This window comes from Amphiura filiformis, chromosome 7 (assembly GCF_039555335.1).
Source record: "Amphiura filiformis chromosome 7, Afil_fr2py, whole genome shotgun sequence".
Taxonomy (NCBI): domain Eukaryota; kingdom Metazoa; phylum Echinodermata; class Ophiuroidea; order Amphilepidida; family Amphiuridae; genus Amphiura; species Amphiura filiformis.
Window position 1 is genome coordinate 36255324 of NC_092634.1, and position 72089 is coordinate 36327412.

The 72089-nt window shown below is 36.3% G+C and overlaps 3 protein-coding genes and 1 long non-coding RNA gene across 4 annotated transcripts; 2 read left to right on the forward strand and 2 right to left on the reverse strand.

Annotated features, from left to right (window-relative positions):
- The first annotated feature begins 14316 nt into the window (after positions 1-14316).
- On the forward strand, positions 14317-21225 carry LOC140157083 (uncharacterized). The gene is made up of 4 exons (XR_011859633.1): positions 14317-14459; positions 14757-14844; positions 18018-18119; positions 20538-21225. It is a non-coding gene; the product is annotated as an uncharacterized lncRNA (long non-coding RNA).
- Positions 21226-23667: 2442 nt separating this feature from the next.
- LOC140157821 (ficolin-3-like) lies at positions 23668-24216 on the forward strand. The gene has a single exon (XM_072181068.1). The coding sequence runs from the start codon at positions 23668-23670 to the stop codon at positions 24214-24216; it is 549 nt and encodes a 182-aa protein (XP_072037169.1).
- Positions 24217-30614: 6398 nt separating this feature from the next.
- On the reverse strand, positions 30615-32097 carry LOC140156352 (neuromedin-U receptor 1-like). Its single transcript, XM_072179322.1, has one exon. It carries the CDS (start codon positions 32052-32054, stop codon positions 31038-31040), a length of 1017 nt encoding a protein of 338 aa, XP_072035423.1. The 5' UTR covers positions 32055-32097; the 3' UTR covers positions 30615-31037.
- Positions 32098-49645: 17548 nt separating this feature from the next.
- On the reverse strand, positions 49646-63559 carry LOC140157084 (putative amidohydrolase YtcJ). Its single transcript, XM_072180148.1, has 8 exons — positions 63479-63559; positions 56643-56940; positions 53879-54110; positions 53302-53581; positions 52782-52834; positions 51759-52121; positions 50494-50730; positions 49646-50213 (listed from the first exon to the last, which is right to left on the reverse strand). The coding sequence occupies exons 2-8, from the start codon at positions 56930-56932 to the stop codon at positions 49845-49847; spliced, it is 1824 nt and encodes a 607-aa protein (XP_072036249.1). The 5' UTR covers positions 56933-56940; positions 63479-63559; the 3' UTR covers positions 49646-49844.
- Positions 63560-72089: the final 8530 nt, after the last annotated feature.

The following is a 72089-nucleotide window of genomic DNA, read 5'->3' on the forward strand; positions in this document are numbered from 1 at the left end:
GGCCTAGATAGGTACTTCGTCAATTCCAACACCAGCGATAGGCCTATAGGTTTATACTTCGCCAATTACAACAACAGCGGCAGATAAAGTTTATTCGGCTTTAGCTACGTACTTCGTCAATTACAACATCAGCGGTAGTACTAGCGATCTCATCAATAATTCATTCCAACATCAGCGGTAGAAAGTTACTTCATCAATTACAACATCAGCGGTAGTAGGCCTAATAGTTACTTCGTCGATTCCAACATGAGCTGTAGATAGTTACTTCATCAATTCTAACATCAGCGGTAGATATAGCCACTTGGTAAATTACAACATCAGCGATAGACATCAGCAGTTATGTAGTAAGCGACTTCATCAATAATTCATTCCAACATCAGCGGTAGAAAGTTATTTCATCAATTACAACATCGGCGGTAGTAATATAGTTACTTCATCAATTCCAACATCAGCTGTAGATAGTTACTTCATCAATTCCAACATTAGCGGTAGATAGTTACTTCATCAATTCCAACATCAGCAGTAGATAGCTATATACTTCATCAATATACCAACATCAGCGGTAGATAGCTACTTCTTCAATTCAAACATCAGCGGTAGATAGCTATATACTTCATCAATATACCAACATCAGCGGTAGATAGCTACTTCATCAATTCCAACATCAGCAGTAGACAGCTACTTCATCAATTCCAACATCAGCGGTAGATAGCTATATACTTCATCAATTCCAACATCAGCAGTAGATAGCAACTTCATCAATTCCAACATCAGCAGTAGATAGCTACTCCATCAATTATAACATCAGCTGTAAGTTCTTCTTCCTTATATAAGTGCCTCCCTCATATGTATGAGTATTGTCGCACTGCGTACAGACAAGCTGTACTTATTTTTTACTCTGGAACCTAGAGTAGATGAGTGTATTTTGAAGTACAGTCAACATGACCGGGATGATCCCCTGCTCTTTTCGAATAGCCTGTGACGTTCTTTAACGTGCACACTACATTAATGTGAGAAAATATGCATGTACACGGGACCGACAGCTTAAAGTGCCCTCCGAAGCACTAATTAGCAAGTAGAGTGAAGTGTCTTGCTCAAGGACACAAAGAGCCGGACCTGGGATTCGAACCCTTGACCCTTGGGTTCACAGTCCTATGCCTTACTAAACCGCTAGGCCATGCTCTCCTCCTCACCATTTCCAAATTATAGCTACTTCATCAATATTAGCAGTAGATAGTTCCATTTTTATACAACAACAGCGGCAGATAAAGTTATTCGGCTTTAGCCTAGCCACGTACTTCGTCAATTACAACATCAGCGGTAGTTAGCGACTTCATCAATAATTCATTCCAACATCAGCGGTAGAAAGTTACTTCGCCAATTACAACATCAGCGGTAGCAATAGTTACTCCATCAATTCCAACATTAGCGGTAGATAGTTACTTCATCAATTCCAACATTAGCGGTAGATAGCCACTTCATCAATTCCAACATCAGCGGTAGATAGCTACTTCTTCAATTTAAACATCAGCGGTAGATAGCTATATACTTCATCAATATGCCAACATCAGCGGTAGATAGCTACTTCATCAATTCCAACATCAGCAGTAGATAGCTACTTCATCAATTCCAACATCAGCAGTAGACAGCTACTTCATCAATTCCAACATCAGCGGTAGATAGCTGTATACTTCATCAATTTCAACATCAGCAGTAGATAGCAACTTCATCAATTCCAACATCAGCAGTAGATAGCTACTCCATCAATTACAACATCAGCTGTAAGTTACTTCACCATTTCCAAATTATAGCTACTTCATCAATATTAGCAGTAGATAGTTCCATTTTTATACAACAACAGCGGCAGATAAAGTTATTCGGCTTTAGCCTAGCCACGTACTTCGTCAATTACAACATCAGCGGTAGTTAGCGACTTCATCAATAATTCATTCCAGCGGTAGAAAGTTACTTCGTCAATTACAACATCAGCGGTAGTAATAGTTACTCCATCAATTCCAACGTTAGCGGTAGATAGTTACTTCATCAATTCCAACATTAGCGGTAGATAGCCACTTCGTCAATTACAAAATTAACATCAGCGGTAGACATCAGCAGTTATGTAGTAAGCGACTTCATCAATAATTCATTCCAACATCAGCGGTAGAAAGTTACTTCGTCAATTGCAACATCAGCGGTAGTAATAGTTACTCCATCAATTCCAACATTAGCGGTAGATAGTTACTTCATCAATTCCAACATTAGCGGTAGATAGCCACTTCATCAATTCCAACATCAGCGGTAGATAGCTACTTCTTCAATTCAAACATCAGCGGTAGATAGCGACTTCATCAATAATTCATTCCAACATCAGCGGAAGAAAGTTACTTCGTCAATTACAACATCAGCGGTAGTAATAGTTACTCCATCAATTCCAACATTAGCGGTAGATAGCCACTTCGTCAATTACAAAATTAACATCAGCGGTAGACATCAGAAGTTATATAGTAAGCGACTTCATCAATAATTCATTCCAACATCAGCGGTAGATAGCCACTTCGTCAATTACAACATCAGCGGTAGATAGCAGTGATAGCTACTTCCCCAATTACAGCATCAGCGATAGATAGCTTCCATCAATTACAACATCAGCGGTAGTTATTATTGTAACTCGGGTTTTCATTTTTGTCATTATTACAACATATCTGGTTTTGAAACAACTAAACAATAAAGCAACTGGGCTTGACAATATTAGTGCGCGCCTCTTTCAGCTCCATTAACCCACATTTTTAATTTTAATCTAATTTAATTTTCTTGTGAACAATCAGGCTTCAGACCCAAACACTCGACTCAGACAACCCTTCTTGAAAGTTCCTCTTGAAGTATCCGACTACATTCTGAAAAATATCGATGCTGGTCATCTTGTTGGTGCAGTATTTTGGACCCCAAGAACATAGGCGTAGATCCCGGGGGGATGGGGGGATTTATCCCCCCCCCAATATTTTGCCAGGGGATGGTCCATACAATCATCCCCCCCCCCCAATGTTGACGCCTGATAATGGGTTTCTGACCAAATTAACCTCATATTTGCCCATTTTAGCCCCAAAAGTGCAAATTTTCGCGCGCTTCGCGCGCATTTAATCTATTTTTACACCATATTTCATCAGTTTAGCTTCAAAATAGCAACAATTTTCGCGCGCTTCGCGCGCATTTATATCATAAACTAATTCTGTCGCCAAAGGCTGCTGGATTGACTATACTTCAAGATTTTTTTCAAACTTCATCCCCCCCAATGACAAAAAGAAATCTACGCCACTGCCCAAGAAGGCGTTTGATACGGTTTGTCACCCTATTCTTATTAGAAAGTTACAGAGTTTTAGTGTTGGGGATCTGGAGCTTGATTGGTTCATCTCATATCTATCAAATAGAAAGCAAATTACTCAAATTACTGCCATTTCAGATGTTGCTAGTGTAAATTATGGGGTGCCGCAGGGATCCATACTAGGCCCTCTTCTATTCACATTGTACATAAATAGTCTGCCTGCTGTGGTTTCTCATTTGCCATGTAAAATCAATCTTTATGCAGATGACACTGCTGTTTTTTGTGCCGGTAAATCAGCTGTTGAAATTGCTAAAAATCTCACTGCATGCATGACTAGAGTTGCAATTTGGATGGAAGAAAATGGAGTTACTCTGAATGTATCAAAAAAAAAATCTATGCTTTTTGGGTCTCATTTTAAACTAAATAAAGCTGCCCCTCTCAAGGGAGGTGATCAAATTGAAACAATGCCCTCTTTTAAATACCTTGGCTTACATTTTGATCAAACCCTATCCTGGAATGTTCATGTTGATAATGTTATTAAATCTGTGGTGAAATATATTGGGTTGTTCTCAGAGGCGGATTTAAGGTAAAGGGCCCTGTCAGCAAAATATCCCGGGGCCCAATAGTAAAGAGTCGAAATCAGGAGCGTGCCTGAATGTTTTGGCCAGGGTTCGCAGGATTTTGCCGCAGGTGAAAAAAAAACGCTGTTTAAACCGCGGTTAAAACCGCTTGGCAAAAACAATTTTTGCCAGTTTTTGCCACCAAAAATGGCAAAAACTAAAATAGTGATTTATAATTCAGTTTTTTCATCTCAAAACAAATTATTAAGTTACAAAAATAATTTCCTGAGTGTAACAAGGCCAGATTTTGTAACTATAAGTAACATATTAAGAAATTAAAGGCATGCGTTTTCATTGCCCAAGTGCATTTAGCCGAAATGTGGCATATATCAAATTTAAAACTTTTTCATTTTAAGGACTTGATGAGACAAAAAATATGTTGAATGATTCATTAAAAGTTGTGTGCTACTGTTTATGAGCTTTCTGTGTTACTTTTTAATAATTGAGTGACTATATGTGAGTTTTTGCCATTTTTGCCGCTTTAAACCGGACAAAAACAGGTTTTTGCCAGTTGTTGCCACCGGCAATGGCAAAAACAGGTATTTGCCGGCAAAAACCGAACCCTGGTTTTGTCCAGTGAGCATTAGTTCGGCCTGATGTTAAGAGATATGTGCGCGTAGTGCTCGAATATTCATTCCATTTCATACTATTTGAAGTAAAAATTGATGTACATTTTGTAAATTCGCGTGAAGCGCGCGAAAATTTGCAATTTCATACTATTCTATATCAAAATCGAGGGTTTATCAGATTTGTGAGTGTTTAAAAGGTAGGTACTAAAGAACAAGGAATATTTCCTTTTATGTTTTTGCTTGATAGTCAAGAAGCAAACAAAATCGCAGAAGTCCAGAATCAGTTTTAATATCATAATCTGACCTCCAGGAATAGGAAGCCAATACTTTAGTACGCGTGAATTTTGACATTAGGGGGATGGGGTTGGAAATAATTCTTAAATGCAGGACCTTTTGGCGACAAAAGAAATTTATGGTACAAATTTTGCCATTTTGAAACTTAACTTTTAAAACATGGCGCAAAAGGGGGATTTATCCCCCATCCCCATTATACTCCACCGGATCTACGCCTGTGCATCTTAGGGCCCCGGTCAGGGCCGGATTTGCCTTTTGTGGTGCCATGGCCAAAATTTGGAGGGTCCCAGTGAGGAAGGCATATACACTCAAGTGGCTTAGTTTAATTTGACTTCAAGACGTATACGGTTGTGGCGGAAGCATAACAATTCAGAGGGAGCCGAACATATTTTGTTTTTGATTTACTATGACATTTGCGGGTGAAGCACGGAAACAAATTCAGTCTGTTTTAGCCCAAAATGAAGGTGAATAATTTGCTATATACAGGGCCAGAGCGCGCTTCACGCGGGCAAATTTTACCCTATTTTGGCCCAAAACATCATGTGTTTAGGTCTAAAAAGGGAGATGTACATTTTTGGGGCCTATAATATTTGACATTTGAGCTCATGTACCCATGAATAGTTATTAAGAATGGCCCTTTGTATTGAAATGTGGGCCCCCGGGAACTCTTGATCTTGGATATCTGGGCCAAAATTGGCAAAATTCATATCGAAGGGAAAGACCTTTAGGCCTAAGTGTATCACGGTCCACATACGGGGTCCTTTGTAGTTTTAGAGCCAGCTTTGATGATACCCTTATATCTAACATGAGGGGGGGGGCTGGGCCCATACTAGATTGCCTATTTGTATTTTGAGAATGTATAATGCTCTAGGTACCAATTCGTAGTCCTAATTCTATAAAAATTGTATTCCAGAATATTAAATTTGGGCCCCTGGGGCCCTTGACCTTTGACCTCTTGCTGAGGCCAAAATGGGCAAAATGAAACTTTTCAAAACTCATAAATGCTGGCATAAATAGAATGTCCAGCACGGGCATATAATTATATAACCTTTCCAGTACTATTCTACCCACCGCACATTTGAACCTTGCAGAAAACAATTAAAGCAACAAAAAAAAAAAAAAAAAAAAAGCAGGGGGGCCCTTTGGCCAAAATAACAGGGGGGCCTTGTCAGCAACTGCTGACTTGCTGACAGCTTAAATCCGCCACTGGTTGTTCTACAGAATAAGAAAGTATCTGTCTCAGGAAAGTCTTATCATTTTACACAATTCCCTTCTATTGCCAAGAATTGATTACTGTGATATGGTATGGGGCAACTGCAGCAAGCATTTAATGTGACAGAATAGAGCGCCTCCAAACAAGATCAGCCAGGGCTATTCTAAGGAACCAATTCGCACAAGTAATGAGTATCTTCGTAAAAAGATGGGATAGGAAACTTTGGAAACGCGCAGAAATTACCATCTCAATCTTGCTGTTTTTAAATGTCTTTCTGGGCTGGTCCCAAATGCTTTGTGCAATCATTTTTCACTTGCAGGGAATTCACACACTCTCAATACTCGCTCGAGTGCTCACGGGAAAATTAGACGCAGTGGACCTTTTCTTGAATATGACAGGCGCTCATTTCAATATAGGGGGGGGGGGTCTTGCTTGGAATCAACTTCACAATTCAATTATTTCTCCGTTACCAACCAGTACTGGTGTTTTTAAATCAAGATTCTATCCAACATAGTAGGTCTATTAATTTCTCTTGCCACCAAACATTGGTTTAAAAATTTTAGGTTCTTTTGTTGAGTATTTTCAAATAATAGGCATTGCATGCAATGATTGTTACAGGATCAACTTTTGCCAAATTTCTTTTGTTTAAATTTTATTGATTTTTCTATTTGCTGTTTGATTATTGTGTTCTATCCTAGCCACTAAGTTTTTATCAATTTCCTTTGATTATTTGAATGTAGTTTGTTGTATTTTGAAATCCTGATTTTAAATTATTATGCTGGCATAATGTTTTATCATTTTAAAAATTAAAATTCTCATAGTGCAATAAGAAATAATAATAATATTAATTTTGTCAATGTATTTGAAAATGTAGTCTAATTAATGCAATACAGTGTGTGCTATGTATTATTTTTTACCTATCTTTTAATATTATTGTTGCATGATGCAGTCATGTCTACAGTAGAATTCACCACGACCTTTTGCAGGACTTAGACCCCATTAAAAGCTATTAAACCAAGATAACACTCATTGAAAACAGCTCAACTATGTTCTTCTCTGGTTAAATCCACACACACATGTGTCTGTTTTACCTGTGCAATGAGCAATGAGCTGGTATTAATAGTTTCAGTTGGGTGAACGATTATAAAGCAAACGCAAGGTAGCAATTACTGTGTGGCCTTTGTTCACGAAATGAGACAATACTGTGCATATTGTTAACCACATTCTTGAAAATGAGAAACATAATGGCTGTGGGCCATAACACGGTTTGGAAATAATTTCTTCATATTTTTTGGTGTTATCTGTCGTTTACATATCCTTCCTAAAACACCAAAGTGCGAATATTTCCAAACACCTAAATTAGCTAAAAATTTAGGACATGTTACAAAACTATATTTTCTAGAATTTCAGAAGAGTACTTTTAATATTGGCCGGTTATTCTTCACACAGCGACCTTAACTAGGCAATGTACTATTACCTATAAAATACACTAAAACACGAAAGTGCGAATATTTCCAAACATCTAAATTAGCTAAAAATTTAGGACATGTTACAAAACTATATTTTCTAGAATTTTAGAAGAGTACTTTTAATATTGGCCGGTTATTTTTCACACAGCGACGTTAACTAGGCAATTACCCATACTTCTATCATACACAATTTGTAGAGGTTATACGCTTCAATGGTAAGAGCACTGTGTATTGTATATAGGAAAACGGACAGTAACTGCAGTATGGTACCCAATTAATTTTGGTAATTCACGTAATTTAAGTTGATATAGTAAATTATTCTAAGTGTTTTGTAATTATTTATTTGTATTTTGTATGTAATAACTGGGCCATATGGAAGAACAGGGGAATACTTAAATTTTCCCCTGAATATGGACCAGTATAAAGAAGAAATAAACAAACAAACAAACAAATAGCTACTTAATCAATTCCAACATCAGCGGTAGATAGCTGCTTCTTCAATTCAAACATCAGCAGTAGATAGCTATATACTTCATCAATTCCAACATCAGCAGTAGATAGCTACTCCATCAATTACAACATCAGCGGTAGATAGCTATATACTTCATCAATTCCACTAGCAGTAGATAGCTACTTCATCAATTCCAACACCAGCGGTAGATAGCTATACACTTCATCAATTCCAACAACAGCAGTAGATAGCTACTTCATCAATTCCAACATCAACAGTAGATAGCTGCTTCATCAATTACAACATCAGTGGTATATAGCTGTATACTTCATCAATTCCAACAACAGCAGTAGATAGCTACTTCATCAATTCCAACATCAGCGGTAGATAGCCACTTCGTCAATTCCAACATGAGCGGTAGACATCAGCAGTAGTGAATTCATCAATAATTCATTCCAACATCAGCGGTAGAAGTTACTTCGTCGATTATAACATCAGCGGTAGATAGCTACTTCATCAATATCCAACAACAGCAGTAGATACTTACTTCATCAATTCCAACATCAGCAGTAGATAGCTGCTTCATCAAGTCCAACATCAGCGGTAGAGATAGCTATATACTTCATCAATTCCAACAACAGCAGTAGGTAGCTACTTCATCAATTCCAACATCCGCAGTAGATAGCTGTATACTTCATCAATTCCAACATCAGCGTTAGATAGCTACTTCATCAATTCCAACATGCTACTTCATCAATTCCAACATCAGCAGTAGATAGCAACTTCATAAATTCCAACATCAGCAGTTATAAATAGCTACTCCATCAATTCCAACATCAGCAGTAGATAGCAACTTCATCAAATCCAACATCAGCAGTAGATAGCAACTTCATCAATTCCAACAACAGCAGTAGATAGCTACTTCATCAATTCCAACATCAGCAGTAGATAGCTGTATACTTCATCAATTGCAACATCAGCGATAGATAGCTACTTCATCAATTCCAACATGCTACTTCATCAATTCCAACATCAGCAGTAGATAGCAACTTCATAAATTCCAACATCAGCAGTAGATAGCTACTCCATCAATTCCAACATCAGCAGTAGATAGCAACTTCATCAAATCCAACATCAGCAGTAGATAGCAACTCCATCAATTCCAACAACAGCAGTAGATAGCTACTTCATCAATTCCAACATCAGCAGTAGATAGCTGTATACTTCATCAATTCCAACATCAGCTGTAGATAGTTACTTCATCAATTCCAACATCAGCAGTAGATAGCTACTGCATCAATTCCAACATCAGCAGTAGATAGCTGTATATTTCATCAATTCCAACATCAGCTGTAGGTAGTTACTTCATCAATTCCAGCATGAGCAGTAGATAGCTACGTCATCAATTCCAACATCAGCGGCAGGTAGCTATATACTTCACCAATTACAACAACAGCAGTAGATAGCTACTGCATCAATTCCAACATCAGCAGTAGATAGCTGTATACTTCATCAATTCCAACATCAGCAGTAGATAGCTACTTCATCAATTCCAGCATGAGCAGTAGATAGCTACTTCATCAATTCCAACATCAGCAGTAGATAGCAACTTCATCAATTCCAATATCAGCAGTAGATAGCAACTTCATCAATTCCAACATCAGCGGTAGATAGCTACTTCGTCAATTCCAACATCAGCAGTAGATAGCTACGTCATCAATTACAACATCAGCTGTAAGCTACTTCACCATTTCCAATATATAGCTACTTCATCAATATTAGCAGTAGATAGTTCCTTCACATTCCAACATCGGTGCAGCTACTTCATTAATGTCAACATTGCAGTATATACAGCTAATTCGTCAATCGGTCGCGACCCCCAACCCAGCAGTGCTGTAGAGAGCTACTTCATAATCAATTCTAACAACAGCAGTCGATAGCTACTTCGTGATGATTTCAATACCACAGTAGATAGCTACTTCATCAATTCCAACACTAGCGGTAGATAGCTACTGCATCAATTCCAATATCAGCGGTAGATAGCTACTTCATCAATTACAACATCAGCGGTAGATAGCTACTTGAAGTCCAACATCAGCAGTAGAAGCTATAGTAGATAGCAACTTCATCAACTCTAACATTAGCATTATAACGAATCATCAATTCCCGCATCAGCAATATAATTCACTGTTGTTCTTTTATTAATTTTTCCAACAAAACATTACATAATGTTCAATAGATCTGGACAATACCAACAACTATTACACTATAATATACATTTTTTCGCTATCTTTAACATAGATTTTTGTTTCTATATCAAATTAATAATCTTTTTCTGCTGTTTTGTGGTAATTTGTATTCTATAAAATGTACATTTGTGTGCATATTGAGGGCGCTATTTACATATATGTTATTAAAGTTAGCCAAAAAATATGAATTATTCCTTACATTTCATAATAAAAAGGTTTTTTTAAAATTTCCATCCGATTTGTTGGTCTTTTTTCTGATATTATAATACCATGATACATGCAGATAACCTAACATCAGCTACCAGCGCCATCGCCTCTTTGTTACCATCAATTTTGGAGACACAAGAAATGATAGCAAGCCTATTACATAACAAAACCGTGAACCAGATGACTTCTCAAGACAAAATTGTTGAACTTCTTGAAAAACAAACGAAATATCAAATGCGACAGCTTAAAATTGAATAACAGAACTATACATCATTAACATCAGTCCGGAAATACACCGAGTTGAAACTTTTAATTTCAATATGTTTATGAGAAAAATAGGGCCTTTCACTTGAAATCAATATATTACATGATCATGATGATTATCATTAATAAAAACACTGTAGACTACCAATATCACGCTGTATAAATGTTGGTAAGTACATTAGGAATTAGTCACATTTACAAAAAAAACATTTACAAGTTCTTTTTGTATGAGCGCTTGAAAGTGATGACATTTTATGTTAATGTAAGTTTTAAAGAATTTGATTTTCCAAATATATCAGGTCACCTTCCTTTAATCGAATTCATTGTTCAATCCAATGTTATACAAACATATATATTTTTACAAGATGCATTTGACCCTGTACGGATTTGCTCAGGTCCATACCTCGTTCCTTTTAAGATTGGGATGGTAGAAAACGAACAAAATAGAACATAATGACTACAGGGAATTATGTATTAAAATATTGAGTATTGTTGCAAATCTTTGTCACATCTCTTATTTGGTCAAATGCAAAATAAATCTATTTGTGTGATTTCTTTGATCTATATAGCCCGTGATCTATAGAACCATACCCACCCTTACCTCTCTCCTCCTCTTCTATGTCTATCATGCTATGATTTCACCTCTCTCTTCCACGTTGGTCAGGGAGGGGGCATTTTACAAGTGAATTTAGAAGAACATCAAAGACATCACTTGTATTACATTCCAGATGCTGAATCTACATCAAATAATAGTGCGAAAAAGGGAACGAACGTTCTTATAATAGGGTCGTTTTTGGTGTTTACATCGACCATGATGCAGTCATGTCTACAGTAGAATTCATCTCGACCTTTGCAGGACTTAAACCCCATTAAAAGCTATTAAACCAAGATAACACTCATTGAAACAGCTCAACTGATTAAAGCGGATCTTCTCTGCTTGTGCACATGTGTCTGTTTTACATGTGCGATATCGCAATAAAGCTGGTATTATAGCTTCAGTTGGGTAACCGATTATAAAGGAAACGAAAGGAAACAATGGTATGTGGACCTTTGTTCACGAAATGAGACAATGGCCTGCTTTTTGTTAACCAGCATTCTTGAAAATGAGCAACATAATGATTGTTGACTTAACACGGTTTGGAAATAATTTCTTCATATTTTTGGTGTTATCTGTCGTTTACACATCCTTCCTAAAACACAAAAGTGCGACCCTCTCCAAACACCTAAATTACCTAAAAATTTAGGACATGTTACAAAACTATATTTTCTAGAATTTCATAGAATAGTTTAAATGTAGCTTGTACCATTTTTGTGGCATCCTTCAGAACGGAGCGGTCCGTTACCAATATAGCTCAATATTTTCGGTCAAATCTCCATTCACTTAACACGGGGAGTTGGCTAGCTACGAGCTAGCTATGCTTTGCCCTCACTCATATTCTATGAAAGTGCGACCCCTTCTGAACATCTAACCTAGCTGTAATTTTAGGTCATGTTAGAGAAATATATTTGCTAGAAGTTTGGAGAATAGTTTAAATATTGGCCGGTTATTTTTCACACAGTGATGTTAACTAGGCAATGCCCATATACCTATAACATACACTGTTTGTAGAGGTCACGCGTCAATGGTGAGAGCACTGTGTATTGTGTATAGGAAAACGGACAGTAACTGCAGTATGGTTCTATAGAGAGCGTGACCGTTGCGGGCGCTATAACCTCCATTTGTAATAATAAAGTTTTTCTTAAAAAAAAAACTTCGTTGCTATTTTTCTGAAATTATCACATAATATGCAATATGAACATGTAGACAGTTGCCTTATCTGCTGTTTTCCAAAAACAAAATAAAATGTTACCTCAATGATAAATGCAACCTAATATAGAAGCTCAAAAAGCTCACTGCATCGAACCCAACTGTAAATTCTGATTACATCTGGATGTACTTTACATCTAACAATTTCAGGCGGTGGATCTACATTAATTATAGCTATTCAAGAATAAAATAGACAACAATAAAGATATGCGAGCAAAATAGTACATGCCCACATTAATTATAGCTATCCAAGAACCAATAGATAACAATATAGATATGCGAACATAATTATGATTTAGTACATTTACCCATACAAATGGGTAAATAGTTTTCCCTTTGATTAAAGAGTTTAGCTTCAACACTACACTATTTTTCGCTCACCTGGAACGTTTTCACTAGTTCGACTAGTGTCTTCAGCAGATGGTGATGCTGTGATGGTATCTTGTCTACGATCGGGATAACCTTCACTGATGACGTCATATGATTTCTTTCTTTCTTTCTTTCTTTCTTTCTTTCTTTCTTTCTTTCTTTCTTTCGTTCGTTCGTTCGTTCGTTCGTTCGTTCGTTCGTTCTTTCTTTCTTTCTTTCTTTCTTTCTTTCTTTCTTTCTTTCTTTCTTTCTTTCTTTCTTTCTTTCTTTCTTTCTTTCTTTCTTTCTTTCTTTCTTTCTTTCTTTCTTTCTTTCTTTCTTTTTCTTTTTTCTTTCTTTCCTCCTTCTTTCCTTCCCCCTCGCCAAAAAGTCTGGCATGTATGAAGAGAAAACTAGAAAGAAATAGAATGAAGAAAAAGAACAAGGAAACAAAAGGCCACTCCCAACAAATCAATTATACAATTTTGCTCTTAGCCCCGAGTCTAGAAATGTGGATTTCTTATTCCGTGCCCCGACACAAAGACTGTAGGTGACACGTTATTTTGAATTCTATTACCCCCACGACCCATTATTGAAAATCGCGCACTGTGATTTGTTGAAACGCGTCACGTGACAGACCATTAATTAGCGATAAAGTGTCAAGGGCAACGAACTTTATGTTCTTCTATCATCACAGCGCACAGCAGAGCGCACAGTACACCTGCTTATGTAGGGGAGAATGGAATGTCAGGGGTGTGTTATTGTATGTGCATACCTGCTTATATAGAGGCCTTGCATGTGACGTATCATCCCGTAAATATGGCGGACTACTCAAATACATTCAACAAAAGCATGATTGCAATCTACCGTGACAGTTCGTCTCACACACATAACCCTGCACTACGATCAAATAGGTTGATGACAACATTTGATTGAATGGACTGCACTCCGCCATAACTACGGTGAAGGACACCGGCTCAAATCCTTTGTTTGGAGCCAATCGATAATTTCATGCAAGGCCTCTATAGGGAGAATGGAATGTTAGGTTGTGTTATTGGAATGTGCATACGCTTTGGCTACGCGTATACATGCGCTCCACCTTGAGGTAAACAACCTGAAATATTTGGGCAAAAATTTTGACATTTTCTCTTTAAATCACACTATTTTGTGGTAATAGAATAGAAATAAAGGGTGCAGCATTATCCTTTACACGCAAATAATGTGTCCTCGGCAGTAAAGACGTTTAAATAATGGGTTCGGCTGCGCCTCACCCATTATTTACGTTTTTACTGCCTCGGACACATTATTTTCGTGTAAAGGATCATGCATTACCCTTTATTTCTTAAACAGGGATGCTGTAAACGGACGATCTCATCGTCGCACTTTCAAACGATTTTAAGCATTGTACTTTTAAGTACAATGCATCTGTTCAGGATAATTGTTAACATTTCCTAAAAACACATAATGCGAAACTTAATGCTGAATAATTCTATTAAAGTACATTATAACTATTATCAGGTCCGCAAAACATGTATAAATATTAGGATATTTTTGTAGGACGGATAACGCGTCAGAGAGACTTGCAGCCATCCAGCATCCAACGTATGTTGTTAGCTTAATACGATCTTCTCGTATAAACACGGTAACCGGTAAGTTTTTTGTTTGTAACTGATTGTGAAGTTGTTATTTAATTTAATAACATGATAATGTAATGACCAATATATAGTTGGACGTGTTGCATGCGTTTAGCCGTTGATCCTTAGAGCGACAAATCACATTATAAAACGGGAGAACGCAGCGCAAAAGAATATGACTTTGTACTATAGGCCCTTTTGAAAACGTAAGATATGTTTTTTTTTAATTATTGATCAATTCATACAATAAATGAACTTTATTGTCAAATCATCACAATATCCCTCTTCTTATTTTGTCTTTATATCTGTCAGGATTTCGTGAAGACACAGCAGACAATGGGGCGCTTACTAGTACATTTTGCAGTGTTTTCATTGGTCTTCATTGAGATGTGTTCAGCTCGTAAGATATTTTGTTTGCTTGTTAATATATTATTATTATTATTATTATTACTATTATTATTATTATTATTATTATTAGTATTATTATTATTATTATTATTATTATTATTATTATTATTATTATTATTATTATTATTATCATCATCATCATCAACTATGAAACATTTTTGTGTGATCAAGTTCAATCCTTGATACTTTTTTGTTTTCTTTTCAATTTATTATTATGTCGGTTTGCCCAAGGTTTTATAGCCATGGATACTGCACCGCCACAAGCCTATTCGCCGTATAAGTGATGGTGTAACAAGATTAACTACCGTAACAATAGGTTAAAAAATGTTTTTGAATATATCGCACGGCACTTGTACGTTCATGGGATACCTCTGCATTAAACCATAGATGTCAAAGAACGGGATAAAGACCTGGATCATAATTCTATAGACGAATCCAATTTCACGCACTCCTACACCTCAATAGCAGCCATAACTGGGTCCCCGCTGAGTAAATCCTACCAGAAATGTGAAATGATGCGGCCTTGGCGGAAATTTAAAACTGCATTCTATCACCCGTGTTACACGTAGACAAACGAATGATGAAAGTTTGCAACACAATACAATATAACATCGATTTTTAAGTGGGTTTTAATCCACCCAATTGGGCAGTCACAACACCAGTTAGGTTTAGGTTTAGGTTTAGGTTTAGGTTTTATTAAACAGATACGTCGCAGACAAAGGCTGAATTGAGTACCGTTTTACAAAAATACAATATAAATATAAATATACATAAATACAAGATTATACAAAAACAGACCAATTAGATGAGACATAGGTGCGCCGGGGACCCAGTAATGGCCGACCAAATCCTGGTCATGGCTTGGCACGTTGGATTCGTCTATATAATATTCATACCATGCTGATCACTCGCAACTGTAATATTAGTATCTTTGAAAAGAGAGGTATTGTATTCAATCTATGATTGCAGACATATTATTCATGATGCAGTCATGTCTAAAGTAGAATTCACCACGACCTTTGCAGGACTTAAACCCCATTAAAAGCTATTAAACCAAGATAACACTCATTGAAAACAGCTCAACTATGTTAAATCAGATCGTCTCTGGTTAAATCCACACTACACATGTTTCTGTTTTATCTGTGCAATATTGCCATGAGCTGGTATTATAGTTTCAGTTGGGTAAACGATTATAAAGCAAACGCAAGGTAACAATACTGTGTGAGCATTTGTTTACGAAATGAGACAATAGTCTGCTTATTGTTAACCAGCATTCTTGAAAATGAGAAACATAATGGTTGTAGACTTAACACGGTTTGGAAATAATTTCTTCATATTTTTTGGTGTTATCTGTCGTTTACATATCCTTCCTAAAACACCAAAGTGCGAATATTTCCAAATTAGCTAAAAATTTAGGACATGTTACAAAGCTATATTTTCTAGAATTTCAGAGAGAACTTATATTGGCCGGTTATTTTTCACACAGTGACGTTAGCTAGGCAATGCCCTATTACCTATAACATACACTAAAACACCAAAGTGCGAATATTTCCAAACATCTAAATTAGCTAAAAATTTAGGACATGTTACAAAACTATGTTTTCTAGAATTTCAGAGACTACTTTAAATATTGGCCGGTTATTTGTCACAGGCAATGCCCATAATATAACATACACTGTTTGTAAAGGTCACGCGTCAATGGTGAGAGTACTGTGTATTATGTATAGGAAAACGGACAGTAACTGCAGTATGATTAATCAACACTTATATGGCGCTCTAAACAATGGGCACAGCACATACACAGTGATGAGTGCAACCTGCTTGTAGTGCAGGGCGATATGATGTTTAGGAGCGTTTATTGTGTTTAATTAGATATTTTACCTTAACTCTGTAAACACTTTTACGGATCGCAACCACCTAGGGCCAAAACTATCTTTTACCCAAATTCAATTGAGAATGCACAACAAAACACACATGGTATTGTTGGACAATGATCTTAACATAAATATAAATGCATACAAAATACAATCTCATAATTTTGTAGTGATTATTTATCCGGCTTCTTCTTGTTCTTAATTACAAAGTTTTGTTGCATTCAATGTTCCAGACGATTGATGTATAATCCTGATTCAAACAAAATCCTTGCACAGAGGATATTTCCAAAACGGTGCTGCTTCACCATTCCCTCACTTTCTTCAGGAAACAGACTTTTTCCACACAGTTCCACTCACAATGACAAATGTGTTGTTTCATAAGCCAGACTTCAGCTAGTCGACAAAAGAATATATTCCTCTTTTTGAAATAGGATAGCACTTTGGTGTACTCAAAATCTCCTTCGTTATAATATATTGCTGGTTTAATAGCACATTGTTGGTTATGCAAATTGACTGGCTCACGGGTACCTATCTTTGAAGGCACATACCGTAGAATTCCGTCTAGAAGCATATATGCCTCTAAACGAGGGTTTTTTTAACGAAAGATATGAAAGGCCAATACCCTTCTCAAAAACATTGCAATAGATTGGTCTTACAAATATACATGTTTGTACAGCCGCCTTTATCAGTAATATAGTTGTTCAAACTCCAAATAACGTTTTTGTTGAGAGTGTCTGTCTCTTGTCTCTTGTGTCAAAAAAAAACCTCGTTTAGAGGCATATATATGCTTGTAGACGGAATTTTACGGTAGACTATAAACACATTAGAAAGCCTACAACAACTTTCTTGATCAAATCTGCCACGGAAATCTCTTGCTTCTCTGTTCGATACCAAGCTAGTTAAACGGCAAAGTCCCATTCTAAGAAAAGCTGATTCTGTCACATTCACCTTTTTTTTTTTTATAGCCAAAAGGATTTTCAATATTATGTAATACAATAAACATTCTGAAAAATCTGGGAATTTTCCAATAATTAATAAATGATACAGGATTATACAGGGTGCATCACAACACTAAGCAGTGTTTATATAAGTCAACACTTAAACACTTTCATTAACAGTGTAGACCTTTATGGCACATGTTAGTGGCCTTCATGACCCTTTATCTCAAAAAGAAATTGGCGTTTATCGCGCTTTACAGTCTTTTTCTTCTCCTCTTCCTTATGAAAAGCTTAAACTATTACTATTACTCTAACTATTACTATTATATTGACCCCTTATTATCGTTACACAGTTTGTAATGAGACAGATAGGAAATGTGTTAATGGTGATTGTCTGCAAGGCACGTGCTTTTGTTCCCGAGGTTTCATAGGAGAACTTTGTGAACAACTTAATGGTAAGTAACTACGCTAATCCCAATATCGTTACACAGAGGATGATTTAAGGAAGCCCCATCATGCACTGCAAACGTGTTATCACCAGAGTTTCAACGGCCACTTGACTTTTCAAATCCCATTGAATTATGTGCAAAAGATGTTGTTTAAGAATTGTGCGTGTGTTATTATTATTTGGTCGATTTCAGATCTAAAGTGATGTATGCATGAAGGATAATTCACACCTTCTGTAGGTAACATAAAATGTGAAATCGACCAGCATTGTGAATGCGTTTTTATTGTAAATATATCAGTCCAAATTCAAATTTAACCATGCCCGTCAGTGCAACGTGCGAGCAGTAGTGTCATGTTCACTCACACAGCTGTGCTAACCGCAAGTCAACACAGTGGCGTGGTGGGAAGTGCTTAAATCATCCTCTGATCGTTACACATATGTTGTAATAAGACAGATAACAAATGTGTAAATGGTACTTGTCTGAGAGGCACGTGCTTTTGTTGCCGAGGTTTCGTAGGGTAACTTTATGAACATCTTCAACATCTTAATGGTAAGTACCATGGGTATCAATCCGGGGAAGGGGGGGGGTGGGGAAGGGGGACGTCAATCTTTTTTGTCTTTTTAACCATCAGCCCGATTGCCCCAGGCCCGTAGCCAGGATTTTTTTTCGGGGGTGGACCTTTTTGGACTGGGGGTGGCAGATTTGGACATTTTTGGACCTAAAAGGCATAAAGGACCTCTATTTTTTCCCTCGTTACGCTCGCAAATCGAACTTTTTGGGTCAGAAAATGGGACTTTTTGGGCCTTTGGCATTTTTGAGGGGGTGCGTCGCACTCCCCGCACCACCCTGCCTCCGGGCCTGGATTGACCCCCACATTTCAAGTCGAATTGGGGCTAATTGGTAAGTACCTACGCTAAGGGGTTGTTGATCAATAATGATCTGTCTCCCGGGTGGACAGATTATCCTTGCACACCCTCTCGGCACTTCAAAATTGCTTTTTCCCCCTCTCGCCAATCCTCCCCCTTTGCACGTGCCACATATTTGAGAACAAGTTGTAATCCATAACATGGCTTACATATAATCTATAAATTAAACTGGATACTTTCTTTTTGGGATGGGTCTATATTATAGACCCATCCCAAAAAGAAAGTATCCAGTTTAATTTTGGCCCGTAGATCAAAGAACGGGTGTTAAATCAAGACCTACCAAACGTATGTTACAGGCAAATTTATTCCGCACAGTTTGATATCTCATTTGTCCAAATCGACGCAGAATACATTACATTACATTACATACAAGGAATTTATAGGGCGCCATTTCATAAAGACCACGGCGCCAAGATGGAACACAAAATATTTGAAAGGCAAAATAAAACAGCAAAACTGAAACAAAGCCACCAGATTATTGTGGGAACAGGAAGGTTTTGAGACCTTTCTTGAAACTTGGCAGAGAAACAGCAGTACGGAGTTCAGATGAAAGTGAGTTCCAGAGTGCAGGTGCAGTGAGAGAAAAACTCTTGTCGAAAGCTGATTGCAGGCCTTTAGGGTTGAATTTTGGTACAGTGTCTGTTGCAGAACGCAAGCCGAGACGAGATTGGTTAGAATAGCTGACACAATGACCTTTTAAATGCAATCACCCCAATTTTACAAGTTGCAGTAATTCATATTGATTTGGTAGTGCTACTCAATATTCATTTTGTTTCGATATTGTAAGGTGAGAAAACAAATCACAGCAATAATCAATACATGAAATTAAAGCATGAGGGACTTAAATTCCTATCATCAGATGCCTTCCAAGTCAAAGCCATACTGTTTAGAGAAACTTTGGTTCCTTAAGATTATGTCGAAATTGAGTAATAGTATCTGCATTCAATGAAGTGAAGTCAAACAGTCTTAGTCCGTCTCTGTTATTGTGTACCTTTATGAAGAATCTTGAGGAGCAGGAATACCATATCAATAGCAATTACTGCAACTTTAAAATGTTGGATAGGTGCATTCAAAAGTTACTGTGTCATAAATTCTGCATCGATTTGGACAAATTAATCTGCAGAATAAATTTATTGTTACATACTTTTGGTAGGTCTTGACCAGAATCAAACTGGATACTTGTGATGGGTTTATATAATGCGAACATATCAAGCTTGAATTTTTAATTTTGAACGTTTCCGTGTACTTTTTTCCTGAGCCTTTATTAGAGCGTTTTATTTAAACAAAAACCTCGTGCCCCTTTAACCTTACCAAAATGCTCTTGTCCCCCTCTTTGGAGATTCCAAAAATTGCTCCCACCCTCTTTTTGCCCAACGGGATGGGGAACAGACTTATTGTACAGCCCAGGGTATCATTGAAGACCCACCACCATTCCACCACATCCACGACTAACGCTGTCAATGTATTCAAGTCCTCTCATTTACTTTTGATATTACAGGCGTAAATGGTAGGGAGACACAGCTAATGGATGATATCCCGGACATTCTACTGGAAGAAAAGTAGCGAGAGGATGGTTAAGCCCAAGAACTACCGAGCCATATTTTGTAACACGGACTACGAAGGAGAAGAGAGGGGGGTTATGGCACCTTTGTCTAAAAATGATGCACGAAAACCTTAACAGATAAACCGATGTGGCCTCTCTACTAATTAGGCAATTGCAGATAACTACCGCCCGCCATTGGAAATGGACATGCGGAAGAGACACACGGAATTGATATAAAGACTTGTTTGTTGGAATTTCAGTATTCCCTGATCGTACGATCATCTCAAAACCAGGTTCTACCCACAAAGCGCGTGCTGTGTGTGCGTACGCATGTCAAACGCTTGCTTTAATTACCCCGTACACTTTGCAAAAGCCCTTGGAACATTGCTAGAAAAGCGCGAGAAACAAAAATGCACATTGTGCGTATGCGTTTGCTGGGAGAACCTTGATTTGTTAGCAAGAATACGGATTCGTGCAAAGGGTGAATTGTTTCACGGACTTTATATAAATTTACTGCTTCTTTTGGTGCTTTTTCGTGACTTTAAGCAGCTGACATTTCACTACCTGTCCGTGTTTCCCATATCCTGCATTTTGGTATTATATCAATAATGATAATAATAAAAATTATAATGTGATATCATAATGTCATTATGCGTGTATATAATTATTAGTAGTTGTAATAAAAGCTCTGGCAATTATATCAAAAGACCCAGGACTTTTCCAATTCGGGAAACAAAACTTTGTCCAAAAACCATCCGTCCAATGGCCTTTGATCCAAAGTACTTTGATCCAGCTAAGTTTGTCTCAATATAAAAAATGTCATATGAATTTTAAAAAAAAGGCCAAAATTGGCGTTTGACGAAATTTTGGATGGACCAAAGTGTAAGTGTGGACGAATTGAGCCAAATATTTTGGACGAATTGTAGTTGGAAAATTAATTTGGACCTCAATAGCGGATATAAAAACCATACGCAGCCACAACTGCCAGGCACTGCCTCACCAGCCTGGTCACTGGCCCGGGTCACTGGTCACCCGTTGCTGTGGGATGTCATTCCATTTTTCAACCAGGATTCGTCGCAGGTCATTCAATGTGGTTGCATTGGCTATTCTGGCAAACACAGCACGACCAAGCTGCACACAGCACAACCCACAGGCATGACAAGTGTTCAATCGGGTCGAGGCCTAAGCTGGTGGCAGGTAATCTCATTCTCCCGTATTCTGTAGGTAGTCTTTGCCATCTTAGCGTTGTCATCTTCACGGTTGTTTGATGGGATCATTTATTAGTTTTTTAAACAAAACATGACGTACAACCAAATTTTAGGCTTAAACAGCTAAAAGCGATATCATGCTAATGTATACAGATGCTTTTGAGTCAATCTCAACTTTAATTTTCCCTCTTTTACAAAATTATTCACTTTTTACAGCATTTTTAAAAGCTTTTTTGGATATAAAATGTATCTATTAATGACAAAATTGGTGGCGCTATTTAGTTTCTGGAAATTACTCTTTCAATATTTTAATACAAATAATTCCTTTTATTGTTTGATAAAATGTCCTTGATGCTTGTTTCACCTATTCCAGCTGTTTTAATGGCAGTATGAATCACCTACCCCTTGCAAATAAAGAAATATGTTTAAGAGTAAATAGCGCCATCTATAGTTTGCATTTAGTTAATAATAAGGTAAAATGAAACCGCTAACAATGTTTATTTCCTTCACCAATTTTATATAACACCATTAAATAAATTAAAGGAAATGATTTTATACAGTCCCGTGACGACTCTTCTAAAATTATTCGGTTTGCGAGAATTTTATTCTCCTGAATTCATCCCTATTCCAAACGCAGAAAGTTAAGTTGATTCTTTCAAGATGAGTATGATAGTTTGTGAGTATCATTTTTATTCACACAAGTTCGAAACTACACCACCGATGACAAATCCCACATGCTTATGTGTGGACATTATTTTGACCCTTTACCTGGCGCCACATTTGTAATTTACATTGATTTCTTTTTCAGTCAATTTTCACCAAATACATTTAGAAAGATGTTCTTTCAGGATATACAACAAAAACGTGAAACAGATTTTTTAACTCTGAGAAATCAACCTTTGAAATTGGGTAACATCGTTTTTGGACCACCCTGTATTGATACACTCTGACCATTTGGACATTTTCTTATTTTTGTCAACCAGTCTGAGAGTGTGCATAAATTATTCAGATTGCCAAATGTAAACGGAGGTGCAAAGCCCGATGGTATAAAGTTCGTGAGTTTGTATTTAGTAGTGTCCCTTCCTTGTCAATCTATTCAATTGTCCTGATATATTCACCGCCAATTGTGAACATTCAAAGTCAGGTATTTTGTAAATACTCGTGGTTGCAATTATCTACAATGATGTTTACCTCCTCATCAACTATCCTCACGGCATCTTTGCTGATTGGGTTATGCTTTACCAGTCCCATCAAACGATCAGAGAATGCAAAGATTGAAAACACCTGCTATGGGAAAAACTGCATCGTCAAAGTTGAGTTTCCTTCTCCTGACTTGATCTCAGCATATCACACAGACAACTTGACCGATATCATTGCCTCGTCTTTTTCAGCAATTTTGGAGACGCAAGAAACTATAGCAAGTATATTGCAAAACCAAACCGTAAATCAAGACAAAATTGTAGCGTTACTTGAAAAACATGATCAACAACAAATTCAAGAAGAGTACCATAATGAAATGAAAGATGTACTCGAAACTCGCTATGATTCAAACCGAGAAATCTTGCATATTATGACCACAAACGAAACTGCTCATTTCTTGGTTAAAAATAGGAAGAGTAGTTCAGCCCTATCAGCTATTGTCGATTCTCAAGGTCAGATCTTGAATCTTCTTCGTAACCAGACCATATCAATGACATCACTCCTTGATACCGTTACAAAGCTTATCAATCAGCCAGAGCCAGATCTGCCATCTACAACTTTGTCAACATCTGTCCTTCCTCGCGATTGCAAAGACCTATTACTACAACGCTATTCCGTCAGTAAAGCTTATACCATAGCCGTGGAGAGATTTAGAGTCTTTTACTGTCTTCTGCGACATGGAAACCGATGGAGGTGGTTGGACCGTGTTTCAAAGACGATTCAATGGTTCCGTAGATTTTTATCGCGGGTGGGAAGATTATGTTCAAGGATTTGGTGACGTGGAAGGGGAGCATTGGGCTGGCTTAGAATTACTTTATCAATTGACAAGATTTGATTTCTGGGATTTGAGAATAGATTTGCAGTTCTTCAACGGCGACAGACTATATATTGTTTATAATAACATCAAAGTGGGAAACGAAGACTCATTTTATAAACTGACTTATCCAGATCGTTATGGTGAGCAACATGGGAATGCGGGTGACTTCTTGAAATACAACAAAAACAACGGATTTTCAACCTTTGATAATCACAGTCATAGATATCGATTGAATCCATCATCAAGCTGTCCTTACAGCCTTCATAGTGCATGGTGGTACAGAGGATATTGTGACAATAGTCCTAATTTAATGGCTACTATCCTAGAAATGAGACACGTACAAGTAGAACAGAAATGTACTGGAGTTCTAGTCATTACGCAACTAAAAATCCGGAAAACTCTACCATGATGCTAAGGCGCCGTTAAATTAGGAGTATTCTTTCAATACATATTTATAAGAGACTAGCGGTCAACCGTCTTTCGTGGTTCGTAAATAGATGTAATTTGCAAATACATCACCACCCTCCGAGTTTTTATTGCTAATAATTTTTACCAACTTCCTAATTTATTAACGATTGATCAGTCTTTTCATTTACTTCTTCGTTGTCCAGTCCCCTAACCTCTCCTCCGACAACCCATGGTACCTATGTACTCTCCTCATTCATTTTGATATTCCAGTGTTTATTCTTCCCGCTTTCTTTGCCTATTTTTTTTGTTTTATTATGGCACAATTAATGCAGATAATCGCGTAAGTATACGCGTGAATTGAACAAAAACAGGACTGCTCAAGATAAGTACTGAGGTCCGGAATAAGACCGGAAAAGGTACAAAAATTGTCATTCAGATGACATCATAGCCAATATTAATACAGTTGGTATTTTGTTTGGACCCTCTAGAACATCACCAAGCAGTCTCAAATTAGTTATTTTTTGCTAATTGTAGTTAAATGTAGTTAAATGTTGATGATATTTGAGTTGCTAAGTTAAGGTAGCATTATGGAGCATTTCCCCAGTTTTATCCGGTCAAATCTCACAATTTTTGTTGTATAGGTATGAACTGCAGCATTATCAAAAATAAACGATAAAATGATTTTTGTGTAGCCATGTCTTGATCAGAGGTCAAAAGGTCACATAACCTTGAAAATTCTGGCAAATCAGTTATCACATGACCTTTTAACCCTGGTCAAGTCAGAGCTGCTCTAAAATCATAATCTCATTATATTTTAGTGCTTCTGCAGTTGATATCTAAGCAAAAATACATGACAACAAAACTGGGGAAATACCCCCATAATACTACCCCTACCCCTTAATTTAGGAACTCTAATGCCACCTACATACCTGTCTCGGTCATGTCTGTAGCGAATTGTTTTCCAAGCGTAACAACTTGAGGCAATATTTTGTTTTATCAAATCAGAGCATTTTTTTAAATTTTGTTTAGGGGCTGTGCAATAATTATGAGCCCCTGGGGGTAAAATTTCCAAACGGCTCGCCAAAAACCGCTTGCCCCCCCCTTGCACATGCCAAATTTTTTGGATCCCAATTTGCGAACCTTATGTCTAGATATATGTTGCGAGCGCAGCGAGCAGGAACATTTGCATATTAAAGCGTTTCCGTACTGTTTTCCGATCCGAAGCCTTTTTAGAGCGTTTTATTTAAAACGCGCCCCATGAATGTGTGCCAAAAATCGCTTGTCCCCCCTCTCGGCTGGCCAAAAATTGCTTGCCCCCCCTTTCGGCTCGCCACAAATTTCTTGCCCCCCCCAAATTTTACCCCTTACCCATGTGGAGCTGAAAAAATGAGATTATAACTCAAGAGCTGCACGCTTCATTATGGTTTGTACGCAGATTCGACTGCCATTTTTGAAATTTGAGCCCTTCATAAGTAACCATTTTTGTGATAATCAGCAATATTTCCCCAATTCGTTTTGTCTCCTTTTTTGATATGATGTAGGGAAAGTCCTTTAGAGATACTTACAACAACAAAAATTTGTTTCTTGATGAATTGTGTCTTAATTGTACTTTGTTTTTGCTGTTTTTTGATGTATGCCCTTCATGGTTTTTGGTCTTCCCAAACCATGTCCTGGGTTTCGAGTGATTTGATAAAATATCTTATATAAGTTGTCATTGTAAGCTATTGTATTACATCGGATTCCTTGTCGAATTTATTAATAAAATCTCAAATTAATAATACGAGTAACCATGATAATAAAGTTAGAGATTTTCGAGAGGGTTATAAATTGTTATTAGAAGAATCAGCTCAACGCTTGAACACAATGGTTCTACGAAACTCTCATATCGTTTTATATGAATATATCTAATATTTTGGTAAACAAATTCCACAGCTTTATTCATCTTATTCACCGCGACCAAGGCCAACGTGTTGGATTCACGGAGCAACATAATAGTATTATTTATTTAATAATTTGCCATAAAATTTGTATTATATCGCAAATTAAAAAAACCTGAATTATTTGAAATCAGCAGGACATTCACCGTATTCATGGCATTCATAATGCAATTTGGTGTGTCTGATGTGCTCCCAGCCTGGGTTCCACAAAAACTGTGCAAACGTCGCTATCCGAGTCCTTAAAAGGTTTTCCAAGCATAAGTGCATTCTTTACCCATGGAGTGTTCAATTTGAGGCATTAAAGACCCATTGCTTAAAAGTGAAGGATAAGTCATTCAAATTGTCATTTGGTATTTTGGAAATGACAAATTTGGCAAAAAACGAAGAAAACAGCAGTACTGACGAAGTTGAAGCCCCATTCAAATACATGTAGCTAATTTAGATACTGTCAGTATCTATGTTGTCTTAAATACATGGCTTTCGGCTGAACCACTCACAGGCTATGTTAGCACATCTATGACAATAACAAAGGTACCAAAATCTGAATTTTGATGATTTTACGATCGTCCGGATGAGCAAATCACTCAAGAACTATGTATGTCGGAGACATGTCAAAATGTACTTTTTCTGAATCCTTATGATGCAGCAAATACATTGGTATGGTTTGTACCCAGATTCGACCAGTTTTGAAATTGTGCCCTGCATAAGTGGCCATTTTTTGTTTTGTGCAAATTAACAATTTTTTCATAATTTCCGTTTGTCTTCTTTTTTGATAAAGATGTAGGGGACGTCTTTTAGAGATACTTACAACAACAAACATTTATGTTCCAATTTACCCAATTATACCATTCAGTAGAGGAAGTTTTGGATGAGAAAACGGACAAAAGAATGAGAAAATATAAATTCTCACCATTTTGGCCGTTTCTCATCAAAATGTCCGTTTTCTCATCCAAAACTTCCTCTAATGATTGTTTGACTTAAAACAATAATGTGCGATTTGCTCACAAGGACGTCCTCAATTGTTTCGAATTTCACGATAGTATTACCTATGGTGTATTTAAATACCCCGCTAAAGACTAAGCCTGAAGTACTTTAATTACAATAAAATCTAAGAGTTTTTAATTAAAACACAGGATCCACGATTTTATTCGCCAATTTCTTAAAATGATCAGAAAACCTCCTTGACAGTTATTATGTAATAATGTTGGGCAAAGAATACAAAAATTTGACCAAAATCGTGCATATGGCTTTAAATTTACAAGTCAATATGTTTTGTCACGGAGGAATAAAGAAGATGTATTGATCATAGTAAGCGAATCGAATGCATCGTGGCATATAGTGGTAGGTTTACAAGGCCGATAGCTTGATGTAAAGGCACGTAGCATGTGTTATCAGCACCGAAAATACTATGTACTATGAGCTTGACCTTACAGCTTGAACATACAAAAAATGACAATCACAATGTTTAATTTTTTCAAATATTTTGCAATTATTATATAAGGCTATTTGAAAACATAAAATGCAAAGATATGGGCTTCTTTTCTCATCTTAATGCATAAAAAATAATTTATCTTGGTGCCAGAATAAAAATTTACTATTTTTTTCTGATAGCTAAAAATAGGCCCAGTGAGTAGGGATACGAACTAGATGGCTTTAACATGATCACGCGTGCGGTTTTAGAAACAAACCTTATATTTGTTTTGTCCTATAACGTTTAGTAATTAAACAATTGGGAATTTCTAGTTTGAAAAAAAAAATAATCATAAAAATGTTTGAATACCAAGTGCCCCTAAAGAAGAATTTTGAGCTTCCCCATGGCTTCTTTAGTATTTTATAAAAGAACCACGAGAATGTCTTGTACGGACGACCTGTAATGATGTAGTCATCTGAGAGATAACATCTGATGGAGGTCTTTTTAGGTAGATTGCACTTATTGATGAAGTCATCTTTTTAAGAGATAAAATTGATTGTTGGAGTCATCTTAGGTAGATGTCATCCATTGATGAAGTCATTTTATGTAGATAACACTCATTGATGTAGTCATCTTAAGTAGATAGCATCAATATTGATTCCAAACAATTATTGATTTCTATTTGAAACGGGAACCTTGGTTTCAGTTACCACATTACTCCTGTCTCCAACGTTGCAACGTTGATCTTTAGTCGAGGATCGAAGATGTCACTTAGAAAAAGAATGCCCCCTCGTTTCTGTTCATTGGTTCCCAGTTAAAACTTTTTCGTTGTTACAACGTCGTATAAAAAGTTGTATAAAGTCGTATAAACGTAATATCTGGACGTTGTAAGTACGTAAATCTCTGAATTCGTATTCGTGTAGTGACAACGTTATTTCCGAACGTTAATGTAACGTCATTATGACATTGTTGTGAACGTCGAAACAAAGTCACTATGAAGTATCAACGTCCGAAAATAACGTTGTCACAACACGAGTTCACAAATTAACGTAACTATGACGTCCGTAGATAACGTTATATCGGGGTCAGACCATGACATTTATACGGCGTTGTAATAACGTGCTTTATACGTCGAAATAACGTAATAAATTTGCGTACTAGCGACGTCCGTACATGACGTTGTATCTAGGTCAGTTCATGACTTTTAAACCACGTTTTAAGCATGTGATTTATACGTCGAGACAACGTGATTATGACATTATTAACATCCGACAACAATGATGCTCAATCCCAAAAGGGAGAGCGTATAAAAATTCAAAAATTTTAGAACTTCGGGAATAGAAGTCGTTACTCTGAGTTTCACGCCTAAAGGCGATCGTCAGATGACACGATGGGGTAAATTATGGCTGGACAACCATCTCCATAGAATGGAAGAATTTACATTTCATGGTGTCAACATCCAAACTATTCCATGTCGTTTCAGATACCTACTTGTGTAACGTTTTCTGAACGTATTATTCAAACGTTGTCACCAGGTCTGGTCAAACATTGCATCAACGTCGAAACAACGTCATTACAACGTCATAATGACGTTATATCAACGTCCAAAAATCAACGTCGAAAATAACGTTCTCACAACACGAATACGAATTCACAGATTTACGTGTTTACAACGTAAATGACAACCAAAGTCCAACGTCAGCGAACGTCGTGAAAACGTAATGTGTTAGCTGGGTTTGCGGATCCATATTGTAGGGCAAGACGTGTCAAAGAAGCAATATGATCCGCAAGAGAGGGGATTTTACGATTATTGTATGGTGCCTATATTTTTGTGGGAAAAATAAAAAATACTGGGTAGGCAATTTGAGGGCATATTTTGGGAAGCATTATTTACCACTCTGTGCAATTGTAGACCTGGGGGGGGCACGGGTGAAGTGAATGGGTGGGGGGAGGAGGGTCTACACATTTTGCGCAAAATTGCTGCAAAAAGTGAAAATATTCGTAATTTTTGTTAAAGTGGGCCGGGGGGAAGGAAAAATATGGGGGGATACCCCTTGCCTCCCCCGTAGTCCCACAAGCGGGTGTTGCGCGGTTGTAACTCCTCTGAGTTTTCTGTATTTAACGGATGCTAGTGTTTTTTTTTATATACTAACGTATAGCTATGTAGTCGAGGATAGAGACCATTGACGACCTAGTATAACCGTGACGTTGGGTACTAATGCAATGTTTTTGAGGAGTGTATGTAACTTTAAAAATTCCGTCGGGAACCACGAGGGCACCCTTGAGCAAATTGAGTAAATGTGGTCAAAGGTCACACTTGGGGATAGATTTGTACGCAACTTCACAGCCATACGACCATTTTCCTCGACTAATCTTTTTTAATATTAAATTGATACCAAAATAAGTTCATACTCCATATTATGTTATTATGACGTCATTATGTGATTACGCCCTCAAGAAACATACAATCTCTGCTGTACACAAGATATTTAGGCCAAAATCATAGAAGCATGCGATTTTCACCGCATTTTATGCTAAATATGTAAGGAAATTACTATTCTAATCTAAATACCAAGTTTGAAATCAATATAAATATACTACGGTTATATCACGTTTGTTTAATGTGGCCATTTATTAATAATTCTAATAAAATATTATATGTTTAATTCTAGACCCGGATAATACCAACAGCTATCACACTAATATACACATATATTTTTTAACTATTTTAAACAAAGATTTTCATTTATATCAAATTATTCATCTTTTTATGCTTTTGTGGTAAGTTTTATTCTATAAAATGTACATGTGTGAGCAAATTGAGGGCGCTATTTACATATATTTTGAATTTAAATTAGCCAAATAGTATGACTGTTTCTTTACATTTCATGATAAAAAGTTTTTTGGAAATTTCCTTGCCATTTGTAAGTCTTTTTTAGTCTGATGTTCTAATACCATTATACAAGTGTATATCCCTTATAAAGATGCAAACAAGATTTATATTAGGATAAATAGTTCAACATTGTTCAACTTTCTTAAAAATGACTCAGTTTTACTCAGTTATCAGATAGTCAAATACATTAAGTTGTATTGCCCTCGTCTTTGTTCATGGTGTTGCCCCACTACCTTATAGTGATTGCTTAATCCATTTTTGTATCTCTTGCTCTCTTATGTTCTTCTAGTCATTTCCCGAATTTTCTTCATGTCTCCCCGATGTACGCCAAATCACAGTTTTTGTAAGGAATGGAGTATATGAAGACGGTAGAATTATGAGTTTCTCGCTTATGCTTGGGGTGAACCAGGAGATTGCGATGAGTGCAATGAGGTGGCGATGTTATAAGTTTGGAAAACCCTCGAGATCGGCTCTGACACACCTATACACATAATTAGCGACAACTAAACCTTCACTAATTTTAGAATTCTTTTTTTGTGTACATTATATACACACTTCCTTCCGCTCGGGCCGTAGTAAATTCAGTTAGAAATGGTTGTGGTTCTGCTGACTGCCTTCGCTTCTTTTCCCACAAACACGCAGCAAAATGCTTCTTTAAACGCCTCACGGTAAAATGGACTCACGGCATTGTACACGTACGTGTTGATAGCTGAATTAATGAAAAATAGAGTCCGTCCAAGTGCCAGGAGGGTGTCATGAAGGCTCTTAGATAGAAACTTATCCCCGGTGATTTCTACCACGAAATTTTCTATGGCAACGATACGATATGGTGCCTGGCAGAGAAAGAACAAGGAACCATTAATGATAAGCATAAAAGCCACCTGATTACGAACACGTTTCATCTGCGTTTCCTGCGTAGCTTCAGCCTTAGTGACGCTTCGACGACCAAGAGCTTTAATGATGAATACATACATGATAGTATTGGCACATAATGTCAGAAGAAACGGCAAAGTTTCTGTAGCTGTTGAGAGCAACCAGAAAAAGTTATTAAATCCAGTGCACGCGTTCTTAATCGTCGGGATACTATGAAATTCCTCTGTCTCTGGCCAAACGAAGCAGTAGGTTATGTGATGTCCATAACCGGTAACAGTTGCAGCGCCGAATGCTAACGAAATCAACCAACTGATTATGACCAGTTTAACGGTGCGTCCTTTTCCGTTAATTGACCGATGTTGTAACGGAAAGCAAATTGCGTAAAAGCGTTCAAGAGTCACCAAAGTTACTAATATCATAGAACCGAAATAGCCGGTCATACAAGGTAGAAAATTAAGCGTGCAACCGATGGAGGATTCAAATATCGTATCTTCAATAAGTGACGACTTTGCAAATGATGACAAATAAAATCCAGATGCTGTCGTAAGAAAGATCATATCTGCTATTGCGATGTTGCCGAGATAAAAGTTGGTAATGGTTCGCATCCGCTTGATGCGAGCAATGACGAACAAAAACGCGAAGTTCCCGCATAATCCGACTGAAAAAACGATAGGTACACCAATGCCAATAATGAGCGTATCTCCTGCGCTGTACTGCCATTTCATTGCTGTGTCAACGTCATTAGAGAGATTATAAGTAACAGTGCAGTCTTTAGCCATTATAACTAATGTTATGAAGATTCAATACTGATACCTTCAAAGTTCCGTTATCAAGAAAGTTACCGCTGATTAATGTGACATTCGGACGTAACGTGCAATCGTTGTGACGGGACGATGTAACGCTATACGTAGTGCCCGAAAGTTGTGGTAAAACGAAATGAATGTATACGCGGTACACTCTACATGCTCTATGGCCAATGCAGTTACATGTGCAATGCTGATACCTTCAAAGTTTCGTTATCAAGAAAGTTACCATTGATTAGAAAAGTATGACAAATATCGGACGTAACGTGAAGTCGTTGACGTGACGATTTCCCGGCACGATTTAACGCTACTTAGTGCCTGGAAGTTGTGGTTAAACCAAATGGACGGTAAGCTCTATGTTCTATGGCAAATGCAGTTATACGTGCACTATCTCCAACATGTCCAGGCTTTTTATATTTGCCACAAGATGCTAATTGAAAAGCATTGCAATGTTGCAAGTCGAGAGTGGATAACTGTGTCCTTAGAAAGCTTTTTTTTACATAATAATTACAATTCTCGAAGGTTTTCTACGAGTATGACGTTAGCATAATGATTGAGGGCAGTGTGATTTACACACACTCTTCCGTTGAAAGTGAAATTACGCATTTTACCTGATATTATTTAACACGTTTGAGCATATTGAGGACCAGATAAATCCAAACACTAAACACTGAAGGGAAGTTAAAATCAAACGCATCTTTCTAGTAAACTAGTTCTATTTAGGAAAAATCGCGTTTATAGCGGCAAGTTTATGTAAAAGTTGACAACCAGCTTATTTTTGGTAATTTCGGTATGCTGAATTTTAATCTGGTGTCTGCCATGCAATATTTAGAGACCGTGACCCACAAAGAGACCCACAAACAGGATCCCAATAGGACGCGCATAGGGACAAAAGTTAATTTTATTCCAATAAACTTCCAAACATGTCAAATTACGCGTCTGGCCCATGGATCACAGAAATCTGCGTGACGGCGCGCCGACCTGTCGTTAAGAAGTTATTGGACACAAACAGCTCGATTTACTTATTGTGTATGGGTCAAAAGTCAAAGTTGCTCTAATTTTTGTAAAATTTGCTAAGATGTTTCAGAAAAAGAATAGTTTGCACTATTTGCGATGTCTAGTTAGCATATTACACAGTAAAGAGTCAAACAATATGTAGGATTTCATAGGATTCAATGGAATTTGGATTTATTTATTATCTGTCTTGAACTTGACATTGCAGATATTGACTGCTATGACGGGCATGGTTAGAATTATAGGCCCAAGGTGATCTCAAAACCATGCTATGACCCCCGAGGCCCAGCTGAGGGTCATAGCATGGTTTTTACGTAATTCTTAAAAAGGAGGGCATAGCTAATTCAATGACTGCACTTTTAACCAATCAGATGACAGGAATCTATATATGAGGTATGTTATAAAACCTATTCTTTCAATAAACCAAGTGATAAAGCGACTTGAATGAATAAATGAAGAAATTACAGTATTTCAATTGAATTAATTACTTTCTTTTTTCACACTACATATAATGTTTCGATGTTTCAACCACAATTCACAGACCTCAAGCAATTAACGGGAGCTTTATTAAATAATAAGAACAACATTTATTAGAGGTGTGAAAATTATCGCTAATTGATTTCGTTAAAATGTTATCATTCGTTCATTATTGTATTTTTATATTTTTGAAATCTCATCACTTCAATTACATGGTTACCTAAGTTCAGTCACACTGGAAACTGTTACATATGTTTTTACATTAACAATTGACGTATGTTATACTAGGCTATTACCGTCGAAATCCATACACCCTTAACAGAAGACGTCTCCTTAAATTTCCACGCAGGGAGTGTGACTTTCAAATGGGACTACCTGTTTAAGGCAGCTGTGTACTCTCAGACATGCTTGTAGTAAAAGTGCAATAACTTTGTAATTATTAGCGCAAGACATATAAAAGTATACATTTTTATAAGGGCAAGACATCAATAAATCTTAATATACATACAGATTTGGGGTAAAAACAACAATTATGAAGAAAATCACAAAAAGTGAGTTTTTGGCAATATTTGTTAGGTACATCATAACAAAAGACACTCTTTCCAAAATATTTTATTTTGTTTTTAGCTCAATCTTGAGGTTCCATTCCAAAAACGGTTTTTTTATTTTTTTGGTATCGGCCTTAGTTTTTGAGATATTGACCATATAAGGCATCAAATTGAACTTTTGAAATTCACAAACGCCTATTTGCACAAAATGATGCCTAAAATCGGAAATAGACCAAAATATAAAAAAATGAGAAAACCGTTTCTTGAGACGATCATGCTTTTTACGATGATCATGTTTGCTTACCTATAGATGCTGTATTTATTGAGTTATCGTGTACCTAAATCGTCAATTACCGAGAAAATGAACATTGAAATAATGGCCGTTGAAGTTTAAAGTGGTCACATTTTGCACTTTCATCGAATCTCGCAGGAGAATGCGACAGTTTTTGTTTTTCTACCTTATATTGCGGGAACATCGGGTTAATCCACAGCCCCTTGAGAAGTTTGAGCGAAATCCATTCATAACTTGATATTTTAATCGGGGGAAAGAACTTGAAAAAACCCACATTTTAACAGCTAAAAAGGAGCCATTTGACCACTAGGTTTTTGTGAAATCAGTGCTTCCGTGGTGTTTCCATAAGATGCGCCGCGCATGCAGATAAGCGTCGCGTATGCGTAGCGTATTTGTGCGTTAACAAATTTCGCGATACGCAACGCGATGCGTTTTGCGCGCGTGTACCCTGCTGGTACAACAAAGATTTTCTTTCCTTTTCAATTTCAAACACAAGTGGAATAGGGAAATAAAATCCTTAAAATATTACAGTTGGAGTTTACAAATCTGGATTTTTATTCCTTGTATTTATAAAAAACATAACAAAGTACAAACATATCAAAAAAACTCAATTTTGCGAAAGAAACAATGTCTAGAGTACACAGCCGCGTTAATAGGTGGAGCTGAACAGGAATAGCCCAATGTTACGTTTTAGTCCAAAATAAGTTTGTGATCTGCAGATAAATTTCAAAACTTTAAACAGAATTGTAAAAGTATTTTTTGTGAAAGAATGGGCTATTCCAGTTGAAACTCATACACCCCCTGTGGAAGACTGGAATAGCCCAATGTTACCGTACTAGTACTACACAGAAAAATATGCAGTTATTAGGTTATACAGTTGAACAAAACGTAAGAATGAATAAAGGGAGGAAGAGGCGAGAGACTAAGAGCCATACGGACAGACAGGCAGACAATTAAATTTGTTTAGGAAGTAGCTATGTGATGAAAGCGACACGAGATGCTGCATTATTAATTTAATTTCTTCCTATATGTGAAATTGATTTCTGTAAGTGCATTATTATTATTGTCTCCAATTTTTGTGAGAATAGACAATACAGCTTGTAACAAACAAAATATTAAATTTTGGAAATAGTATTCAAACATGTTACTTATTGATTGTATTGATTATTACTTGGTCGTCGGAGTAATTTCTTAATCTACAACATAAGCTTTCTTTCAAAAAATCGGTGGTCTACAAGCGAAGATAAGGTCAATTTTGTAAGGTAGTCCTAAAACAGTTCTTAATTTTTTTTAATTAAAAAAAAATGAAACTTGTCGTCTGCAGACAGCCGCATGTGGAGAGTTGAGTTTACTTAAAAGTATTCGCATCTTTCTATTGTGGCCTTGGTCACAGGTGTAATACAGTTCCGCACAACGGCAAAGCTAGCACACAGTAGTATGGACATCGATACACGTAAACACCTCCTAAGATAATTCTTGTTACGAGAATATCTGGCCTGTCTTTTCAAGAAAGTGCATGAATAGATGAAGAAATTGCATTTTTTCAATTGAATTAATTACTTTGCATTTAATCACACTATGTGTATAATGTTTCGATGTTTCAACCACAATGTACAGACCTCAAGCAATTAACGGGAGCTTTATTGAATAATAAGAGCAACTTTTATTACAGGCGTGAAAATTATCGTTAATTGATTTCGTTAAAATGTTATCATTCGTTCATTATTGTAGATACCTATATGCAAGTTAACGCATTTTTATATTATTGAAAGCTCATGCAATTACATGGTTACCTAAGTTCAGTCACACTGGAAACTGTTACATATGTCTTTACATTAACAATTGACGTGTGCTTATACTATGTTATTCCGTTGAAATCCATACACCCTTAACGAAAGACATCTCCTTAAATTTCCACAAAGGGAGTGTGACTTTCAAATGGGGTTACCTGTATAATAAGTGGAGCTGAACCCTATGTTAAGTTTTAGTCCAAAATAATAAAGTTTGTGATCTGTAGATAAATTTAAAAACTTTAAACAGAATTGTTTTTAAAGTGTAATTTTGTGAAAAAAAAGTTGTAAATTTAATGGGCTATTCAGTTGAAATCCACCCCCCCCCATGTGGAAGACTGGAATAGCCCAATGTATAATTATACAGTTGAACAAAACGTAAGAATGAAATAAAGGAGGGAGGAAGAGGCGAGAGACTAAGAGCCATACGGACAGACAGTCAGACAATTAAATTTGTTTAGGAAGTAGCTATGTGATGAAAACGACACGAGATGCTGCATTATTAATTTCACTTCTTTCTAGATGTGAAATTGATTTCTGTAATTGCATTACTATTATTATTGTCTCCAATTTTCGTGAGAATAGACAAAACAGGTTGTAACAAAAATGTTTTATTCAATTTAGAAAATAGTATTCAAACATGTCACTTTTTGATTGTATTGATTATTACTTGGTCGTCGGGGTAATTGTTTAATCTAGAACATAAGCTTTGTTTCAATAAAATCGGTAGTCTACAAGCGAAGATATAGTCAATTGTGTAAGGTAGTCCTAAAATAGCCTGGCCACTTTTGTGTCTTCCATGACTGGATTGAGTTGAATCATGAGCTCGGTGTTCTTAAGACACAGATAAAAAGAATTTATCGCGTCTGACGTCATCTGTCAATCAAATTCGAGCACGGTTTGTTTACAAGTGTCGTGATTATGACTTGCTGAACGCGGATTTATAACCGGGCGCCTTATTGTTAATTTTGCACCTTTCGACATGCAAACCATCTCAAAAGTTAGGTTCTTTATAGTAAGAAACTTTCTTAACCGAAGGCACCATGTCCACATGCCAAGAAAGGTGCTTTTTGCCTTTTAAAACTACGGAATTTTTCGCCATTTGCTGATATTCCTTTTCTCCGATCAGCACCAGATAGATCGGTCTTCCTTTTATTTTGGAAAAATCGCGTTTATAGCGGCAAGTGTGCGTAAAAGTTGGCAACCAGCTAATTTTGGTCAATTTGGGCATACTGAACTCGAATCTGATGTCTGCCATGTAATATTTTGAGACCGTGACCCACAAAAAGGCCCCATAGAATCGCATAAGGGCAAAAATTAATTTTATTTTAATTATCACTTTCAAAAATGTCAAATTACGCGTCTGGCCCCATGGATCCCAGAAATCTAATGTTTGTGCGTGTACGACCTATCGTTAAGAAGTTATGGAGCACAACAGATCACAGGTCGATTTACTTATTGTGCATGGGTCAAAAGTCAAAGTTGCCGTAATTTTTGTAAAATTTGTGGCAAATTGTTCGCTTAGTTAAGAGGTTTCAGAAAAAGAATAGTTTGCACTTTCTGCGATGTCTAGTTAGCATATTACACAGCAAAGAGTCAAACAATGTGTACGATTTCATAGGATTCAATGGAAGTTGTATTTATTTATCATCTACCTTGAACTTGACATCACAGATAGTAAAAACCTATTCTTTCCCTAAATCCCTTGAACTTGATGAACAGTTTTCATCTACTTTTACGAAAACCGGAGCAAGTTTAAGTGTTCACCCTTGTATTGACCTTGGACCTGCTGAGCCTTATAACTTGGTAATTATATGTCCTACGCGCAAATTATGTTACATTTTTGTGAATATACAATGTACATGTTAGACCCAGACGAATAATTTGACATGTTTTGTAGTGAATTTGGAGCATTTTTAAATTTTGCCCCTTATATGAACATGTAGTGGCTAGTGTGTGGGTCATATTTTATGTTCACGGGATTCTAATATAGCTTGGCAGACAGAATATTTGAATTCAGCATACCCGAATTAACCAAAATAATTTGGTTGCCAACTTTTACGCGAACTTGCCGCTTGGTGCTTAATTAGGCACATACTTCCAAAATATAGTGGCAATATAGTGGCCTTGGTCACAGGTGTAATACAGTACCGCACAACGACAATGCTAGCACACAGTATGGAAGGGTTATACACATAAACGCCTTCTAAGATAATTTTTGTTACGAGAATATCTTCCCTGTCTTTTCAAGAAAGCGACTCAAGAAATTAACGGGAGCTTTATTGAATAATAAGAGCAACTTTTATTACAGGCGTGAAAATTATCGTTAATTGATTTCGTTAAAATGTTATCATTCGATCATTATTGTAGATACCTACATGCAAGTTAACGCATTTTTATATTATTGAAAGCTCATGCAATTACATGGTTACCTAAGTTCAGTCACACTGGAAACTGTTACATATGTCTTTACATTAACAATTGACGTGTGCTTATACTATGTTATTCCCGTTGAAATCCATACACCCTTAACGAAAGACATCTCCTTAAATTTCCACAAAGGGAGTGTGACTTTCAAATGGGGTTACCTGTATAATAAGTGGAGCTGAACCCTATGTTAAGTTTTAGTCCAAAATAATAAAGTTTGTGATCTGTAGATAAATTTAAAAACTTTAAACAGAATTGTTTTTAAAGTGTAATTTTGTGAAAAAAAAGTTGTAAATTTAATGGGCTATTCCAGTTGAAATCCACACCCCCCATGTGGAAGACTGGAATAGCCCAATGTAGTAATTATACAGTTGAACAAAACGTAAGAATGAAATAAAGGAGGGAGGAAGAGGCGAGAGACTAAGAGCCATACGGACAGACAGTCAGACAATTAAATTTGTTTAGGAAGTAGCTATGTGATGAAAACGACACGAGATGCTGCATTATTAATTTCACTTCTTTCTAGATGTGAAATTGATTTCTGTAATTGCATTATTATTATTATTGTCTCCAATTTTCGTGAGAATAGACAATAAGCCAAATCGGCATTAGAAGTTTGCAATGCATTGTGGGACAGTTTTTGCATTTTTAGGACACTTTGTCCTTTGACCTATCAGAAATATTGGTTTTTGTGCATACAAAAATAATTTTAAAAAGTTTTACTAGAATAAAAACAAATCAAAAAATATATTTGTTGTATAGATTAATTATTTAAATATTTTTAATGATAACATTTTTACAATAATAGATAAATAAATAATAATTAGAGAAATTTCCCCGATATGTCAGAGGTCAAAGTGTCCTAAAAGTGCTCTCAAAAACCGGAAGTCACAATGGCGATTGGGCTTATACAGGTTGTAACAAAAATGTTTTATTCAATTTAGAAAATAGTATTCAAACATGTCACTTTTTGATTGTATTGATTATTACTTGGTCGTCGGGGTAATTGTTTAATCTAGAACATAAGCTTTGTTTCAATAAAATCGGTAGTCTACAAGCGAAGATATAGTCAATTGTGTAAGGTAGTCCTAAAATAGCCTGGCCACTTTTGTGTCTTTGTGGAGCAAAAGTGACTGGACCTCCATGACTGGATTGAGTTGAATCATGAGCTCGGTGTTCTTAAGATGGTAATTTTAAACAATGGGGCATTTAAAGTGGTATTTTAATTTATAAAGTTGAAATGAATACCATATTATTTATTTCCTAATCTCAATAATGTGAAAGAAAAACATGGAAAACCTTTGCCTTTGAGCTCCTTTGTTCTGAAATCTTTGAAAGGAAAGTTCATTTTAAGCAGTACAAATTTAATACTGCAAAAAGTGTCTCAACTCAGGCGATTAAACAAAATCGGGCATAGCGTTTGAACCTGATCTAGGAAGGAAACCAAGTAAAGGTTTTCTGTTAGCCAAGATATTACTGATTCTACTGTATATGACATTTACGTCATGCCACCTTTGATATTTTTCTGAAAAGCAAAAATGCAATTGCTAATCATGGAAGTCATTATTTAACTGTCAAAAGTGCCCAACTCATTTTTGTGGGCGATTTAGTTAAATGAGCATAGCGTTTGAGCCCGAAATAGTAAAGAAACCAAGTAAAGTGTGTCTGTTAACCAAGATGTTTACTGATTCCATTGCATATAACATTGTTACCGGGATATCTTTTATTTTATTCTGAAAAGCGAAATTGTTATTGTTTAATATGAATTGTTACAGTCTATTATGATATCGAGAGTTCATACCCAGAAAGCCTCACTTTCTGGCCATTTCGAGATGTTGGTACCAAGATAATCACTAGCACCACTTATTATATAGTTTTAACCCAATCAAACTTCATATTGCAGTTCTAGCATAATGCTACTTAGCCACATCTCAATATATAGCGAATTGCAGTTACCCAGAAAGCCTCAACTACGAGTCCAGGCTTTCTGACCTGAACTCAAACACTGAGATAAAATATCAAGAGCTATCTCTCTCAAAAATACCAAGAGCTATCTCAAGAGCCTCTGAGCCAATGATAGGCTTGTTTGTACTCATTGTAATGCAGTTTCCATGCTGATTCAATGGTGAGGACAATGTACAATTCTTAAATTTTTAAAATTAAAAACAATTGAAACTTGTCGTCTGCAGTCGACACCCGCATGTGGAGAGTTGAGTTTAAGTATTCGCATCTTTCTATTGTGGCCTTGGTCACAGGTGTAATACAGTTCAGCACAACGGCAACGCTAGCACACAGTATGGACATTGATACACATAAACGCCTTCTAAGATAATTCTTGTTACGAGAATCTCTCCCCTGTCTTTTTAATAAACCACGTGATAAAGTGACTTGCATGATTAGATGAAGAAATTACATTATCTCAATTGAATTAATTACTTTGTATTTTAATCACACTACATGTATAATGTTTTGATGTTTCAACCACAATGCAATTAACAGGGGCTTTATTAAATATTGACATGATTGAAGAACAACATTTATTACAGGCGTGAAAATAATCGCTGCTTGATTTCGTTAAAATGTTTTGTAAAATCATTTGTTTATTATTGTGGATACATATATCGCATTTTCAAAGAAAGCTTTTTTATTGAAAGCTCGCCACTTCAATTACATGGTTACCTAAGTTCATTCACACTGGGAATTGCTACATATTTCTTTACATTGACGTATGTATATAATGAGCTATTCCAGTTGAAATCCATACACCCCTTACGGAAGACATGACCTTAATTTTCCACACAGGGAGTGTGAATTTCACCATTTGAAATCTACATCGCCTGTTTGCGAGATTAAGGTCGTGTCGTCCGTAGGGGGGTATGTCGATTTCAATTGGAATAGTCCAATATTAAGTATTAGTCCAAAATAAAAAGTTTGTGATCTGAAGATAAATTTCAAAACTTTAAACCAATTGTAAAATCAATATTCCAGCTATTCCAGTTGAAATCCATACACCCTCTGTCGAAGACATTCAACTGGAAAAGTCAAATGTATTACACAGAAAAACAATCACGAACCGATGGAAAAATGTGCAGTATTTATACAATGGAAGAAACGTTGAACATATTGAAAGAGGGAAAGAAATAGAGGGAGAGGTGAGAGACAGAGACACAGTCGTACAGACAAGCAGTCAGACAGACAGACAGACAGACAGACAAGTACATTTTTGTAAGAAGTAGCTATGTGATCAGTAGCTATCAGTGAAAACTAACATTTAAATAGGAATCTATTTTTTATGCAAATCACACATTGCTTTGAACAGTGCATAATGTAGCCAATGCGAGTCACTCTTTCGAACGTGACTCGGGTCGATTCTTTTGATGTCCCGCACTGTGTGTACATAATGTGTTATGAATATTGCGTATGCGTTTGACTAATATTTCCATCGTAACAATTAAACATCGTTTCATTCAAAATCTCGGTTTTGTTACAGCTACAGCACCTAAAGCCATGATTTTTGCAGATTAAAGTACATTACAATCGTGTAAAAACAGAATTTTGAAAAACAGTGTGTTACAATATGGCTTTAATGGTTAACGTGATAAGAACGTGCGACGAATTTGGCTGGTTGCAGATTGCTTCTTACTAAGACTTAATTCCTTTTACACTTAGTGTAAAAGGAATTTATGTGCAAATTTGTGCGATTTGAAAAGTTGGAAATTCCAGTTGAAATCCATACACCCTTTGTGGAATGCATTACCGTAATCTTCCACACAGGGAGTGTGAATTTTTAATGGGGTCACCTGAATATAGGTGACTCCATTGTGAAATGCACACCCTGCGTGAGAAATAACGGTTTTGCCTTCCACAGGGGTGTATGTTTTTTAAATGGAATAGCGCAATCAGATCACGACATGTAAAATTGCCTAGCCTGAGTCTTTTCACTCGTCTGATAAGTAAGTGACCGCATTATTTTCAATTTGGAGAGCATTTTACATTCCCATTAAGCACATTATTTTACACAGTAATAGACGGTGTAACTGTTGAAATCGATTGGGCCATATCTCATGAAATCATTTAAATGTCGGTTTAAATTAAATATACCACGATTCATCATATCATCAACTTCCGCATCTATCCTGACCAGGCATTCGAGAGGCACGGCGATTCGTGCTAATTAATGAATCTCTCTATTCATACTGTTAGAATTAAATGCAAGTTTGAATACAAATAATTATCATAAGGGATTTTCAATGTCTTATACACACCATACAAAGGTCACCTGCAGCCATTTTTTAATTTTTTAAAAGCACAATTGTTTTAAAACAAAATTTCCCATTTCCCTTCAGTATACCATTACAAAAGCTAGCGAATGGATGAATTTTAAACTAAAGTCTGCACAAAAAGTAACTCAGCTGTTATAAATACGCCTATAGATTCAGAACTAATAATTGTTTTCACAATATTTCAACATAGCGAGAAGGATGATTTATTTACACGCATTTTGATACCCCATTCGTCAAACGTCGTTCAATATTAACAACACAGTAGTGATTTTACAGAAAAATACCCGAATTTAAAAGTGGCAGTTTACAGCGATCAATGGTTATAATGCCAGCACTGTAAACACGTAAAACCCGCCATTATCTTCGCGCTTACTTCAAATCAATACAAATAACTGCAACTTATAAATTGTGGTATTTTTCTTTCAAAACACTGCTGTATTGTCAATATTGAACAAAATTGGACAAATGGGGTATCAAAATGCGCGTAAATAAATCATCCTTCTTTTTATGTTGAAATATTGTAAAAACAATTATTAGTTCTGAATCTATAGGCGTATTTATAACAGCTGAGTTTCTTTTTGTGCAGACTTTAGAACGACCTTAATCTTCCACACAGATAGTGTGAATTTCCAATGGGATTACATGAATGGGCGATTGCTCTACACCCCCTGTGTGGTAGATTAAGGGCATGTCTTCCGTAGGGTGTATAAATTTCAAATGGAATAGCACAATCAGATCACGGGATGTAAAATTAATTTAGGCCTATGTAAGTTACAAGTTGTTGATGTATTCAAAGACTGAAATTTCACAGTAAAAACAAGAACATTATGTACATTTGGTCATTATCTCTATAGTCTTTTCCCTTAAATAGGAACATGATTGATATCGTCCATTGATCACCAGGACCAAATGTATTAAGTAGTAGATAAAGGGTGAGAAACAGACCATTATCAGAAATAATGGGCGTGTTGTTCATGACTGGTGAGATGTTAGTTGGTTTGAGGTTGAGACCCCGATAGGGTCGAAACCTCAAACCAACAACATTGAGAGTCAGTCATGAACAACAAATACACCATTATTTCTGGTAATGGTCTGTTTTGAACCGTTTATCTTACATATACGGCGAGCAAAATTAAATTGTTTGCATCAAAATATGTATATATAATTGTTTAAAAATAAGTTTAATGCCAAACTGTACTTTCTTGAATTAAAAACACTAACACCTCAGACGCCAGCATTATCAAATCAATAATAGTTATTGATCTCAATTTACATTTGTATTTGAAGTGGTTTGGTAGGTTATTAATCCGCTGGAGTGTATTCACCCCGTGACCGTTGTTATTCAAATGATTAGTGAATAATGCAAAGAGTTGTCAACGTTTGTTCTAGGGTTTCAACACCATGAAATTTATATTTTAGAAAAATGTGAGTAACCAGATATTTGAAACACCTAGCAGAGAGTAGTTATTCTTGAGAGGGCACTCACCTCATTTGCATGGCAAAATTACCCGTCTCCTCTGCAGCCAATTTGGTTTCGCTCCATCGAAATCAAGCTGGTCACGGAGGAGACTACTTTCCTTTGTGTTTGTTCATTTGTGTATGGAGAGCCCTTCTTGGAGTCCGTTTGGACTCAGGCTACGCTCTCAGCTAGAGTCCGACGCTGCATTGTACTAGAAACACCTTCTCTGTGAACTCGCTAGAGCAAGGAAAATAAAAACTGGTTTCATTACTATCTGTTTTTGAGCTTTTTTGCAGGTCTGCGACCATGGTGTTACCACAACTGTCTTTGCGTCATTAACATGTGCTGGAGTCTAGCACAGGTCAACCAAAGTCCCGGATTTTAATAAGACAATAATGATTGACACACACACCAGGAAGTTTCTCATCCAAAAGAATGAGAAAATTTAAATTCTCACCATTTTGGCCGTTTCTCATCAAAATGTCCGTTTTCTCATCCAAAACTTCCTTTAGTGTATTAAGTTAGCTTAGGCCTATTGATCCTAAATTTGCTGGTAGGGTAAAACTCGTTTTAGGGGGTGTTTAAAAAGTTGGCCACACATGCGTATAGGCCTACATTATCATACTTGAGTGCCCCTCCCCTCCCCGGTGAAATTTGAGACTCATTTGGTCACCGTCCTAAGCGTCCTTGCCCACACGAGTCGCCCAGGAGTAGGCCCTACCCGGCATTATTAGTTATTAGTGGTTAGCCACCCTAAATACAGTCGCGTATCGTGTTGTCAATTATCGTTACTTGTGTCCATGGATATGACCCCATGTATAAGTAGTCTTCATAGAATTCACACAGTCTATGCCATGTCATTTACGGATACAAAGAGGATAATAATGTTGAGGGCGCCCACAAAATCTTACACCGTCTTACACAATGTTCCAAGGCAAAGTTCAGTTTAATACTCATCGTACAAATACAGACGTTTTATTGTGTGATGATGTTGTCTGGATGGGTGGACAGTTGTCACACTGTGGAAAAACAACAACCGGGAATCCGCATTCATTTACAAATAGCATTAAATTAGTATCACATAGTGGCCTCCGTGCCGTGGAAAACCTTAATTCTTTCATCAAAAAGAAATGAAAATGACAAAAAAAAACCCGGATCCACCTGTACGCCTATAAAATGGGCACAGAAATTTGTCTCAAATATGAATGAATTTTAAGAAACATACGGGATATGATGAACCAATGACCTGACGCCATGATAGTAGGATCTATTAGTCGTTTTATATACAATGTATATACCGTGTTGTCATAATACCAATATTTGACATAATATATAACGAGTAATATTTAGTATTGTAAATATGCAGTTCATATGCACAAACGAACACTGATCTTTATGATATTCAGGTTGTTGTACATCTCATATAACATGTCATATAGGAGGTCATATGTGTTGACCTTCTCCTATTGTATTTGTTCATCTGTGTATGGAGAGGATTAGCGCCATTAAAACTCCATCAGTATTTGGGCGTAGTTCAGTGAACTCACCAGATTGCTATTCCAAGTACTTTAGAGAAATCCAGCTTATGTATTAATGGGTCAAGGCGATTGCATTGAAAAACTAATAAATTATTCATAACAGTTACGTAATCAATCGATAGTGCGGACACTTTTCATTTACAAACCACCAAAATTCGTAATCTTTTAGCGTTGGAAAAGAAACCACGTGAATAGAGTGTCATAGCCCTGCACCTAGTAACGTGTGTCCAATGGTGCTCCCCATTATAGGTATGTCACAGTAAGGCCACGGAATAGGCCTGGAAGCGGCACTAGAAATTAGCATGAAGCCGCATTCATATGTAAATAGCGTATTGTTATTTAAATTTGCACCCAGACGTATTGAGGGCGACAGTCATGTTATCCAGACAGAGAATGTCTTGATGCGCCAGGCATGTCAAATTGCTGAGTGAATGTGTATAAATCCCCTTTCTGTATAGGTAATAAGCTAGTATATTTCGTGTTCCAGTTTGTTATAACCAAAAAATAAGTATTATATTAAATATATTAAGTGTATAAACTTTGAAGTTGACGTGAATTTGAAGCGCAGAGCTCCAAATCTAGCTAAATCGTGTAGTGTGAAATTATGCTGTATGACCCCATCTGCGTGGTAGAATTATATTCATAAAACATTGAATTTAACATATAATATGGGCAGCCAACCACGATTTATCAGCATTTAAAAGATATATTAATTAGCAAAGATAAATAATCAATAATACAAATGTCAATTTAACTAGTAAACAAGTCTGAAATCTTAAAATGTTGCCACGTGATTTCCCGAACACATGATATTTCAACACGTGACCATTATTCAGATTTACCGTAAGTATTTAAAGTATGGTACACGGCTTGCAGGCAACTGTGTATTTCTTTACTTCCGTATAAAATCAATAATTCGTGCAGGGAGCCAAGTAACATTCTGTCTGCTTAGTGCAGATTGTATTTTATTTTACTTGAGAGCATAATAGAAATACATAAAGACGATAAGGCGCCATGATGGAAAGCTATGGAAGGTCAGGTCGGGTATCAAAAGTTATTTTAACTTCAAATACTACTTGTGTTTCACACCTTGCCTCTGTCACGTATTTCCTTCATATTATTGACTTCAAGTCCTAATTTTGACTTTGCTATTGCAAAATGTCATTTCATATCAAATTAGTAGACTTTCTTTGAAAGAACATATCACTGGTGCCTGATGGGAATACCCGTCCGCCATTTCATTAAACTGGATCGTTTTCGCGTGATTTGTGCCCAGATGTATTGGGGGCGCGCTATACTCTCATTGAACAGGCAAAGTTCGCAAAACTAACAACGTTGTTATTTGCCAATATTAATTAACATGATCCAAGGGGTCGAACATGAATTATTCATAACGGATCGATAACTGGCCTCACTTTCTAGCTAGTAAACCAGCGGAATTTTCCATAGGTTTTGCGTTGCTAATAGAACAACCGTGAATTTAGTGTCATCCCCTTGGTAAGGCTTTGCACTCCCAGCCTCTTGACTTGTAATGAGTACCGCAGGTTAGTTGCGAAGCTCCCCTGGTCGGGTAGTATCCCGAAGGTTCTTGCCTAGTAGCTAATTAGCATGGACCGTTGAGCGTTTTTGGGTTGGGCAAGGATAAAGACAGATTCCCTTCTAGAAACTAATGGCAAGTTTATATACATGTACTGAGTATACATTCAACGAAACGGTTACTTTTCATTTATGAGTATTACCTCGTTATGCTAATTAAATTTTAATTTGCATACATTTTACTATCTTTATTAATTGAGCACCAGTGGTGTTCTATAAAATAGTATTGTTAATGTTATACGGACTGCAGTAGCCCTCTATAATTTTCTCTTGCCATGTAACATTTGCATTTAAATTGAGCTGTAGGACCTAAATGCATTTGTTTTCTAAGTCTACCTGAGACTAGTAACGAACTCAGATTCTACATGTATGTTGTGATCCTTTCCATAGTGTTTCTAGAATGTCCATGGTATTCCTTTTGTTTAGCTCGCAGCCCGAGACCGTTATCTTGAGCTATTGTGTTGATAATGGTCTCTGGGCAGCTAGCCACCTCCAATACTCTAGGTAATGGTGTGGGCAGCGAACCTTAAACAAAAGAAATACAATGGATAATCTGTGAATAGAAAAGGGCTAGACGTATATTTCAAGATATTGGTAAAATCGAAAAATATCAATTTAAAAATCTAAAAAGAAAACTAGACCTCGTATCATATAATATGATGCGACCCAAGTTGGCATATTTGTAATGTTTACACATGTCACAACTTGCACCTAAATGGAATCAGCCAAATTTGTTGTGTTTGTAGGTAAACAGAGCAAAGTTCGACATAAAGTCATAATTCAAGAAATTATGACTTTATGTCCGCCCATAGAACTGCGTGTTAAACGGCCAAAATAACAAGCAGTGTTTCTTTCACGTTACCTCGTTATTTCAGCTCAAAATGGACAGAAACCATTCCCGATCATTATTACTAGTATTATTTCAGCATTTTGAGTATATAATGACAAATTTAAAATTTGAAGGAAATCGTACATTAAGCCTTTAAATGATGATATATAAGGGGCTGTGAAATAATTACGAGCCCCCCGGGGAGGGTAAAATTTCCGAACGGCTCGCCAAAAATCGCTTGCCCCCCCTCTCGGCCCGCTAAAAATCGCTTGCCCCCCCCCCCTTTTCGGCCCGCCAAAAATTCTTTGCCCCCCCCCCCCCCTCCTTGTGCAATGTGCATGCCAAATTTTGGGGATCCCAATTATCAAACCTTAAAGGATCTGGAATGAGCGTTTTGAGCGTTTCGACAGTATTTTTGTGGAACATGAGAGCACACCAGACATATCGAATTGCATTCTGAATACGAAGAATGTCTTTCTGATAGCAAATAATTTTAATTATTTGAAATTCACGATATAATACAAATTTTATGACAAATTATTAAAATTGGATATTTTTCACATTTTTGATATATAACAGTCCTCGAAGTAAATTTTATCAATCTAATGATATATTCTTAAAGTGTATGTAGCTGGGAGGAAAAGTCGACGATCAATTGAAAATTTTGACCTTTTATATTGAATATACACTTTAAGTATAAATCATCAGATTTATAAAGTTTACTTTGAGTACTGTTAAATATCAAAAATATCATTTGCCATAAAATATGTATTACATTGCGAATTTCAAAAAAATCAAAGTTATTTGATATCAGAATGACATTCTTCGCAATCAAAATGCAATTCGATATGTCTGATGTACTCCAATGTCCCCCATAAATACCGTCCAAACGTTCACACCCCATCCCTTAAATGGTCTAGATACATGTTGCGAGCGTAGCGAGCAGGAAAATTTGCATATTTAAGCGTTCCGTACTATTTTCCTAAGCCTTTTAGAGCGTTTTATTTAAAAGGCGCACCATGAATGTGTGCCAAAAATTTTGACCTTTTATATTGAATATACACTTTAAGTATAAATCATCAGATTTATAAAGTTTACTTTGAGTACTGTTAAATATCAAAAATATCATTTGCCATAAAATATGTATTACATTGCGAATTTCAAAAAAATCAAAGTTATTTGATATCAGAATGACAATCTTCGCATTCAAGCCTCTCGGCTTGCCAAAAGTTGCTTCCCCCTTTCGGCTCGCCAAAAAATTTCTTGCCCTCCCCAAATTTTACCCTCCCCCAGGGCTCATAATTATTATTGCACAGCCCCTAAAGTAAACGGCATCAGTAAGAACACGACTGTATCCTTTGTGCTTTGAGTTTTCTGGAAAACACCTAATCGCCTTATTGTAAACATCAGAAATTGAGGTCACCATCACTCTTTCACCAGATCTGGTTTTATTACAATCCTAGGCATCCGTGGCACGTTGCAGGACATTGATTCCTGGTGCCACGGCTTTCACATTTGCCAGGTTGTTGCGACGACCTTCTAGGAATGTCTCCACCACATTGATATCCTCAAGATCAAAGGGATCTTTATGATATGGATTCTCAGACAGTACCACCAAGTCGGCTTTCTTACCCACCGTAATGGTGCCGAGGTGTTGATCAAGATGGAGCTGCCATGCCGCATTGATGGTGTAAGCCTTGAGAGCCTCGTGAATAGTTACGCAGTATTCAGGACCGTATGGATGGCTAGGGTCGTCGCGACAGGTGCGAGTAATAGCAGTCTTCATGTTGGCGAAGGGATTAGTGTCACCTGGAAATGATGGGTTGTCCTGAAGAATGAAAAGAAGAAGAAAAAGGCGGAGGAGGAGGAGGAGGAGGAGGAGGAGGAGAAGAAGAAGAAGGTACACATAGAATAATCTGAAATTTATTGACGTTGTTAAAATAGAGATCTTTACTTTGATAGGTGTTTGTATTTATACGAATCATCGATCTTTCTTACGGATGGCTGCATTCTAATTTTGTAACCTCTTGCGAGTGTCGCGATCCTAACTAAATTCGTACATCCTGCAAACTAGAAGTATAAACTAAACAAAGATACGGCAAACAAACCTGGTGGATAGTCCAAGTGATTCCACTCTTCGTAGCCTCTGAAAGTGGCGTCCAACGATTCACCCGGTCTTCCCCAAATATATCAGTCTTGTATACACTGCCATAAAAGCGCAAATGATCAACAAAGAAAGAAAGAGCAATGTTGATCTTTCCTGCACGGGTGATCTGATCAACAGTCATTAGTCCCACATGCTCCATACGATGACGATTAGTGTTGGTTGGATCATCAGCAAGAACCTGAGGTTAAGATATTTAGACTCTATTATTTGTAGTCCAAGTTACACATTTTACGAAGACGAAGTTCACGTAAAATATATCATACCATACCAATCCTTTAATCCCATGGGAAAAAGGTAATGTTCCACAAGGTTCCATTCTTGGTCCTATCATATTTTTTCTTTACTTTATCAATATACAGTCTGTAATCATTTAAATGAGTATTTCTAGCATCCTCTTGTTATGACATTTTTCAGTGGATATCCAAGAAAAAAATGTATTCCCAAAATTTCAGTTGATTCCGATTTTGCATTTACGAGTTATGCATAACTATCTATATTACACTGCTCCATAAGCCAATGTGTTGTAATTCAAATTTGCTGATATTTTTGCTAAACGAATTAATCTGCAAAAATTAGATTGTTTGTACATAAATATTATGTGGCCAGATGTTTCAGTGATATAAAAATCTCACATTTTTTGAGAAAAGTGGGGGGATGAGGCTGTGGATCACGAAATGCCCCTTTAATACACAGAAAGATATTCATTGTTTACCCCAATTTCTAAAAAACTTTGCTGACATATACAAAATTGCTAATGAAAGAATTATTATCTTGGGCCAGTGTTTTTATATAACTGCCCCACTGAAACAGCCTCACTAATATATAATTGAAGACCGAATTATGTAGACTACCGTAGTTCAACCTGAACAAAAATGCTGTACTGCGCAGGTCAGCAACCAATCACGTAGCGCCTTTGCCCTGACGTCATATGCAAACTATTCTATTGATTCGGTCTTCAATTATAGTGACAGATAGTGAAAAAAAGATTTGCTAACAAATAACCCCGAGTGCGCTATTCCAGTTGAAATTCATACACCCCAATGGAAGACATGGCTTTTATCATCCACACAGGGGATGTAGATGTCAAATGGAGTTACCTGAATGGGGTACTCCATTAGAAATCTGCTCATCCTTTGTGAGAGATTAAGGTCATGTCGGTCATAGGGGAATTTTCTACGGGAATTGCCCTCTATAGCTTCAACTGACCTGCTCATACGCCTTCAAAACCTGTTCGCAAGCTCTTTCTCCATGGCAATGGATCGCAACCTGCTTTCCTGCTTTAGAAAGCCTCCTGACAGAATCGGCTAATTCCTCAGATGTGAAGTTTAACATGCCATAACATGGAGCTGGTGGAAACCCCAAGGTTTCGGTTAGAGGTGTATTCAGATACGGCTGACGCACAGCAGCTGTGCCACAGTGTGGGGAGCCATCGGCAACAAATTTGATGCCGACTTCCCATAGTTTGTCGCTGAAGTATCCAATAGATTCAGCCTTGCATTTCTCTTCTGTTTCAGTGTTTTGCACTTTTCCTTCTTGTGTTCCACATTGTGGTTGCGTCCCCTGCCATGCCTGCATACGGATAAAAATGTTTTATTAGCTGTGTATCCAAGGCTTGAAAAGCAGGCCCGAAAAATATACAAAATCTGAAGAACAAGAGATCCAAAATATACTAATTTTCTATTATTTCTGTTAAGCATGTTAAACAGTCTTTTACCTGAATCTGTAATTTATATACCGACATTATATAAATTAGCTACAGGTATTTAAATGGGGCTTCAACTTCGTCAATACTGCTGTTTTCTTTGTTTTTGCCAAATTTTTCATTTGAAAAACACCAAAATGACAATTTTAATGACTTATCCTTCACTTTGAAGCAATTTATTAACAATTTATTTACACATGCGCTGGGCTACATTCGTCCACACCCGAATTTGAGATTTCTTGATACTTATGAACATTAAGATGTATTCTTTCACTTGAAACTGATCAAATACAACTTTAAACTGGAAACCGCAAGACTGGTTGAGGAAGAGCAAGAACCGTGATGACTGGACGTAATGGAGCTGTAGCTGGAACTAATAGATGTAGTACGAGGACTAGATATCCATAAGTTAGCGCGTTGGTAATAGAAAAATAGTAAATTTCGTGTCTTCCAATTAATGCCTCAAGGCGCCATATGTATTGGCAAATCAGAATGTATCCGACATAAAATGCACGTTCACTACTCACCTTAGTCTTCCCTGAAGAACTGTCTTTACATGGTTGTTGGCGATGGTATAAACCTGTGAAAAGAAACAATAATGGAAATTGTTATTTGCTTCTCATTTGCGTTGTAAATTAGTATAATAATTATGCATAGCGTGTGTTATTAGTTGAATACGTTTCTGGATCTTTCTTCCGCCGCGTTAAGTTCAAACTTTTTTCCATAGGATATTTCAACAGTAAACTTGGTCTTCTTAGTTTGACAAGCACTAATCCATCTTATAAAATCTGAGACAATAGTACTCTTAATGTCTGACTCTCATGAGTTTTATACCAGTAGATATAGATATTGCAACTTGATAAATGTTTGTAAGTTATAAAACATAACTCATCCGACTACCATACTATCATTCGTTAAATGTATAAATCTTTAATATTAATATTACAGATTGCTAGCACTCAACAATTTTGCTCCATTTCATATTACGTACGTTCGGGACGCCGATCCGGAATTGGACCTGTAAAACAATATTCAAAATGGTCTTACCAAGACGAATTGGACAATCTTTGCGACTAGCAATAACCTTGAGTACTTTATCGAAATCGTTGTTTGGGATATATGCTAAATCAGTAACCGTAGTGAATCCAACTGATGCATAGTATTTCCATCGTGCCATAACACTTTCAACTATTTCATGTGCATCTGGCATTGGCGCATGACCTAAGACCTCCAGAATGGCTGGACCCTCATACATCTGGCCTGTTACATTGCCGTCTTCATCTTTGATATAAGTTCCCCTCTCAGGGTCAGGTGTGGTATTAGTTATCTGTATGTTAAATTCAATAATATCGAGGAAAACTTTAATTTCAGAGTAGTCGTATAAATGGTAGGTATTGTAAATGTAGAAAAGCGGCCTACATGAAATGGGGAGCTGTTAGGAATATTGTCCATTGATTGATGAGCATTGTAGCAGCCACTTATTTGTCACTAATTAATTGACCATATGTCGTAATTTTTTTTATCCTTTTGACCAGATATAATTCAAATTACTTTGAAATTGAATATTATTGAACACGTTGAAATGTTCGCCAAGTATACCCCACATCATACAAGGAACACTTACGCCTGCTTTGCTTAGAGCTAGACTATTAACCCAGGCCACATGAGTACTTTGTCCAACAACACCGATTGCAACTTCAGTCGAGAAGTTTTCATCCAAGAACTTAGCGCTGAGTGTTGGAAGATCAGAGATGAGTTCAGGATCCCAGCCTAAGAAGAGTGCCCATTTGCCTGTAGGTTCACCCACAAGGTTCTGGATCGTGTTTAACATCACCTTGCGAACCTCAGCGTAGGTTCTGTAGAGAATTTGAGTGATATCAAAGTGATATTACCCAACGTTGGTTTACTACGAATAACACAACTCTTGAGTAATATTGCTTCATGACTAATATATGCTATTATTATTTATATCAGGCTTTTGAACGATACAATAAAACTGTATATTGTACAATATTTGCAAAATACCCGGATGCAATACAATATTTTCAAAATATTGTACGCGTCGCGCGTTACCAGGGTGACAGCACCAACACGCGTCATGATACAACAGCACAACAATACACTACAGACACCGTAACGGCTCACTGGAGATTTAGTACTGTATAAACAAGTAAAATCACAAACTTAATTCGCGGCAATTCTGGATGATGATAACCTTAGGAAATATAATCCACATCTACAAATAAACCTATATATAATTATTCCGAAATTGTCTTTGGAGAGTAAAGAGCAGAAAACAAGAAGGTCAAAAGGTAAGCTTACATTACAATACACATTGGTTAAACCCGGTGGCTAGGTAAGCTTAAATTTTTATTTTACCGCATAGCAAAAGCCTGATATAAATAATAATAATAATATTGAATGGCTTATTTTCGTGTGATACAAGAATATATTGCACCACAGACAAATATTGCACTCGTCTTCGACTCGTGCAATATTTTTCTATCTCGTGCAATATATTCTTGTATCACACTCAAAGCCATTCAATATTATATAAATATTTCTGTGACACAGACCTTACTGATTTCCCTCCAAAATACACTTATTTGCGTTGTGTAACATGTAACCAGCAGCAGTCCTCTATGTAGAACCCTAAGCAGTAATAAGGTTCTAAAAAGAACCTTAAAAGGTTCTATAAAGAACCTTAAAGATTTAAGTAGGCCTGGGGACATTCTAATTCATTCATTCAGGGACTCATCACAAAGTTAAGAAAAGTAAAACGTAGTATTAACCCATTTTGGTACTAAAAAATCATTTTCTTGGATAAAAACCTTTTTTTTTTTTTTACTAAGAACCTTTTGAGGGTTCTTTTTTTAAGATTTCTTAAAGGTTCTTCAAGCTTAAGGTTCTACAAAGACCCTTTTCTTGGCTACAGAACCTTTTTGGTTCTACAAAGAACCCCATTGGGTTTCAGTTGGGTTCTTTGTAGAACCAAAAAGGTTGTGTAGCTAAGAAAAAGGTTCTTTGTAGAACCTGCTTGAAGAACCTTTAAAGAATCTTAAAGAAAGAACCTCAAAGGGTTCTTAGTAGAACAGAAAAAGGTTTTTTATCCAAGAAAATGATTTCCAGTACCAAAAGGGTTAACACTATACGTTTTACCTTTCTTAACTTTGTGATGAGTCCCTGAATGAATGAATTAGAATGTTCCCATGCCTATTTAAATCTTTAAGGTTCTTTATAGAACCTTTTAAGGTTCTTTTTAGAACCTTATTACTGCTTAGGGTTCTAAATACAGGACAAAAAAAGGTTCTAAGTAGCACCTTTTTTTCTGAGAGTGTACCAAGCCTATGTTGGGCAAATTCTTGGGCTAACGTAGTCTTCTTACGTTGGACCTTATGTGTCATTTTGGCCGTTGGCCCAAATCACAAAATGTTCTTTATGGAAGAAAATGCTGACATTCAATTGAAAAGACTGTGGTGTAAACAGGTGCAATCCCAAATATTAGAAATATCAATCTTTTAGCATTTGGGTGGGATGGCAACGTAAAGGTGGCCCAATTTAGGGCTAAAGGAGTGTACAATAAGCCCAATCGGCATTGGAAGTTTGCAATGCATTGTGGGACAGTTTTTGCAGTTTTAGGACACTTTGTCCTTTGACCTATCGGGAAAATTGCTGTAATTATTAATAATTTATTTATTATTGTCATAATGTTATCATTAAAAATATTAAAATAATTAATTCATTTAATAATAATGTTTTTTAAGTTTGTTTTTATTCTAGTAACACGTTTTAAATTATATTTTGTACGCACAAAACCCGAATTTTTCTGAATTTTCCAGATAGGTCAAAGGGCAAAGTGTCCTAAAAAAAACCGGAAGTTACAATAGCGATTTGGCTTATTGAAACAGTTTTTTGCGAGCAAATATCACAGTAATACAACTTCTTAGACAACTGGCTCTGATACGCCACTGAAGAGATAAAAGACACTGTATGAAACTACATGTTTATCATGTCAGATCACTAACGTATAGGGCTACCAAATGGATTGCCCGAGAGAAACTTTTACGAATGATTCAAGTGCATAATTAGTGCATATGAACTAGAACTTTACGCAATAGGTCATTGTTTCGGTACATTATTTTGTACGAATTGAGTTAACTACTACCGTAAAAATTCGCCTAATGGCGCAAATGGAGTCCTAATGGAGATAACTGGAATTTTAAGTACAAACTAAAAGTGCCCTCCTATTTAAAAAAATCCCACAAGCAAGTAAGGGCACGGAATTTTCACAGGAGGGAGCTCTCTATTTGTATGTGAAATTTCCCGTAAGACAAATGAACCCATGTGCGCCATTAAGCGAATTTTTACGGTATATAATGAAACCTTACCTGTAATTATGCCCACCTATATTTACAGGCCTAGACACAGATTGCATCTGACCTGTCAGTACAGCATGTTGATGTGGCTCAATGAATCCCGGCATGAGAGTCTGCTGATTAAGAAATATCACCTCAGTTTTAGGACCCTTGTGGCTGAATACTCGCTCCATACTGCCAACATCTACGATAATACTACCAGTAATAGCGATTGCTTCAACTTTACCAGTGTGAAGATTTTTATCATCCATGGTGATGATGTCACCTCCGTATAAAATGGTATCGGCGTATGTATCGGCCATTTTGTTGTCTGCGCCGTAACAAAGATATAGACAATTAAAAAGAAAACAATCACACATCTAGTCCAACAATAAATAAGTAGTAAAAGAAACAAATACTTAAACGAGTGCATGTACGCTTAAAACCCCCAAACAAAATATCTTAAAACCTACACCCGTATCCTTAAACCCAAACATGTACCCTAAAACCATTATACATACCCTTAACACGATATATAGTCGTGTGTTGCCATAATATCAATGTATTACATTATATTGCTGTAATTTTCGTAATAATGTTCCTCCAAACTTAATGATTCGAAATAGTACAATTTGAAACTATTTTTTGTTCTCTAAAATCCAACGCTAATTATATTACACAAATTGTGAAGCACGCTGGTAAAGTAATGCACTTCATTTCACAAAGTGATCATTAACATACTGAGACAGAGAAAGCAGAGATGGGTTTTGACCAGCCTAGATTTAATTAATTAATTAATTAATTAATTAATTAATTATTAATTAATTATTAATTAATTAATTAATTAATTAATTAATTAATTAATTAATTAATTAATTAATTAATTAATTAATTTATTAAGTTATTTATAAATTTATTAAGTAAGTCGGTAGAATAAATTTATTAAGTAAGTCGGTCGGATGGTTTGTTAAGCTTCAGTTTTTAAAAGTCCCTCAAATATTAAATAATGCTTCTTCAATTAGGGACATTTTGTCAATTTGGACTTCTGGATACTTTTTAGACATGTTAGTTAATCAATTTAAGACTAGTCTTTCAATAAAATATTAATTTAAAGTGAAAAACATTGAGTTTATGAACAAATCTGTAAAAATCATCATTCAAAAAAAATATCGTGACCCTGATTTTTAAGATTTAGGGTCGGTCGATTGAGGGCAACACAACAATTTTGTGACAGGGATTGGTTAAATATATTAACCCTTAATAAATGGAGACAGAAAGAGTTTTAAGTTAAAAAAAAAATAAAAAAAAATAAAAAAATAAATAAATAAATTGATTTAATTAATTAATTAATTACATCCGAGGTCAAAGGTTATCAATCAGAGGTCATCCGGGGTCAAAGGTCATATGGAGGTCAACGGGGTGAAACAGTACCACTATCATGCCGCAACTAGGATTATACCATTTTGTGCCAGGGTTGCATTATAATATTAACTTTTTTAAAGAAGAAAGAGTAGTCAGTTAAATAAATAATTAATTAATCAATGTCATCAACAGAGGTCATTCGGGGTCAGGTTATATGGGGTCAACGAGATGAAACAGTGTCGCTATCATCGTGCTGCTACTTGAGTACATATGTCCAATACTTCAACAATAAAAAGTAATAATTCTCAAAAAATTATTTAAATACCACCAACTATATTCATTTTTATATTTATGTCGATTAATAAAGAGTCATGAGAATATACTAGTACTTGGATCCCGATTCGTCAATCCTGACCACAACGCATCCAATCTTTTCTCTAGACCAGACGCATCCCTTTTTAAAGGGATTTTTATTTATTATCTAGGCCTATTATTAAACTAGAGCGGTTACCGCACCATAGCTGAACCATGGGGCTTTGGCAGTATATTGTGGTACATGTATATATATCACCCCTTTATGACCCCTTCTCTCTCTCTAGGTGCCATATCCTAAGACGTTGGCGATCATGTCGTGCCACAATTCTCTGTTATAAGCCATCTCCAGAAGCTCTGTCGCTTTATGTTCAGCTCCCCTTTCTTTTAGCCAGTCTTTCAGATTTGATAACCACATCACTCTCTTCCTGCCTCTGCTCCTTGTTCCTTCTATTCTTCCTGTCAATACTAGGTTCTCGAAACCATCCTTTCTGAGGATATGACCAAGGAATTTGAGCTGCTTAACTCTGATTTCAAGTAACAGCTTCCTGTTCACATTTGCTCTACTTAGGACATCGTCATTAGACACTTTATCAGTCCACGGGATCTTCATCATTCTTCTAAGGAACCACATCTCGCAGCTCTCCAATCTTCTTTTAATTTCTGTTGTTATTGACCATGCTTCACTTCCATACATTAATACAGGGACGACATAGCAGTTGAGTACCCGAATTCTGGTCTCTATACTGAGGGCACTGTTTTTTAGGATCTTGTCTAATTTTGAGAACGCAGACTTAGCCAGTGCAATCCTTCTCTTAATCTCCTTAATACATCTGGCATCTTCTGTGATTAGACTGCCAAGGTAGTTGAAGGAGGAAACTTGCTTAATTCTTTGATCTTTCACCTTCAATATGCATGTTGGGCTTTCAGTCTTTGATACCACCATACATTCTGTCTTCTTGCAATTTAACGATAAACCTTTCCTCTCACTTTCCTGAACCACCACATCAAGAAGCCTTTGCAGATCCTCCTCAGACTCAGCTAATAGGACAGTGTCATCTGCATATCTTATGTTCGTGATGTTATGTCCACCTATACTGAGACCATTTTCCTTTTCTAGCTCCCTTAGAATCAGCTCACTGTAATAATTAAAGAGATTTGGTGACATCACACATCCCTGTCTGACTCCTCTCTTAATGCTTGTATATTCACTACAATCTCCATCCACCCTTATGCACGCTGTTTGGTTCCAATAAAGGTTCTGCAACAGTCGTAGATCCTTTCCATGCAGGTCTAGCCTGCCAAGATCTTCAAAAAGCTGATCATGTCTCACCTTGTCAAAGGCTTTTGAGTAGTCAATGAAACACATGAAAACATCCTTCTGCATCTCTACCGCTCTCTCTGTTATCATTCTCAAGGCATAAATCGCATTCCTGGTACCAGCATCTTCTACAAAGCCGAACTGCTCTTTACCAATCTCAGGTTTTATTCTACTTCTTGCACGCAGTAACAGGATTCTTAGAATTATCTTTGTAACATGGCTCATAAGGCTAATTGTACGGTGTTGTTCACAATCCACAGCGCCAGGTTTCTTGGGAAGAGCAATAAAGATTGATTTGCTCAGGTCTTCCGGAAATATCCCATCATCATACATTCTGTTGATGGCTCCTGCCAGTTTCTCAATTCCATAATCCTCTAATGCTTCAATCATTTCAACAACTATTCCATCTGGCCCAGCAGCCTTATTTCTGCTCATCATTTTTATAGCTGATCGAACCTCTGACTGCAATATCTTTGGACCCTCAATAGAATCGGGAAAGCTTGGCAAACCATCCCTTACATCGTGAAATAACTCCCCAACATATTCAATCCATCTTTTCATTACATCATCTTTCCCTACCAGCATATTACCATTCTTTGCCTTGATGCACCCAGAGCTTGAACAGCCTGATTTCCTGCCTGAGATCTCATTTATCCTCTGGTACACATTCCGATTCTCTCCAAATTGACTCTCAATTTTGGCACATTCACTATTCAGCCAGGTCTCTTTGGCCTCCTTGCAACGTTTCTTTATTTGCCTGTCCAACTCTCTATATTCTTTCGAATCCCTGTCCATGATATTTTGCCTGTCTCTCATCATTGATAGAATTTCTTCTGTCATCCACTTGCTTTTACTTTCTCTCTTCTTCTTTGGCAGGCATTCCTCTGCTGTTTCAACCAAGATATCCCTCATTGATTCCCATGTCATCTCTTCTCCTTCGTCTGTAAGTTGCTCAAACCTGTTCTCCACTTTGATGGAATACTCCAATCGGATCTCTGGTTTCTTCAGCTGTTCAAAATCTACCTTCTTGGTGATCTTCGCTCTCTTCAACTTTCTCAGCTTACAACGAAGTGTGCATACTACTGGAATATGATCACTTCCGCAGTCTGCCCCTGGATATGTCTTCGCATGTTTCACTGCTCTTCTAAATCTATCATTAATGGTTATGAAATCTATCTGGTTCCTTGTGCGATCCCCAGGGCTCTTCCATGTATATATTCTTCTGGGGTGCTCCTTAAACCAAGTGTTTGTGATTACCATGTTGTTTGCTTCACACCACTGCACCCATCTATCACCACGCTCATTTCTTTCTCCAAGTCCAAACTCGCCTACTGTTTTGCCATCTTGTCCTTGCCCCACCTTTGCATTCAAATCTCCCATGATCAGTTGTATTTCATCTGATTTGCACTGAGACTTTGCTTCCTCCAGTTTATCATAAAAGCATCAATCTCCTCTTCTGTGCTCTCTGCTGTGGGAGCATATACTACAATAACAGAGATATTGAAAGGTTGTCCTTGTAGTTTGACCAGCAAAACTCTCTCACTTACAGTCCAATAGCCCAGCACATATTTAGCCATATCTGCATCTAGCATTAGCCCAACTCCTTTCTCATGCTTGTCACCACCTGCATAAATCATCTTGAAGTCATCGATTTTGAAGTCTCCATTATTTGTCCACCTGGTTTCATTTATTCCTAGTAGGCCCTATATAGATTTTAAGTCGGGTCATCTCTTGCTTAACATTTTCGAGCTTCCCACTCTGGTTAAGAGTTCGCACATTCCAGGTTCCAACTCTGATGATCTTACTTTTTCGCAAGATGACCTTACTATTTCGAACAGTAGCTAGCTGACGGTCTGGGCCCACCTGCTCTCCATGGGACACCCTACCGGGCGAGGAGCCGTCCACATTAGGTTCCACGGCCCCCTTCACGCCGTTAGTCTCTAACATCAAATTGTGACCTTCCATGATTATTCTTGGGAAACAAGTGAAGTGGTATCCCGTTGCCTTCTTCACTGCAGCATTGACAGCCGTGTTTGGGGTTGCCAAAACGCCCATCACTAAATCGAGTACTGCCGATATCCTTGAATATATTAAGGAGCGCCAAGAACTCGTACTACATCGCTGCTGCTCGATGCAGGGCTAACCATGTATCAGGGTTGAGCCTGTTATTGATCCTGCCGATCCTGTTGGTGCCAACCAACATCAACTGGCCCCTAAGATTCCATGGTCCTCTTTTAGTCGGCTTTTACGACACGCAGAGATTACGCAGGAGGAATTCAACAGCCCCATCCCCAGGCTGTGAGACATCAAATAGACCAAAAATATTTACCTAATTCAATGCCTAAAGGATATAAAGGAAAGGTTTCAGCATTTAGTCCAGTTGCCACCCATACTGAATCATATGGGGATACACCTGGTCGCCTGCCGAGGAGATCTGTGTGTATGTACCCCTCAGCGGCATCAGTGAAGTCTCGATTTTTCCCAGACTCAGGTGTCTCTACCCTACAGAAGTACCTGAAACAGGTATTCTGTCCTACCACGCAGACGAAGCTGAAGACTAAACTAAAAATAAGCCCTAGCCCTAGCCAACTGGATGCTGAGAAGGAGGAAGAACTAGTATAAGCAGGAAAACACATGGAGCACCCAAAGGATAATAAAAACATCCAGTGGGAAACCCAGCCCCTTAAGATGGTAGTAGGGTGCTGGTAAGGGTAACTTTCAGCTCCGCGGCTATAGCCTCCACGGCTATAGCCTCCCCTGACCCCTTAATGACCTTAAATGAATATTAAATTATTTTAAACATGTTTAGAATGTCATAAGGGTCATCGCATTTAAATTTCAGCTCAATTGGAGCATTTTGAAAACTTGACCTTTGACCCCTTTATGACCCCTTAATGACCTTAAATGATATTAAATTATTTTAAACATGTTTAGAATGTCTTAAAGATCATTGCATTTAATTATCAGCTCAATTGGAGCATTTTTGGAAACTTGACCTTTGACCCCTTTATGACCCCTTAATGACCTTAAATGAATATTAAAATATTTTAAACATGTTTAGAATGTCATAAGGATCATTGCATATAAATTTCAGCTTAATTGGAGCATTTTTGGTTAGAATGACCTTTTTTGACCCCTGTGACCCCTTGGATGACCTCTGACGTTAGGAAATATTTTTATCATATTCTTTACTTCTTTCTCTTTCATTTGACACCACTTGGGGGTTCATACCTTCGTGGCATTTAAAGATATGTCCATTTTAGACCAAATGGTTGGTAAGTAAGTAAGCAAGTAAGTAAGGGACATACACTAATATAAGCTGATACCATTTCAAAAATAACATTTTGATGTTTGCAAAAATTTATTCTACAAATCATATACTTAGAAAACTTGCTTGATTTATTGTTGTTAGTGAGTTTGTACGCTTTACAAAAGTGTTGTTGTTTCAGCTTTCTTTACAACATAACTCAAGAACCACAGGACCTACAAAAGTATATCTGCGATATTTGAAATTTTCTACACACTCGCAATGAAATTTTAAATGCAATTTTCCCCAAAGCTCACTGTCATTCGCAAGATGCTCTGAACTACCAAATCGTAACAGCTGCTAACCTTATTAAACCCCAACATGTACCCTTTAAACCTATCGGTATCCTAGAACCCGCGAACTATATAGTAAGTCAGCAGGAGTATGTCTTATGTCCAGTTGCTCTTATGAACTCTCACTGTTCTGGTAAACCTTGCAATTATCATGCCAAGTCGACATTTAAAAACAAATTGGACGTCGTCTTGGCGAAATAAATAATCATGTCAAATAATAAGCCCACAAGATTTAGTATTAATATTATAGTATTTATTATTTTCTAAAACTTACCTGCAGGCTAATCGTTGTCCGAGTCTAATAATATTGTTGCCTGAGTATGGTATTTTCCATAATTACGACAAGTGACCTTCTCTTTTCTGCTTGATTTGGTTTCTTTTCATATTCATACAAAATAATCTAGTCCAGTACGGAGAGACGAGCGACTACTTGCTGATCAATGCCGGGGATCAATGAACTCTTTTTTGTGCGCAAAATCGTGTTATGTGATCAACCTCAGGCTCTTTGGACGGAAATCACTCGCTCGTCGCTAATATAGCGAATGGAGTATGAAAACAATTTCATTCATACAATGTCAAGGTTATGGCTTCACAATAGATTGAATCATATAGACTTCTGGAAAGGCAACCGTTACTCTGAAATAAATAAATAAATAAATAAATAAATAAATAAATAAATAAATAAATAAATAAATAAATAAATAAATAAATAAATAAATAAATAAATAAATAAATAAATAAATAAATAAATAAATAAATAAAATAAATAAATAATATTATTTTCAGGTAGACTAACTTTGCAATGAAAATAAAAGCGCTCAATCCCATTACAGGAGAGCGTAAAAACAAATTTCAAAGTATATAAATATAAATAAATAAATAAATAAATAAATAAAATAATATTATTTTCAGGAAGACTAGCTTTGCAATGAAAATAAAAGCGCTCAATCCCATTACAGGAGAGCGTAAAAAAACAAATTTCAAAGTATATAAATCAATAAATAAATAAATAGATAAATAAATAAATAAATAAATAAATAAATAAATAAATAAATAAATAAATAAATAAAATAAATAATATTATTTTCAGGTAGACTAACTTTGCAATGAAAATAAAAGCGCTCAATCCCATTACAGGAGAGCGTAAAAACAAATTTGAAAGTATATAAATCAATAAATCAATAAATATATAAATAAATAAATAAATAAATAAATAAATAAATAAATAAATAAATAAATAAATAAATAAATAAAATTTGATGGAGAGGGATTACACAAATTACTTTACCATATGCATGTAAAAACTAGAGCGATAACCGCACCATAGCTGAACCATGTGGCTTCGGCAGTATATTGTGGTAGGCCTATACCACTGTCATCATTGCATTTAAATTTCAGCTCAATTGAAGCATTTTGAAAACTTGACATTTGACCCCTTTATTGGCCCTTAATGAACTTAAATGAATTTTAAAATATGTTAAACATGTTTAGAATGTCATAAGGATCATTGCGTTTAAATTTCAGGTCAATTGAAGCATTTTGAAAACTTGACCTTTGACCCCTTTATTGCCCCTTAATGACCTGAAATGAATTTTAAAATATTTTCAACATGTTTAGAATGTCATAAGGATCATTGCGTTTAAATTTCAGCTCAATCGGAGCATTTTGGAAAACTTGACCTTTGACCCCTTTGACCCCCTTAATGACCTTAAATGAATCTTAAAATATTTTTTAAATGTTTAGAATGTCATAAGGATCATTGCATTTAAATTTCAGCTCAATTGGAGCATTTTGAGAACCTTGACCTTTGACCCCTTTATGACCCCTTAATGACCATAAATACATTTTTAAATGTTTAAAACATGTTTAGAATGTCACAAGGATCATTGCATTTAAATTTAAGCTCAATCGGAGCATTTTCGGTTAAAATGACCTTTTTTGACCCCTGTGACCCATGGATGACCTCCGACGTTTGGAAATATTTTTATTATATTCTTTATGTTTCCCTCTTTCATATGACACCACTCATGGGGTCATACCTTTGTGGCATTGAGAGATATGTCCATTTCAGACCAAATGGTTAGTCAGTAAGCTAGTAACTTAGTAGGCCTAAGTAAGCTAGTAACTTAGTAAGTAAGCTAGTAAGTAAGCTAGTAAGTAAGCTAGTAACATTCGCTCTTATAGGCTGATACCATTTCATGGTTCAGCAAAAATATTTACACAAATAAGGTCTTATCTTTGGAACAGTTTTGATCATTTATCACTTCTCTATCAACAAAACACCTTTTTTCCTAATATAACTACCATTAACACATCATAAAATGGTTTAAAATGTTGGAAACCTGCATATTTTGACCATTATTAGGCCAAATTTTGCCCTAAAATTAGCCCAAAAATGTCCATAAACTTTTTAAATATGGTCCAAAGTAACTCGGATTTCTTTTTATTATATGTAGAAACACGGCAGTGTATTTAAAAGTGCATAAAAATGCCACATTGATGTACTCATACACTTCAAAATTGTAAATGAAAATAATTTTTTGATCATATTTGGCTATGAGCTCATTAATTATTCATGAACTAATTTGCATAAAATTTACATAATTAAATATTAAACTTGTTTTTCTAAAAGCTTAAAGTCCAAGCTTGCCAATGGTATGCCACTTATTGGTTTTTACCCAACCAATAACTCTGCAACGCAGTAGTATATGTTACCTCCACACCACTGAAATATACCACTTTTGTGGGGGGTAATAGAATAAGGGACACCAAACCGCAAAGTTTCTGAAGTTGTAGCAAGACGGTAGATGGTGTATTTTGGGTTGTGCATACTTAGTTATTATATTGTAGATAAACATTTCAATTTCTTGTGTTATTCAGAAAGGTAAAACCAGAAAAGTACAATGCTTTTATGGTCTACAATGTTTTTATGGTCCATTTTTACACCTGGAACCAAGATAAAACTGAATAAGTTTTAGTAACTTGTACTCAACAGTTACGGTAATATATCAACAGTCAATATTATCATTCACATACAAAAGAAGTATTTTTCATAATAAAGCAAAACAATGTACCATATTCTTTGTAATTTTTCATATATTATATAGGCCTATATCAAAATAAAAATAATGCGCTACCCTTTTTTCTACGTCTTACGCATCCCATTTGGAAACCATCACGTTTTTTGTGCAGAGAATAAAAAGATAATAAAAATCCATGCAGTGCGAATTAAAAATAATTTAAAGCAATTATGTGTGATTTGCATAAAGAATAGATTCTTATTTAAATGTTTGTTTTCACTGATCACATTATCCCCTTTTAAATTTCGAGCCAAACAAATGAGGTATAACGAAGAAAATTGCTATTTCATTCCAACGCCTACAATATTTGTACTACGCTCGCAGATCATATTAGGCCTACATGTAACTGCACGGAGCATCGCACTCGACGTGTGTACAATACAAGCTGACATCCACGGTACATGTTAGCAAGCACTCGATCGTTGAACTCTAAATAAAACTGGGTCGACCCGGTTTTAATACTAAAAGTTAAAGTTAAAATTAAAGTTAAAATCCGAGTAAAATTGAGGGCGTCGCTGTGAAGCAAATCACACAATATGGCTTTAAAGGAAGTCTCCGGCAATCACAACATTTATGCTTATATGTTAGAAAAACAAATATCAAGCACGATATCACGTGGTTTTATTTAAAACAAACTCATATTGACCATAAAAACAGCCGATTCTCAACACGCGATATTCAAAATTCACCCGCTGAAATTGCCTGTGGAAATGACGTCATGATTATTTGTGCTCATCGTCGGCCTTATACTGGACGTCATTGCCACAGGCAATTTTGGTGCCCATTTGAATATCGTGAGAGATGACTGTTTTTATTCCATTTTAAGGTCAATATGAGTTTGTTTTAAATAAAACCATGTGATTCGTGCTTGATAATTATGTTTCTACCCGGGGGGGTCACTCCCATTGTGGGCTGTACGCCATCCGCGATAATCAACTTTTGAAAAGCACCCTAAACAAGGATTTAACCCTTGGCTAAAACGACACCCTAAACAGGGATTTCATTCCTAACATCAAATTTCATACCCTAAATTTCATTTCCGCGTATTTAGAAATTGCAATTTTGCTACCCTTTTTTTCAAATTTTTCATGTTTTTGACACCCTAAACGCGATACGCGCGTATCGTGCCTACCCACGAAAAACGACCCTTTTTACGCGTTTTCATTATCGCGGATGGTGTACAGGCCACAATGGGAGTGACCCCCCGGGTGTTTCTAACATATAAGGCATAATGTTGTGATTGCCGGAGTGTTTCTTTTAAAATAATTTTAGCCCAAGAAATGACCAGGAAATTAATGAAGTCGAGTCGGAAAATTCTATATGAAAAAAGGGTATAGTTTGTGGTAATACAGTATTCATTTTGCGCAAAAAAAAATCAAATTTCGTCGCCTTATTCCAAGAAAGTTATGAGAGTCTCTTCAATAATGTGAAAATTTGTGCTCGCTCTGCCAATTTGTGAACAAATCAGCTGGCCACGTTCTAAATTTCAAGGATTTTAAATAAGTCGTAAGGGATTGTGATTAGGGACCAATCAAGTACAAGATTTAAAATTAAATCATTAAGATTTAAAATTAAATCTTTAAGATTTAAAATTCAAATCTTTAAGATTAATTTTAAATCTGAAATTGATTGGTCCCTAATTGTAACTTTAAGAATGTATGTTTAAATCCTTGTAATTTAGAGTGTAAGTTTGCCAGGGGAGGCTTAGGCGCATTTAAAATAAGGCATGTTTGAGTACTTGTATTAAAGCAATAATTATTATAAAGGCGTAGTCAGGGGTACACTTTAAAAATATCTAAACTTCAATCAAGTTAAAGCTACTTGTAACGCTTTTTGAACTCGCTTTTTAAACTCGTCTTTTTAAACGTAAGGTCAGGGTATAGACCTCATTTATACTACATTCACAAAATGACAGCTTTCTTTAGTTCATAAACAGGGCATTTAATTATGAATGTTGTGTGCAACTTTACCGAATTTTATACAATTTGCCGACATCGTATGCTCCTTTGCATCACTTAATTTTATTACAGAAATTTTATCACATTTTAATAATTTTATGCTAGGCCTAAAAAAATGTTTAATTGGCGTAACCCGACCTAGGCCTACCCTATTATAAAAGTAGGCCCGACCCTGACTTTTTTTTAATTAAAAGAAAGAAAAAATTAATAAATAAATAAAAAAAAAATGAAGAAAACAAGTTCTGAGGCCTTTTGGAAATGCAATTCACACAATTTACAGCTTTAAAAGTTAAAAAAAAGGAAAGAAAAAAAATCCACCTGCCCTAATTTTTTATGTTAATACGACAATCAGATAATTTTTAGGCCCTACTTTGCGACTGGAAAGAAAAAGAGCAAGGTACACCCAACGCACTGAAGGGTCTATTGTTCTATTGTGTCCGATTTGAGCGCTGACATATTGGAAAATGTTGCTAATCAATATTCATGAAGTCGTGCGATCGACACCTACAGCTGTTCAATTGGGCGACTTTATTGTTAATGTTAGGTGCTTTTATTCATACATTGGGCGTATCGAGCTGCATCGGTTGGTCCGCAATTATATTTAATATAGTATTAAGGCTGGTTCAAAGTGAATATTCGAAGGCGAATATTCGGCTTCGAATACGTTTTGGGCGTCAAAATATATGCGGCTTCGAATATAAAACTATGAACCGGAGAAAGATATATTTCTACAGTTCATAGCGTTGCCCGACTGTTAACAAGTATTGCCCGTTGACCAAGGTAAGCAAAATTTAGAGAATTTCTTTAACGAAGTTAATAAAATCATAATAGGTAAACTCCATTAAACTATTGTCATGATTTAATGTCTGTATAAACATGATAAATGGGTTTAAATAGGAGCAGTGGCGTAACCAGTGGGGGCCGGGGTGCAAGCTGCCCCCCGGACACACAAAAACCTGGAAGAAGAGTCAAAAATTGGGAAGGGGAAAGAGAGAAAAGAGGGAAGAAAAAGAGGGAAGAGAAAGGGGAAAAAAGAGAAAAAAAGAGAAAAGAAAAAGGGAAAAGAAGAAAAGAAAAAAGAGGGAAGAAAGGGGGGAAGAGAGAAGAGAAAAGGGGAAGGGACTCAATGGAGAAGAGAAAAGGGAAAGAAAGAGAGAAGAAGATCTATAGGCCTACTACTTTCATTGTGAAATTTGTACTCTGAAACACTGATATTTTCTAATATGTCAAAACCAGGAGCTTCATGGCGCTCAGCCCCCTTGACCCCGCCGGGCTTTGCCCCTGGACCCCTGGACCCCACCGACTCCACCCGTTTAACGCTTCGTGGCAAGCGAGCGTTCTCTCGAATATAAATACTAAAACTTTTGATCAGAAATCTTGCCTCCCCCCGGAATGTCAGGTCTGGTTACGCCCCTGACCTGAATAGGAGTCAAAAAGATTTGCTTTTCAGGGCATTTACGACCTGCCTGTAACAGGCGCGGAGGTTGACCCATATACCTTCTTGTAGGTTTCAACTGCAAAGCAAATCAAGAAATGAATGAGTAATAGATAAATAAATAAATAAAATAAATACATAAATAAATAAAAAATAAATAAATAAGTCAATAAATAAGTCAATAAATAAATAAATAATTAAATAAATAAATAAATAAATAAATAAATAAATAAATAAATAAATAAATAAATAAATAAATAAATAAATAAATAAATATAAATAAATAAGTAAATAAATAAATAAATAAATAAATAAATAAATAAATAAATAAATAAGTAAATAAATAAATAAATAAATAAATAAATAAATAAATAAATAAATAAATAAATATATAAATAAATATATAAATATCATAAGATATGATTCAAGCGACGACACATATGACAGCCCTCACAAGTGTTATATATGAGACCACGCACGGTGACCCACCAAATATATATCTGTCGAGTTCAACAAAATTCAACTCCCACAAATATATTTCCGGTGAATACTTTTTTCATTGGCTGATATCCACTTGAGATCGGTATCATCAGAGTAGTATTGCTCTCATTTCATGATTCATTGAGCAATCAATTTTGGCATTTGACCGAAATACGCGTCATAAGATAAAAAGTCTCGTTCCGAACTTGTGTAGGCCTATATTGCTAGGGCCTAAGTGTGTTTTAATGCCTGATTCACAAATTATAGAAATAAACAAGAATTTATTTTAAAAGAACACGCAATAACATCAGACATATCGAATAGGATTCAGAATACGAAGAATGTCCTTCTGATATCAAATAATTTTGATTTTTTGAAATTCGCAATGAAATACACATTTTATGGCAAATGATTAAAAATTGATATTTTTGATATTTAACAGTAACTTAATAAATCTGATGATTTATACTTATAGTGTATGTAGGTGGGATGAAAAGCCGACAATCAATTGACAATTTTGACCTTTCGTATTGAAGATATGGATTTTTTCCCCAAAACACCAAAAAAATTAGGTCTTTTTGGGTAAAAATCCATATCTTCAATATGAAAGGGCAAAATTTTCAATTGATCGCCGGCTTTTCCTCCCAGCTACATACACTTTAAGAAAATATCATTAGATTTATAATATTTACTTCGAGGACTGTTATATATCAAAATGTGAAAAATATCAAATTTTAATAATTTGTCATAAAATTTTTATTATATCGTGAATTTCAAAAAATGAAAATTATTTGATATCAGAAAGACATTCTTCGTATTCATAATGTAATTCGGTATGTCTGATGTGCTCTCATGTCCCACAAAAATACTGTCGAAACGCTCAAAACGCTCATTTCAGATCCTTTAATTTTCATTGGGGATTTTTGAAATCATCGTTCGTCGAACGATATTCAGGTGACCTCGAGCCTTTCATATAAATCAATAGTATCTCGCTATCAGTTGCGCGATATTTAATCCGGTTCAACTCATATTTTATTCGTTGCCGTATATATTTTGACGTCACAAAAAGTATTCGAAGCCGAATATTCGTCTTCGAATATGCACTATGAACCGACCCTTATAGGCCTACAAGTTATACTTGCTTTGCTTTATTGATTGATTCAGAAATAGTATGGCTATATGCTTCTCGAGTTATTAGCAAATATATCACATTTGAGGTCCAGGGTAGACTCGCTTGCCAGTCCTATATACGCGGTGCTTATGTAAGTTATTATGATAGGCCTATATATGATAAAACAAGATGTGGACCGCGGCTAATGTCATTAATAAAAATTCCCTTTAAAAGGGAAAGCCAGCCTCAATGTAGAAGAGGTCTTGTAATTAGTATTCATTCATTCATTCATTCATATTTTATTTTGCCAATCACCAATCAATAATACAATGTACAAATGTAATTCAATAATGATAAGCAGAAGCAATAATAGTGATAATGATAATAAAATCATGGTAATAAATAACTAATATAATAACAAAAGTAATATTGAATCAACCTGAAAATATAGGGTTAAATCAGGTGATTGACGAGGACCCTGCTAAACGCGGAGCGTGGGGGTGCAGGGCCCTCTTAAATAGTTACCAAACAGACAGACAGACAGACAGACAAACACAAAACAGATGATCCGATTTAACACGAGGATGATAGTTAAGATAGAAGGAATGAAGTTGAAGTAAAACTATGGCTCCTGAAGACTAAGGATGAGAGGGTGTGAGCAATTACTTACTAAAAAAATGGATTGAACTAAAGTACAAAAGAAGAACGAAATGTATCGTGAAGGTATTAGATGTCCTCAGTGTAACCACAAATGATATATTTCTTAAAGTTGGATTTGAAGGTAGCAAGAGTCCGAGTCAATTTGAGAGAAGAAGGGAGTT

Coding starts and splice junctions, on each gene's coding strand:
- LOC140157821 (XM_072181068.1), top strand. CDS start 23,668: ATGGAAACCGATGGAGGTGGTTGGACCGTGTTTCAAAGACGATTCAAT.
- LOC140157084 (XM_072180148.1), bottom strand. CDS start 56,932: ATGGCCGATACATACGCCGATACCATTTTATACGGAGGTGACATCATC. Junction 53,582..53,878: donor TAGCTCTAAGCAAAGCAGGC/GTAAGTGTTCCT, acceptor TTTAACATACAG/ATAACTAATACCACACCTGA. Junction 50,214..50,493: donor TCACTTGGACTATCCACCAG/GTTTGTTTGCCG, acceptor TTCATTCTTCAG/GACAACCCATCATTTCCAGG.
- LOC140156352 (XM_072179322.1), bottom strand. CDS start 32,054: ATGAAATGGCAGTACAGCGCAGGAGATACGCTCATTATTGGCATTGGT.